Here is a 70,759-nt window from a genome sequence, read left to right as displayed (position 1 = left end):
GGATCACCACCTCAAGCTGAACCTCGGCAAGACGGAGCTGCTCTTCCTCCCGGGGAAGGACTGCCCATTCCATGATCTCGCCATCACGGTTGACAACTCCATTGTGTCCTCCTCCCAGAGCGCTAAGAACCTTGGCGTGATCCTGGACAACACCCTGTCGTTCTCAACTAACATCAAGGCGGTGGCCCGTTCTTGTAGGTTCATGCTCTACAACATCCGCAGAGTACGACCCTGCCTCACACAGGAAGCAGCGCAGGTCCTAATCCAGGCACTTGTCATCTCCCGTCTGGATTACTGCAACTCGCTGTTGGCTGGGCTCCCTGCCTGTGCCATTAAACCCCTACAACTCATCCAGAACGCCGCAGCCCGTCTGGTGTTCAACCTTCCCAAGTTCTCTCACGTCACCCCGCTCCTCCGCTCTCTCCACTGGCTTCCAGTTGAAGCTCGCATCCGCTACAAGACCATGGTGCTTGCCTACGGAGCTGTGAGGGGAACGGCACCTCAGTACCTCCAGGCTCTGATCAGGCCCTACACCCAAACAAGGGCACTGCGTTCATCCACCTCTGGCCTGCTCGCCTCCCTACCACTGAGGAAGTACAGTTCCCGCGCAGCCCAGTCAAAACTGTTCGCTGCTCTGGCCCCCCAATGGTGGAACAAACTCCCTCACGACGCCAGGACAGCGGAGTCAATCACCACCTTCCGGAGACACCTGAAACCCCACCTCTTTCAGGAATACCTAGGATAGGATAAAGTAATCCTTCTCACCCCCCTTAAAAGATTTAGATGCACTATTGTAAAGTGGCTGTTCCACTGGATGTCTTAAGGTGAACGCACCAATTTGTAAGTCGCTCTGGATAAGAGCGTCTGCTAAATGACTTAAATGTAAATGTAAATAACTTTATTACTACCTGCACTGTAGATTTCTGCCATCACACATTCATATGGGACAGTAATATTACGATATACAAGACCTTCCCTTATGTACGTAGCACACCTGCCATCCTGTGCAGTTGATATATCAGATCTGATTGAACAATAAAATCAAGATGTGGTCTAAGCAATGTTTCTTGAACACATACCACATCAGGATTGATCTCTAAATCTATTACATATTTGTTAAACTCCTGACCGTTAGCAATAAAACTTCTGTCATTCCACTGAAGGATGACAAAAAAACATAATTCTATGGGCTCCTGAGTGGTGCATCAGTCTAAGGCACTGCATCTCCGTGCTAGAGGCGTCACTACAGACCCTGGTTCGATTCCAGACTATCATAACCGACCGTGATTGGGAGTACCATAGGGCGGCGCACAATTGGCCCAGCGTCGTCCGGGGTAGGCAGTCATTGTAATTAAGAATTTGTTCTTAACTGACTTGCCAGGTTAAATAAAAATGACATTTGATTTAGTTCCACCAATCTGCCCTGCAGACTCTGCATAAGATACATTATGAGTGATTTTATATCTTTGGGCCTCTCTAGCCTTTTACTGCACCCGGGATACATCCATCCCATCCCCCATCATTTTGTTCCCCTCCACACTTGGCACATATTTTCTTCCCTTTGCAGAGCCACTACAAGTCCCATTCTTTGGCATTTAAAACACCTTAAGAGGTCGGACAAACACTCCAACTGGCAGAAATGACTCTGGATTGTCGTTTAACCACTAAACGCAAACATAGTTTGTTCTAAGCATTTGTATGGTTGAAATCAAGATGTCGGATAATGTACATTATAATACGAATTTTAGGACGTACGACTGCTATTCCATTGATATGCTATCAATAGAATAAGGCTAATGTAATGCAACCTAACGTAATATATCATACCAAAGCATTGAACCATAATATATAATACTAAACGGGTCAATTCATACTGGTGCAAACATTATGTAAGATACTGTACGTCCTATAATTCATATTGTACGACCACTATTCCATTGGCAGCCTAATGTAATCAAACATGACATGCAATACTAAAGCATTCAACCGTAATATATAATACTGAATGGGTCAAAGCATACTGATGCAATGAAGACATCCAGAGCTGCAGCTGGATCCTAGTTTTCGTCACTGATTGTGTTCGCTAATGACAGCTCCTGCAACCTTCTCCCAGGATGTAATGAGGAGCGGGGTGTTTTGGGTGCATTTGTTATCAAGTCGAAGTTTGCCGTGCCACCGGAGGTCATACCCCTCGAACTTGGCCTATGACAGGCTGTGTGTCTTGTGCACATGCCTGCTCCTACAGTCAGTTATGTGGACAGTTTTGTCAGACACTGTTTTGACCAAGTGTAACCCTCTATGTTATCCTTCCTCAGTTCAAACACTATGACCCGTTTCTTTTACTGGCATACAACAATTTTCTGTGGGCAGTAACACCCCTAGGACAATGCTAAACTATTTTTAAAAACAAATAGACTGGCACTTCCATCAAAGTTATCTTTATTGCTTGAAGATAGACAGTTATTCACTTACTGATCTGGTCAAGTTTGTTTTTATCATATGAGTAGTCTTGGTTTTCCCTCCTCGAAGACCAGCCAGGTAAACCTGAGGCTTGGGGACATTGCTATTGCCATCCCTCTTGCTCTGGCATGCAACATCTTCGAGGTGGTAGGTTTGGGTGACGTTATCCCTCCTCATGTGACTTAGATTAGTCTGCATTGAGTGGGTCACTTTACTACGAAGATTGGCCTGAAAAAACAACATGCCCATTGCCAAAGGCAGGACATAAAAGTGAACCTTTTTGAATAAAAAAGATCCATGCAAGAAGACCATGGTAAACCTACCACTGATAAAATGAAACAGTACTCAAGTCAATTAAAATCACATACCAATTTGATTGCTTTTCTCCTCAGCTCCCACTCATTCCACTCATATGACTTCACAATGTTGGTCTCCAACAAATGAGTGTCTGTCTGAGTGCTGCTGTCACACTTTGTAATGGGTTTCACCAACAATCTCTCCCCTGACTGCATCTACAGAGACAAAGTTTAAGTGAACAGTGGGTAAAAAAATATCACTGCAAGTTCTGAAGATGCTATGGAAGAATTATGACTGTTAGTGAACATACAGTACCTTCGGAAAGTATTCAGACCCCTTGACTTCTTCCCCATTTTGTTAAGTTACATCCTTATTCTAAAATTGATTAAATAGTTTTTTCCCCACATCAATCTACACACAATACTCCATAATGACAAAGCAAAAACAGGTTTAGAAATGTTTGTTCATTTATTAAAAAATATATATATATATATATCACATTTACATAAGTATTCAGCCCCTTTACAGTACTTTGTTGAAGCACCTATGGCAGCGATTACAGCCTCAAGTCTTCTTGAATATAACAATACAAACACCTGTATTTGGGGAGTTTCTCCCAATCTTCTCTGCAGATCCTCTCAAGCTCTGTGAGGTTGGATAGGGAGCGTTACTGCACAGCTATTTTCAGGTCTCTCCAGAGATGTTCGATCAGGTTCAAGTCCAGGCTCTGGCAGGGCCACTCAAGGACATTGAGAATTGTCCCGAAACCACACCTGTGTTGCCTTGGCTGTGTGCTTAGGGTCGCTGTCCTGTTGGAAGGTGAACCTTCGCCACAGTCTGAGGTCCCAAATGGTCTGGAGCAGGTTTTCCTCAAGGATCTCTCTGTACTTTGCACCGTTCATCTTTGCCTCGATCCTGACTAGCCTCCCAGTCCCTGCCGCTGAAAAACATCCCCACAGCATGATGCTGCCACCACGATGCTTGACTGTAGGGATGGTGCAGCAAGGTTTCCACCAGATGTGATGCTTGGTATTCAGGCCAAAGAGTTCAATCTTAGTTTCATCAGACCAGAGAATCTTGTTTCTCATGGTCTGAGTCTTTACGTTCCTTTTGGCAAACTAAGCGAGCTGTCATGTACTGAGGAGTGGCTTCCGTCTGGCCACTCTACCATAAAGGCCTGATTTGTGGAGTGCTGCATAGATGGTTGCCCTTCTGGAAGGTTCTCCCATCTCCACAGAGGAACCTTGGAGCGCTGTCAGAGTGACCATCGGGTTCTTGGTCACCTCCCTGACCAAGGCCCTTCTCCCCCGATTGGTCGGTTTGGCGGCCAGCTTTAGGAAGAGTCTCGGTGGTTCCAAATGTCTTTCTTTAAGAATGATGGAGGCAACTATGTTCTTGGGGACCTTCAATGCTACAGAAATGTTTTGGTACGCTTCCCCAGATCTGTGCCTCAACACAATCCTGTCTCGGAGCTCTACGGACAATTCCTTCAACCCCATGGCTTAGTTTTTGTTCTGACATGCACTGTCAACTGTGGGACCTTACATAGACAGATATGTGCCTTTCAAATCATGTCCAATCAATTGAATTTACCACAGGTGGACTCCAATCAAGTTGTAGAAACATCTCAAGGATGATCAATGGAAACAGCACACACCTGAGCTCAATTTTGAGTCTCCAAGCAAAGTGTCTGAATAATTATGTATGATATGTTTTCTATTTTTATAGATTTGCTAACTTTTCTAAAAACCTGTTTTTGCTTTGTCATTATGGGGTAGTGTGTGTAGGTAGATTGCTAAGGATTTTTTATTTAATCCATTTTAGAATAAGGCTGTAAAGTAACAAAATGTGGAAAAAGTCAGGGGGTCTGAATACTTTCCGAAGGCACTGTACCTCAGGATATGGAGTGACACAGGCAAACTGTTGGTGGAGTTGGAGGAGCTGGATAAGCTCAGGGGACTGCTTTGCTTTCTCTGCCACATGGGCAATGTACTCATCTGGCTTGGATCCAAATCTTAAAGCTGCCTCCTTGGAGCTGAAAACATAGTATTTCTCCCTATGTTTCAGGACTCCTATGCTTGGGTTGCCTGAAACAACAGTCTTATTTTATATGCAGCATTGGGATGTTCGGTTAGAAGACAAGTTGGCATATTACATCACTTCTGGTGAATATTTTCAATAAGGGGGGGAATGAACATTAGTTGTACAACAACGTATACAATTGCCACATCCAAAACTCCACATACCTGGCAGTAAAAGCCCATCCTTCTTCACAAGTGTATAACCACAAATTCCATTGTACTGCAGTGGTAATTTGTCAAAGTTGGCTGTTGTCTCAGGCAAGAGCCACTCTTGTGTTTTGATCTCATAGGGGTCAATACGGTTTTCTGACAAAGTGAATAACAAACAAAACAATTTATCTACTACAAATTAAACATGTAAAATCATTAGCTAATGATAGAGATGTAGGAAATGCAGTGCTTTGCTGTGATAGCCTGTGTTTATACCGCCACAGTCAATGTCCCAAATAGCATCCTATTCCCTATGTAGTGCACTACTTTATACCAGGCCCCATAGGAAATAGTATACCATTTGGGATGCACCCAGAGTACTTACCTGAAGACTCCTTCATTCTCTGCTCGTACTTCTTGATCTCCAACCCCAGTATGTCCTCCAACTGACCATCAGGGAAGAGCTGGGACTGAGCAGCCAGGAAGGGCTGCAGGTTCTCCATTATGTTACTCAGGATGCTCAACAGCACCATCTCATCTTGAAGACCTGACCAGAACTTTGCCAGAGCTGTGAAATGGGGCTGGAAGAGGATACATAGTACACAAGTTGAGGCTTAGACATTGAAAGGCCCTTTTTCCAGACACAGGTTAAGCCTAGTCCTGGACTAAAAGCCCTTTCTAATGAAGCTCTTTGCCACCTTCTCCTCCCTCCTGAATCCTCCTCCCCCTCCCCCCCCTCCGCAGATGACTTCGTCAACCATTTTGAAAAGAAGGTCGACGACATCCGATCCTCGTTTGCTAAGTCAAACGACACCGCTGGTTCTGCTCACACTGCCCTACCCTGTGCTCTGACCTCTTTCTCCCCTCTCTCTCCAGATGAAATCTCGCGTCTTGTGACGGCCGGCCGCCCAACAACCTGCCCGCTTGACCCTATTCCCTCCTCTCTTCTCCAGACCATTTCCGGAGACCTTCTCCCTTACCTCACCTCGCTCATCAACTCATCCCTGACCGCTGGCTACGTCCCTTCTGTCTTCAAGAGAGCGAGAGTTGCACCCCTTCTGAAAAAACCTACACTCGATCCCTCCGATGTCAACAACTACAGACCAGTATCCCTTCTTTCTTTTCTCTCCAAAACTCTTGAACGTGCCGTCCTTGGCCAGCTCTCCCGCTATCTCTCTCAGAATGACCTTCTTGATCCAAATCAGTCAGGTTTCAAGACTAGTCATTCAACTGAGACTGCTCTTCTCTGTATCACGGAGGCCCTCCGCACTGCTAAAGCTAACTCTCTCCTCTGCTCTCATCCTTCTAGACCTATCGGCTGCCTTCGATACTGTGAACCATCAGATCCTCCTCTCCACCCTCTCCGAGTTGGGCATCTCCGGCGCGGCCCACGCTTGGATCGCGTCCTACCTGACAGGTCGCTCCTACCAGGAGGCGTGGCGAGAATCTGTCTCCTCACCACGCGCTCTCACCACTGGCGTCCCCCAGGGCTCTGTTCTAGGCCCTCTCCTATTCTCGCTATACACCAAGTCACTTGGCTCTGTCATAACCTCACATGGTCTCTCCTATCATTGCTATGCAGACGACACACAATTAATCTTCTCCTTTCCCCCTTCTGATGACCAGGTGGCGAATCGCATCTCTGCATGTCTGGCAGACATATCAGTGTGGATGACGGATCACCACCTCAAGCTGAACCTCGGCAAGACGGAGCTGCTCTTCCTCCCGGGGAAGGACTGCCCATTCCATGATCTCGCCATCACGGTTGACAACTCCATTGTGTCCTCCTCCCAGAGCGCTAAGAACCTTGGCGTGATCCTGGACAACACCCTGTCGTTCTCAACTAACATCAAGGCGGTGGCCCGTTCTTGTAGGTTCATGCTCTACAACATCCGCAGAGTACGACCCTGCCTCACACAGGAAGCAGCGCAGGTCCTAATCCAGGCACTTGTCATCTCCCGTCTGGATTACTGCAACTCGCTGTTGGCTGGGCTCCCTGCCTATGCCATTAAACCCCTACAACTCATCCAGAACGCCGCAGCCCGTCTGGTGTTCAACCTTCCCAAGTTCTCTCACGTCACCCCGCTCCTCCGCTCTCTCCACTGGCTTCCAGTTGAAGCTCGCATCCGCTACAAGACCATGGTGCTTGCCTACGGAGTTGTGAGGGGAACGGCACCTCAGTACCTCCAGGCTCTGATCAGGCCCTACACCCAAACAAGGGCACTGCGTTCATCCACCTCTGGCCTGCTCGCCTCCCTACCACTGAGGAAGTACAGTTCCCGCGCAGCCCAGTCAAAACTGTTCGCTGCTCTGGCCCCCCAATGGTGGAACAAACTCCCTCACGACGCCAGGACAGCGGAGTCAATCACCACCTTCCGGAGACACCTGAAACCCCACCTCTTTCAGGAATACCTAGGATAGGATAAAGTAATCCTTCTCACCCCCCCCTTAAAAGATTTAGATGCACTATTGTAAAGTGGCTGTTCCACTGGATGTCTTAAGGTGAACGCACCAATTTGTAAGTCGCTCTGGATAAGAGCGTCTGCTAAATGACTTAAATGTAAATGTAATGGAGATTATCTATCGAGTAAGCTTTTGAGTCTAGGACTAGGTGTAATCTGTGTCCGGGAAACCGCCCCATAACAAAACAGCTCAAATATATATGTGCAAGATACTGTACTTACAAAAACCTGTGCAGTGGGTACTGCAGTCTTTGAATGTACGGTGACCCTCAAAAGCTTCATACATGTCGCTAGTTCAGTCTGTAGGGTTTCAACTTGCTTTGCACATAGAATGACATCTGCCTGGTGAGGAATTTAATCAGAATAATGGGTAAAATTATTATTCAACTCAATACTCTTGAAGAACTGCTCATAGGGACAATTTCATGTACTGACTTGAAGTCATGACGCCCATCACCTTCTAGCTAACTCACCAAAATAACTTTGAGAAAGGCTTCATGTTGTCGTACATTATAGAGAGCCTGTTTAAGCATGTCCAGGGGAACAATACATTCTCTGGTCTCAACCTCAGGGTCCAGGAGCCTCTCCAGCCAGGATGTGTACTGCCAGGCCAAACTCTGAGAAAGCTCCAGCTCCCATTCAATGTCTTTACTGGTGGATGGAATGGCTTCATTCAGAATAGCTGGCACTATATGGAAGTCGAGGACAAAATTGAAATACACATTTGGAGCTCTGAGAAATTGTTTCAGTTATCAAGGTCCATCAAAAAATATATATGTGATGTTTTGGAACTTACAGTCGTCTATGCCCTCTCCTCCTTTCCTGCTGTCTTTGTTGAAGAGACGGATGCCAGTCACAATCATGCTGAGGTCATTGAGCTGTTGCTCCTTGTCCTTCTTGATGAGGGACAGGAAGGTCCCCAGCTCTGACTGGGGAAAGACGCTCTGTAAGGCAGCTGCAAAACCACACACACAGTTGTGAGCAAAATAGGAACAAACTGATCAAGGCTGGAAAATGTGATGATTCCCACATTGTAAAAACTCACTTCGATGGACAGTAATTACAATTGACCATTTCCTTTCCCATCTTTGTGAATAGTGATCCTTAAATTGTGGTACAAATTACAATACATTAGTCCTTATGATTACCTGTAGCCTCTCGCACTGTGGTGATGTCTGTGGAAGAACCCAGGCCCGAGCGCAGCAGAACATAGCTGACGATCTTACGGTAAAGGCCCTCCAGATCCTCACGTGTTTTCACTCTGCTGTCAGTGATTTCTCGACTCACTGGGACTAGCCTTGACTGTAGTACCCGCTGGTGCTCCTCAATGAACTCACCTGGGACACAAAACAAGACCTTTGAGGCTAAACTGATGAATGGGTACAATACCAGTATCCCATGCCCTTAGACGTTACACATGTCCCAACAGCTAGGGTTTAGTTAGTACGCCTTATACATCATACGTTCATGCATTCTTTGAGCATTTTAAAGCAACCACTTACGTCGAGATGTGTAATTCATGTCGAAGTAGACTTGCATCTTGATTGTGTCAAGGGAAGGGCTCCCCTGGTCCATGAGTTTGTCCACACACAACTGCAAAGGAATAACACGGACGTCGAGCCCATTGCGCAAAGATCTCAGGCATGCTACCAGCCAAACCGGACACAGGGTCTTAGTTATAATCAAATGCACTTACTTCCACAAGTTTCCTAACATCTTGCTTGGTAAGAGTCCGATCAACGTTAAATAGATTTCGTGGGTCCAACACAACAGCTTTTACCTAATTGAAAAATCATTGATTAGACAATGTAAAACACCGACATATTACCACACACGGCTAGTTACCGAACGCTTGCCACGTTCCTAATTAGTAAGCCAGGTACCTACCATGAAAGCCACTAATGTTTCTGACACAGCATGCCCTTTTCCGGCACATTCTTGGGCGATTTCTCGAATTATGTTTTTTATCACACTTTCTGCTTGAGCACGAGACATGTTTCAAGCTACGGAGATCATGCAAATTCCCCACCGCCTACTCCGAGTTCCCCGTCGGTTGCCATGGTCACCAATGAAACACTGCCACAGGATGTCACAGTGGTATGTATGTATGTAATGCACATTGACTGGTGAATCTTCTCATTAACTCAGTGTTATTACTTTGCAGGTAATTTTTATGGAGGATGTAATGGAAACATGCAACAGTCAGATAAATAAAAAATATTTATTCTAAAAAAAAAAAAAGACCTGACATACAACTTGGTTTAAGTAAATCATAGCAAGACTCGAGCATGGAATATACCATCAAAAACGAGAGGCTGGGACTTCAATTATATCTCTGACCACCAAGAACTAACAAATGAGCCGACTATTCATCCCTCTCCAAATGTCAGCCCTCATACGGCCTTTCCATTTCCCACAGGGAATGCTTCAGACCTCCATTTAAAAACCTGTGATTAAGATCATATGACAACCCCACTTCTTTAGAGTAGAAAAACATGGCAGTTCTAAAAACACATTGAAGAGAACAAGCAAAAATCGTGCCAAAATCAAAGGGCAGCTATGTAATGAGTGAATCACACTAGATACTAGTAAGTCTACTGTAAATACAATGGGTTGATAAAAATAAGTTAAAACTAATAAGGCCAATTGCTTGTCCATAGGAAGTCAAAGAAAGCAATAAAATGGTAAGGGCATAGCCAACATGGCTAACAGGTAGCCTCAATGAAACAAAATTCAACATTCTCATCAAATTCAGGTATTTGCTGTCAAAATACTTAGAAAAAAACATGCATTTGAGTCAGATACGACCCATTCATAAATGTTGAAAGATCACTCAATATTCATAAGTCAAAATATTGTGAACAAACATGTAAAGTCAAATATGAAAATAAATAAATGTGAACAAACAAATCATACCAGTCAAGAATAGAGGTTGTTAGTACATTGAATCAAGGGCCAAATCAAACAAAAATGTATGTTAAGGAGCAATGCACAATAAACAGTGATTGTATATAGTTGAATAATGACACTAAATTCAGGACTTGCGCAATATAGGCCTTAAACTTGGTACATGAAACATACCCTAATCAACACTAAGTGCAGACTCAAGACAGAAGGAAAACTCAAATGGATAAGTAAAATGAACAGTCAGTCTACCATTCAGGCATGGTGGCATCAACATACTAAACTCTTCACCTGCATTGATTTAGCTACAAGTCTTGGAGGGAAAACTACAGTATCGCACCAAGTGGACACAGAAAATGTAACATGGACATTTTAGGTTAAGTTATTCCAAGACAACTTTAGAACGACAATTTAAAACAAATATTTACAGACAATTTCAAGATTAACTTTAGAAAGCTCATCTTAAAATAGGAAAATGAACTGAGAAACTATACTCAAATTGGGGGCATTACATACAGTTCTGGTCATTGACCTTGCTAGAGCAGTGGCATTGTCGTAGTAGCTCCTCAGAAACTGAAAAGATTGCCCTTAAATAAACAGATAGGTTTCCCTACCATCACCAAAATACCTGGTTCAAGTGCCTTTTGTCATATTCCTAAAAATAAAAAAGGTGGAGAAAAGGGTAGAAAAACACCCTAATATTTCAAGAGGCACACCCATCCCAATTACTCTCTTTTAGGAGTCATTCAGAGGAGAATCAGTCACCTTTCTTTACATAAGGCCAGATCCTGATCAGGGGATTCATGACAAGCACTATAGCTAGAAAGTAAGTTAATCTTCCTTTGACAGGATTTCTGCCACAGTAAGCATAAAACGGAACATTCAAGTATTGTCTGATCCGACAACAGTAGAAACATTTTATATCACACTCAAAGTACCAAATCGTTGGAAGTGTCAGTGCAGAACATCAGTAATGAAAGACGTAGTACAAAAACACCACAATTGAAAACTATAAAAAAAAAACATTTAAAAAGCACAGACGTAGAAACTAGGCACTATACTCTATTGCACATGTGTAAGAACTTGCACCCATACATTTCAGGCGAGTCCAGCTCAGAAGCACTTCCTGAAAACAATCTGGGGGCCATATTCCTCGTATTCCTCTTGGCTGATCCAGGCCGAGGCAAAGGAAGACAAGTTGACCAGCACTGCACCTCCACACCATACAGAGAAATCTCTGTCCTTAGGGCTTGTCACCCGCACACACTCCCCCAAGTCTGTAGGCACCATGGTTCTAATTTCACTCTGAAGCCGCTCAGGCAGGCCAGCCAACAGGGTATTTCCACCTTCACAGGGGAAATAAATACATTCAGACATTGGCAGATGAGTGGACAAGTATTCAGCAATTAATAAAACAAAAACTATGTACCTGATAGGACAATGTTCCCCAAAAAACTCCGCCGGAGGTCAATGTCTGAACTAAGGATAGACTTGAAAATACTCTCATGCATCCCGTAATGGTCTCGTCCAATCAGCTCTGGCTTAAACAGAATCTCAGGAGCCCTGTGGATGGACGACGCCACCGATTAACAGATCTTAGCCAACCCTTGGTGGCTATCCAAAAGCTTACTTGGTAGCACCATAATCAAAACTGAACAATAAATGGCACCGTTTGCAAAGGTAAACACTTAACAGTTCTTAGTCTCAATTACCTCAGACAAAGCAGAACACTTAATTATCCAAACTCATTAGGGTGAGTGTTTAGTCTTCAGAGTGAGGATACAGTGGCCCTGTTAGATGGTTACCTGAACCGCTCTGTGCTGAGGTGAACGACCTGGCCATCAGGCATGGTGTAATTCATCGCACTGCTGGCCGACCCTCCACAGGTTAGCTCAGATTCATAGTCCTGGGACACCCGGCAGCATTTCTCCTTCATCTCCCTCACAATCTCCATCTCGGCAGAAGTGCGCATGCAGAACCCCTGCTCCTGCAGAAGCTGGTACACAGGACAGTGGCACACAATACAGGCAATGGACATTGTTTTTAAGTGATCATCATTTTGAACTATTGTTTTAGACCAAATCCCTGTCCCAAATACATACAGATAATTATGCGTTAATATCAAATACCTTTTTAAGGTGCATTGTAACATCATGGCCAGCCAAGGTGCAACGCTGCACTGCGTGTGGTAAACAGTATCCCTCAAACACTGGCACACTATGGCTCACTCCATCCCCAGAGTCAAACACTACACCTAGTAGGAGAAACAGATACTCTAATGATTATCTGTCATATTCAAAACGATTCAACCAAATATTAGATGTATAGTAACCAGTCTCATATTCTAGCGTTAAACAGGTCTTTGAAAGCATACTGTCCTCTACTCTGGGATACAACTGCCTTAAATATGTTAACCAACTAGACAGATTTGTATATAATCGTGCTCGTTTTACCTGTGGTTCTCCCTGCTGCATAAAGTGCCAGCACTGCCTGCATGGCCACGTAGGTGAGAGGAACATTGAAGCACTCAAACATGAGTTCCACCATGCGCTGACGGATCGCCAGTGGGTTCATGGCTGCCTCGGTCAGTAGGACAGGGTGATCGTCTGGTTCCACATGCAACTGCTGGAATGTGTGGTGCCAAATCTGAAACCAGTCAATTGAGCAGTGAGGTCAAAACCACCAGTCTGATACTATGGCTTCATCAGTACTCCCAAACGCACCACTAAAGCACATATAGAATATTGGATAAAATTAAGGTCAACAATATATCACCAACCTTTTCCATTTCATCCCAGTTGCGTATAATTCCGTTCTTCATGGGATACTTCAGTGCCAGGACTCCTCTCATATGTTGAGCCTCATGTCCAATATAGGTCTCCCGTTCCAAGTAGCCATTCATTATTTCCTGATGGCAAATTAGAAAGTCTGCACATAGGTGGCCAATACGACCTTAACTTGATGAAAAACAGCCCAAGAGTATAGATGCCACATACTTGGCTGTTGCCTTACCTCGTATTTTGGCAGCCCAATGATATTTGGGAATATCGTATTCGGGAGGTCCTGATCGGCAAACCCTGCTTTCATCAAACCAGACCCTGTGTCCAGCACAATAGGGGTCTTGAAATTGGTCATCTAAAAAATAAATAAAGCCTAACAATTCACATTTTACCGAAAGATAAAGTATAATAAATCAGGTCTATGGTGAATAATGTGGACGTCTAACTAAAGCCTTACGTCTCTGGTGGGGATGTGGTGATTGGGTTGATTGGCAGGTGATCTCCTGGCAGTACCACACCTCTGAAACCCATCAGGGACATCTACTTCTCTCCACTCATCAGCTCCACATGATCCAGATGTTACCTCAGCAGACATACGAGATAGTTCTTCAGAATTAGACCCCAAATGTGTTAACACATCCTCAGATTTCTGGGAGCAGTGGATTTCTATCTGAACACAGTCAGAGTCAACAAGCGTTAATGTTGATCCCATAGAGCAGCCGCCTAGCGTTGACTGTTCATGGAAGTCCAAAGGGTCATTACATAAGGATGCCTGTTGATCAGCGAAGGGTTTGTCATTGTTGTCACTTCTGTGTTTATTCACATCTTGACTCAGAACAGGATTAGGATAACTGTTTGTAGGTTTGAGGTTTCGCTCTTTAGGCTTCGGGTGAGTATTGAGCGCAACTTGCGATGTGAGCCTAGGGTTAGGGTCAGAATCACTATCAGGGCAGAGAGTTCTATATATGGGTTTGGTTGGAATTTTGAGTTCTTGACCTTTATCATTCACAGGAACAGATGCCTTTCTTGGTTTAGGCACAGGGGTGTTGGCATTAGCCCCTGGGTCAAATGCTCCATGTTCAGGGCACATTTCACATATAAAGGAGGTAGTCTCTGGTGTGCAACTTTGAAAGGCTTCCCCAGATCTTACATCTTTCTCTGTACCCTCGTGGCTTTGGATTCCAACCTCTTCAATAGATTCATTGGGATCAGAAGTGATTTGTGGTAGAGTTAAAACTTGTGAATTGTGATCAGTAAGATCACAGTAGCTGGGGGTGTCAACTACCATGGCATCACCACAGCCGGATATATTAACGTCACCATGTGGGGAATGACCATTTACACTTTGAACACATGTTTGTGATACCGGGGTTTTGGCATAATCTGGACATGGGGTTGCAGTAATACTGAGGGATTCATTAGGATCCAGGTTTATGGAGTGTTGGGGTAAGGATGGCGAGTGCTTCACTTTGTGGTGTTGGCTCATATTGTCTGATATAAGATTATCACAGAGTGCACGGCCCTCCAAGTTAAGTTTAGAAGTCCTTTCCATTACTGAGCATTTCACTACTTTCCTGGTTCTGCTCATCCTCTTGAGTTGACATTCTTTTGTCATCTCTTTGTCTAGGCTATTTTCCATCCCCTCCACTTCTCTTTTCTCCCTCGCTAGTTCTAATAGAAACTCCTGCCTCTCCTTGCTCGTACTTCGGGAAACCACTGATTGAGTGGGCTTTTCATCAAGGCACTGCTTCTCAGCCCGTCGAAGCTGGTGGATCTTGAGGTTCTCCTCCATGATGAGCTCATCCAGAACATGCAGTCCTCTCAGCTCCTTCAGCAACTCTCCCCTGCTGCTTTGAGGGCACATCAGACCAGTCAACCCGGTCTCCGTCAGCCGTCCATTGTGGCCCATGCTGTGTTCTGAGGCCACAGTTTCACTAGTTGCCTCTGGTGACCTGCATTCACTCTGGTTGTCAGTGTCTGCAGAGGCAAGACTGTCATCAAGGCCCAGGACACCATGTGCCTTAAGGTCACTGGAGGACATCTAGAAAACAAAAACATTGTTATTATTAATAACAGAAACATAAAAGTGGAGATTCCCATCAGCTGATTATCTAGTATGATTTAAAGTCCGCCAAACAAAATAAACTTAGCTTGTATTAAATTAAATCTATTTTCAATCTTGTAAAAACAATACTTTCTTACAAATCTCCGGGGGGGGGGGGGGGGGTATAATTTGTTGACAAGTGCATTTAGTTATTGCGAAAAAATTAAAAATAATGTATAGAATCCAATTTGTAATGTATGGACAGTGGTCTACGTTGTTCATAGTTCACCAGCTTAAATGGTTCCATGATCCACATCTGACCTAGAGGTACACATTTATATCATGACCTACCACACTTACCTGCGCCTCACTGCCCCATGATTCCCACGGTTTGCTCGTGCTCTCAGTCTTCAGAAGGACAGCCAATATCTGCTCCTGTACCATCACATTCTCTTCCTCCTGTACAAAAAAACAAAGTTAAAGAAGTGTTTACAAATGCAAGCTATTGGCCTACGCCATGGTTTAGGGAGGGCTGCAAAATTCCAGGAACTCAAATTCCCTGGATTTCAAGAAATCCTGGTTGAGAATTCTGATTTCCTGCTTATTCCCTCCTGATTCTGGGAATCCTCCATCCGGGATTTCTGGAACACCAGGGAATTTATTGAACATTCCTGGAATTTCACAACCCTAGGTTAAGGGCACTATTAACAATCTCAGTAATGTGCAAATCTGAGGAGCCCAAACCATTGATTGCATCGGCATGAAGACAATCCATTTAACATTTGTACCAACATGCCTCTAGTATTCCAGCTGCCCGGTCCAAGATCTCCTCTACCTTCCTGAGACCCTCCTGCTCCTTCAGGTCCCAGTCATTTAACGAGACTTCAGTCATGGAGCTGGTTATCCTGCAAACATCAAACAGCAACAAGATGAGTGCTTTGGCTTTCATAGTTTACTAGGCACAATGGGCACCTATGAGGACCATGTCCGGAGACAAGAGCATAATGTGTCATTACCTTTCACAGCTGTCCTGTTCGGGGTTGTGAAAGTCATACGTATCCCAGAGTAGAGTGGGGCTGCTCTCTGCAGTGTAGTTGGGCCCATCTCTTGCATCTGTGATGGTGCTTGAAAGGGGATCCCGAATGGCACTCAGTTCCGAGTCATCAAAGCTGTCCTGTGCCTGTAGGATACTGTCGCTGGGCTGTGCCCCTCTGCTCTGAGGGTTGGTTTGTACCTCAGTCTGTGTGGGCTGGTCTCTGGACCAGTTGGATAATTGGTCACTGTGGTGGTAGCACTCTGAAGGGTTTGGGTTCTTATCGTCCCGCAACTGTGGTGACTGTGATGGGTTCTGAGTGATGGTGACCGTGTAGGAGTTCTCAAGGTCTTCCACAGGCAGACTGAGCCATGGATTATGGGGCAGGGTAGCCGAACGCTTCAGCTTGATCTCAAAATGCATCGAGTCCACAGTTATCTTTGGGATGATCTGAATGCTGGCCCTTGAGGTGCTGCCCATGGAGCCAAAGTCAAAATCCTCCCTGCGCTCCTCAACGTCAGACACGCTGGAGATGTTCTCCTCGTGGATCTTGGGCTGCCTGGTGATGGGCCTGATGGAGTCCCTGGTGCCTGGTACCCTGGACGGCCCCTCCCATCCCTCTCGCCCAGCTCCTGTCTCCATGTGGCCACTTCCTGCTCCATCAAAGCCAGAGTCAAAGGAGCTGAGGGAGGGAGGCTTCCCCACAGCAGACACAGCCCCAGAGACTGCACTGGAGGGAGAAGTACCCAGAGGGGCCTGATGGTGCTTGAGGTTGGAGAGAGAGCCGTGGCTGTGCATGTTGTCCTTAGTGTGGCAGTCAGATCTGGAACCAGAGGTTCTACTGTGACTAAACGTCACATCTGGAATGTTGAGACTGGCCTCAGGTACTCTGCCTACAGCCAGGTTAGTGTGTGGCCTAGGTCCTTCCCTGTGGTTGGCTCTCAGAAACTCATACTGCCACTGCAGCGCCGACTGGAGGTTGTTTATGGGTACTACACCTGGACAGGTCAGAAGTTTACACAGACTCATGCATCTGAAAGAAAGAAAGCGCAAAAACAGTGATAAGTCACCAGATCAAATGCACTGCTCAAAAAAATAAAGTGAACACTTAAACACAATGTAACTCCAAGTCAATCACACCTCTGAAATCAAACTGTCCCCTTAGGAAGCAACACTGATTGACAATAAATTTCACATGCTGTTGTGCAAATGGAATAGACAACAGGTGGAAATTATAGGCAATTAGCAAGACACACCCAATAAAGGAGTGGTTCTGCAGGTGGGGACCACAGACCACTTCTCAGTTCCTATGCTTCCTGGCTGATGTTTTGGTCACTTTTGAATGCTGGCGGTGCTTTCACTCTAGTGGTATCATGAGACGGAGTCTACAACCCACACAAGTGGCTCAGGTAGTGCAGCTCATCCAGGATGGCACATCAATGAGAGTGTGACAGGTTAAAGGAAATATTCATAACCTGTTATACATTAAAAAGTATTAGTAAGTTCATAGTATGTGAGGATCTTAAAACATCTAAGGTTAAAAAGATGCATTCAGTATTAGTTGATAGAGATTGATAACATTCATATAATTGTGTTAAAGTTCAAATCTGTCAAAGGGTACGAATTGTGAGAGTAATGTGTAAACGTTATATTGATTACTTTATTTTGTGGTGCCTAAAAGTGTTAATCTGTGATCTACGAAATGCTCTTAATCTATCAACCGGAGATCGATTGCTCTGGTCTCCACCCATATTCCTGGGGAAAATCGCGGTCTTTTCTCATTACACTAAAAGTTGAATTGAGAATACAACACCGTATCACTCTCGTGATTATTTCTCCCCTGTTTTCAGGTACTTTATTGATGATAAAAATAGTAATTTAAATGTTATAACTCGCTAACATGTCAAGAGTGTTTAAGGTGTGTCTTAGTAACGTCTTGAGGAAGTTAAGAGTTAAGTTTGAAGAGAGTAATATTAGCCCTGCTCGGTTGAAGTGAAGAATAGCATCGTACGGAGAGTAGCTGCCATTTTATGTTGATTGTGAATGAACACGTGCGTTGTGAATAAGATATTTTGCTGTGTTATTTGTATAATGGGTTCTGTTGTTTTGTAATGTGTTACTTTTGTAAAGATTACACTAAAAGTTTAATTGAGAATACAACACCGTATCACTCTCGTGATTATTTCTCCCCTGTTTTCAGGGGCGTAACACGAGCTGTGGCAAGAAGGTTTGCTGTGTCTGTCAGCGTAGTGTCCAGAGCATGGAGGCGCTACCAGGAGACAGGCCAGTACATCAGGAGACGTGGAGGAGGCCGTAGGAGGGCAACAACCCAGCAGCAGGACCGCTACCTCCGCCTTTGTGCAAGGAGGAGCACTGCCAGAGCCCTGCAAAATGACCTCCATCAGGCCACAAATGTGCATGTGTCTGCTCAAACGGTCAGAAACAGACTCCATGAGGGTGGTATGAGGGCCCGACGTCCACAGGTGGGGGTTGTGCTTACAAGCCCAACACCGTGCAGGACGTTTTTCATTTGCCAGAGAACACCAAGATTGGCAAATTCGCCACTGGCGCCCTGTGCTCTTCACAGATAAAAGCAGGTTCACACTGTGCACATGTGACAGACGTGACAGCCTGGAGACGCCGTGGAGAACGTTCTGCTGCCTGCAACATCCTCCAGCATGACCGGTTTGGCGGTGGGTCAGTCATGGTGTGGGGTGGCATTTCTTTGGGGGGCCGCACAGCCCTCCATGTGCTCGCCAGAGGTAGCCCGACTGCCATTAGGTACCGAGATGAGATCCTCAGACCCCTTGAGACCATATGCTGGTGCGGTTGGCCCTGGGTTCCTCCTAATGCAAGACAATGCTAGACCTCATGTGGCTGGAGTGTGTCAGCAGTTCCTGCAAGAGGAAGGCATTGATGCTATGGACTGGCCCGCCCATTCCCCAGACCTGAATCCAATTGAGCACATCTGAGAAATCATGTCTCGCTCCATCCACCAACGCCCAGGCATTGTAGGGAGGTCATACAGGTACGTGGAGGCCACACACACTACTGAGCCTCATTTTGACTTGTTTTAAGGACATTACATCAAAGTTGGATCAGCCTGTAGTGTGGTTTTCCACTTTCATTTTGAGTGTGACTCCAAATCCAGACCTCCATGGGTTGATAAATTTGATTTCCATTGATCATTTTTGTGTGATTTTGTTGTCAGCACATTCAACTGTGTAAAGAAAAAAGTATTTAATAAGAATATTTCATTCATTCAGATCTAGGATGTGTTATTTTAGTGTTCCCTTTATTTTTTTGAGTAGTGTACCTACAAAAGTCTGTAGTTAATACCCTCCTAAAGCATTTCAAATCGCACTGTGGTATAAAACAGTAAAATGCAACAGTAGTTTCTCACCTTTGTGATAGCTGTTTGCCAGTCTGCTGTAGGTGGGCGTCAGGGATGACTTTGGCCAGGTGAGCAAGCTGGACCAGCTCCTCCATGTCCGGGGAGGGGTTGTTTCTCAGGAAGTCACAGACTGCCTGCCTCCACACAGGGCCAGGGCCATGCATCTCCAGCGGGTGGCGCCGCCTGGGGAGGGGGTCATAGTTCACACCCCACAGAAGGTCTTGGAGAAAGTTCTCACACAGGACTATGTTGTACCAACTATTGGCCTGTTGAGATGAAAGAAATTGAGTTCATGACGTCAGATTAAATTGACAATGTCTAACCACAAGACACACCACATTCACATCACAGGGGCTAAAAATGTAAAATGTTGTCATTTCAAGAATTTCTAATTGTAGTCTTTCAATTACATCACCACTTCAGTATAATATAAAGTTAGCATGCACAATCAGGTATCATAAGACATTATTGCAAGTGGACAACTACCTTTCTGTAGTAGTGGTAGAAGTCAGAGACTGCTCGGAGGGTCTGATGAGGGAGCTCTACAGCAGTGTGGAAGTTCTCCTTCAGTCTGTCCAGATCCTGCACCCACTCTTCCCTGGTCTGGACATCACCAGGAGGCAGAACCTCAGCTAATGTGTGGATCACATCTTCAGAACAGCGAACCAGGGCCTGACAAGAGGGAGGACAAACCACCGCTGTGTCATTAAGGATCCATACAGCAGCTCGAATACGGCAATGCACCAATCTTAGGAGGAAAATATCAGAGTAGCCTAGATTTACCATGGCAGGGGTATAGATCGATGCCTCGAATTCTGACGTTAACATCTCAGCCCTTCTGGCATCTTTAGAGATCTCTATTCTGTAAGGCTGGAGCTTCTCTTTCTGAAGGCTTTTAATCTGTTCTGTTAACTGCAAGTGGAGGTAAATAAAGCAAAATAATTAAACATTTAAATAAGCCTCTGAAAATGGAAAAAGGCAAGACAACTGGGTCATGTTCATTGGGCACCAAATGGAAGAACTGACAAACAGGAAAGGACTGGAATAAAGACCAATTTTTGTTTTCCGTTGCAAAGCACTTTAAAATGTTTTTTGTTTTGTGCCCTAATTAACAACATTTTAGAGTAAATGTTGTTTTGTATTATAACAAACCTGCTGTGCCTCATTACGCAGCTGGAAGACCTGTAGCTGGAGGTGGGCCTTGGAAAAGGCCTGTTGCCACAGCAACTCAATTTTTTCCACAGCCACAGTTATCCTGTCAACAAAAACAACAATAAGATGCCTTCAACCTGGGGAAAATACTCAATGTAGCAGAATACTATGAACCTTGAAATAGAACAGTTCTGTGTACATTACTTGCATAATATCTATCCATTGACAGATTTGTCTAGATAGAAAGTAATTTGGTGTCAAATATGCAAGTCTATACTTCAAAAACAAATAAAATGCACACCTTACTCCTAAGGAAAACGCTAAATGCCAGCCTGCCTACATTTACGTCATCAGCAGTGTCCGTGCCTACCACACAGTAAAGTACCTGCTGTAGTTCTGCAGCATGTCGAAGGCTGTGTTGGTGAAGAGGGCTGTCCCGACCATGGCCTGATAGCACGAGTTCTTCTCAGGGTAGCGAATCTTCTCCACCACACACTCACAGTGCCTTAGCAGCTCATCCAACCCCAGCTCCCTACACACCACAAGGATTGTAGAGTTCAACATGTCCCCTGTACATATGCAGTCACTCAGCCTTTGCAGGGGCACAAGAGTCCATAGATTCAAGGAAATAGTCAAGGAAATCCTTCAAAAGGCGTTGCAACTTTAGGCAGGTAACTTAAGCCATTAAAAGCACTTAGAAAGTGTGCATATGTACAGCAGCTTTATGTGTAGAGCAACTCTGCATACACATGTACTACCCAAAGTAGGCATTTGTTATGTCCAACTGAATGAGAGCCCAATGGTGAAAACGGAGTCTCTTACCGCCGAAGCATATGGAACTTGGCCTCGTTGGTGTAACAGAAGGCCTTCAGCTCAGTGAAGGCAGAGGGGACAGGCTGTCTGGAGAGGGTCTGCAGGGTGGAGATGGAGGACGGGAGCCTCTGGACCACCGAGAGAAACTCCTGAACAAAGCCATCTATCTCCTACATAAACAGTCCAAGAAGCTAGTTAGAAGGATAATGAGGGTGAGATGAAGTAGAAAGAAAAATACAATAAAGTAAATCCTTTTGCATCAAAAAAACATTATTCACATGCTTGTCAAAGTTGTACAACCACCAACCAATAGGCAAAGACAACCAAAATCTACAACAAAGTTTGCTCACCTACTCAATCTACCAAGAATGTCCATTTAGTTACTGTAACAGCACAACATTGTAACAGAAAACATTATAGCATCTCAAAACAGACTGCCCTCAGCAGTACTAATGAATAGTCAACATGGGTGAATACCCAGTCAAACATGAGTGAATATGATCAAATGGTTAGATGAGGCCGCCTTTCAATTGGTAATGAGGTCCACTGATTGCACTCTGCAATTGCGCAAGCTTCACCAAGGTAACAATGGGTCAGGGGCCACATCACTGAAACTCATGAATGGATTCGCAAATGAAAAATCTCTACCCACAGAGTCACTAACTGCACACTCATCTCTCCAGATAGATTCATTAACTGAATCTACCACAGATGTTCACTAGTGGAAGAAATAAGAAAATAGCTTGGATTGGAAGCAGAGTTCTCCTGCTCTCTTATTCATTTCATCCTTAAGACAGGCAACAAATGAAAAGCAGAGGATAGGAGGCAGTGAGGTCGTCCTTTGACCCCTGACGGGGAAAGAAGGACAATGCTGCCGTGTATTAAACCTATTAGTGGAGTTATGACTGATCCTAAGATCATCTACTGCCAAAGCTCGCTGTGGCAAACAAGACTGTCTTTTTAAGAAGATCACATGACACGCACGACATGACTAGTCATGTACTGCCTAAGATTTATCATGAGAAAAGTCCAGTGTGATTATTTTACAGAACGAGTTGTGACGCAGTCAATGGAATTCTTTGAAAGAAAACTCATGAGAATTCTGCTGAGATTACATGCCAATGAATGGACACAAGAATTTTACAGCTGGCATAACTTTCCACTTGACCAATAAGCACAACACCACAGGATGAAATGACAACAGTCCGTGTATTTGATTGTAAGAAACAAACCTTGACAAAGGTAACCCAACTCCGATGACAGTAAACCAGGTAGCCGCCTAAAGATGCAGTCAACTGGCTTCTATCAATGTAGTTGGAAAGGTCAAAGACCGCTTTCAGCAGAACTCTCTGTTGGTATTAAAAGGATGTTTAGACACCCCCCCCCCACACACACAATATGAAAGGTGAAGACAGTGAACCCATCTTACCTTAAAGAGAGCAACATAAGACTTTGATGGTACCAGCAGTTTCAACAATAGTTTCAGAACATCTTTCTTTTTCGGTTGAATTATGTATACAGTGTGCACTGTCCTCCTATGAAGCTAGATGGGGCGAGAAATTAATGTTACACTTTCATCAATATTACTTAATGACAAGTCAAAATCACACACCTAGTAGTATAACTTGGGTGGGGCACACGAATGTCTTCCCCAAATTTGGAATTTTAGTGAGCACCACAGTTCTGTCAGTGGCCATGACAAATGAGGACAAACTGACATGAAGACTCACCACCATTATCAAAAATGACTAAATCAAATGTACACATTAGTATGCTTGTGGACATAAAGAGTCTACCATTTGATTGTCAAAATTATATGTAATCAGACAAAGAGCCACAGACAGCTGAATAGTATGGCAGATTTCCAAACACCTTAACCAATTTAGCTCAGATAATGCAATTCCTCATACAATTCCACTAGAGCTTAATAAATAACTGAAGGCAGTTGATCCAACATGTGATCTCCCTACCCGCCACCGCTTCAGTATTTTAGCCCATAACCATCATCCAAGCAGGAAGTGACGCACTTCGCATTATGCCCTAAAGAGCAACATCAGACAAGAACACTTAATGAGCTCGGAGTACCAGAAAGGCCAATCCGAGGTGGAGCTATGAAGTGCTTTACAACATCATTGTGGTTGAACTGGGAACAGCAATACAAAATACTGAGACTCACTGTCAACACTTCCAAGACATAATCAACTTATTATTTTTAATTGTGCAAAAGTGGATTGAGGTGTACTAAATAACACTACTTTAAGAACCAACTATGACCATTACTGTAAAGCAATGCCTACAAGCCATCTAAAACATTAAATCTTTGTCTGTACAAAATATGAAATGTTACCTCAAATTATTCAAAATATGGATGTTTTTCTGCAAAATGATAGAATAGATACCTCAAGCAGAAGAAGTGTTTCAGCGATGAATCTTGTTGTATTAAGAGTGGCTTGTCTCAAATCAGCCACAACTGAAACCAAGCTCTCCTTCTCCTGTTTCTTACTAAAAAACAAAGTGGCATCAGTGAGGCTCAACATGACTTCCAGTTGAACAATCATCTTAAATAGACATCCGTAAAAATAAAAAAACACATTACATTGTAGGTACACACTTGTACAAACAGAGAAAGTAGTGTATGAAGTCAACCACTTCAGATTTGCTTAGATCTGAAAGACTGCCATGAGAATCCACAGGGAACAGAACCAGAGGACATCCATGCTGATCAAAGGCACCTGTTGACAGAAATACAATCATTTCATGCGCACGCACATTGTTACAGTTCATGATTTGTTATTGTTTTGTTACATTTTGCACATTGTAACATACAAATAATGAATCGAGTGTTTATTATAGCCTACCAGGGAAAACTACTGCTCCCGAGTTCAACACATGATCTGGAGGCAGCGGAAGGGAGGGGGAGGCCCCTTGGAATTCTGAAAGTATTTGTGCGAAACGAATATTTACATTAGAAACATGCCTGGGTACAATTTCATCGGTGTTTTTCCACTAACCTTAGAAACCAGAGCGTCCGGCGCCTTCCAATCCCCCTCCCCACCCAATCCAACTGCAGCCAATAAGTAGCAAAACTACCCTCACTACAATACATCAGAACAGAGCTTATTTGCAAGCACATTTTACACACTTAATTTACCACAAACATAAAGCGCTACCATAACACGTGATATTAGATTGCAACATCATAATAACTTCGTAAAAATGTAACAAATTCTCACGTTGCAGCGTGCACTTGACTCGATTGTTACCTGTTGCTTGGCGGCGGCTCATTGTGGGGTTCTCACAGTCCTTTCCAAATGTTGAAGCTTTCGTTGTTATTTTTCCTGCCGGAATGCAAAAAAAATATTTAGAATCTTTCCTCTCATATTTCCTAACTAAACAATCTAAAAGACAGCATTATATTTGAGTGTCGGTTGGACAAGAGACCTGGGATCTAGTCCACTTGTTTCCGCCATATTGAGTTCACTCCGAAAAGGGTATCATGCGGTTGAGCAATTCCATTGAGTGGAAGCTGCGTGCCCTCATTTATAACTTCAAATATCGGAGGGCGGGGAAAGATAACGAGAACGTGACTTGCATGGAGAGACGCCTAGTTGTTAACATTCTGTGAATTGATGGCAAGCAATGCAATGCTGTATTTATATTTTATTATTTTGAGATTCATGATCATGCAATGCTAATAAAATAAACCATTGAGCAATAAATGGCACGCACAGATTTTTTCAAAGAGATGTAACACAGTTCAACCTAATGAGAACGTAAATCATTCCTGGCATTACAGATTATGAAATTCACTTTTACCTTCCAAAGTTTTGTTGTTGAAATCAACATGTGACCTGCCTATATGACAGGTACTTGTGATGCCTGGCATAATCACACGATCAGATATCAAACAGACAAAAGTACTGCAATTATTACACAAACAAATAGCATGTGGATAATCAGATTTATTACAGTTGACCAATTGTGATGAGCCAAAGAGAGCATGCTTTTCTGGGCTTCTATTCGTTCACTTGTCATTCAACCTGTACATGTCTTTGATGGTAGGATAAAGTCAGCTTGATCAGGCTTCAATTCTTTAAACTGCTGATTGATGAAATGTTGAAATGCTGCCCTTGTTTCTTCCAGGTCATCCATATATACTTGCTTATCGGCTACAGCTGTACGGAGGTCCCTGATGGTCTTGTCCAGCAGAGTCTCCAGTGCTTGTGTTGACTCCTTCAAGGTAGTTAGTTCTGCCTTGTACCGCCCCTCTGCCTTGTCTATGTTGCGTTGGGCAATATCCATCTCCTCCCTTCGGGTTTTCTCGATGTTGCCAGTAATGCTGGATATCATCACTGCCCTCACTTCCACCAGTACCTCATCTTTTTTCTTGCTGGCCACAGTCTTCGCATCCTCCGGTTGCAGCATGAAGTCCCTGTTGTAAACATATCACATAATGAGTTTGTGAACCACAATAGGAAAATCATTAGCCGGTCACAGATCCATTTGAGATTTTGCCTACTCCTCCGTTGTCATCATTGTCAAGCCAAGCATGTTTGCCACGACAATTCCAAGATGGCAAAAACAGACAGGCAACCAAGCTAGAAAACTATGACTATAAAAAGCACACAAATCTCACTCATTACACCAATTTACACCCATGAGCTGCTTTTGAAATACTGTAGCTATCACTCTGATCACATATGTCTACCAACATCTCCAAGATAGTGGCAGCGTGTGCAGTAGTTTGTTCCTCTTCTCTTCGGGTTCTCACAACACTCTTAGCATGCCGCTGGGCTATCTTCTCTATGGCCCTTCGGATCTGCTGAGAGGCCCTCTCTTCATTTCGTTTGCGCAGTTTCTCAATGTCGGACCTGACCTTGCGCTTTGTTTTGATATCATACTCAACCAAGGTATCCTGAGGATGTCATGAGGCAATTCAATTGATTACATAGGCTTACACATAGCCAACCCTACACTCTATTAAAAGCTCTGAGCATCATGGCAATTGTGGGTCTACAGCTTTTTATAAAACAATTGATATAGTAGGCTACTCTATCAATTTGTACATGTCTATAGACATGTACAAATGACAATTGTTTTCCTTTGATAAGTGTCCTCATACCTGCAAGTAAGAGTTTGCATTTTCCACTTTCCTCCTCAAGAGCTCTCTCTCCTTTCTGGCCCACTGAAGTGTCTGTAACACTATTTTCTCAATTTCCATGTCAGCCTGAATGCAAGACATATCATTAACAAAACCTCTTGCAATGTATTGCAGTCCAGACCTAACGCAATGTTCAACATCAAAAAGCAGTACATTTTTGTACCTTGCCCCATGCCTTCTCAGTAGCAGCTCTAATACACTCCTCTTTCTCTTTTTGAAACTCTGTCATGTAATACTGGTGTATGTTTTCTCCTATATCTGCAATTCAATGTGACAGTCACTTAAACATCTGTTACAGGCTGCTACCATTGATACATGGAGTGGATGTAGTAAAGGAGGAATGGGCATACCAATGATGTTTGAGTGAGTACTCAACTGCTTCAGCTCTTTCATTGGGTCTCCATACAAAGTTGTGAGAGCACAGCTTGTGGGCTCTCGCTTTCTTGCAGTGCATCTATGACCTCCTTTAGATAGAGTGGCAGGATGCTGTGAAGCTTTGAGGGTTCCCACGTTGGGTTTCCATTGCTCTTTGAGTGTGTCCATTTGAGCTTTTACAGTGGACCTCACAGAGCACGTAATTATTGTAGCTTTGACTCACCCCATGGGGCGGGATATCTTGCTTTAATCAAATCTAGTTACAGAGATTTGTTGGAAGTACTAAAAAGGTTTCCTTGCTGAAGAAAACAACTAAGAATTTATGACTCCAAATGCATGTGCCAGGAAAAATAATAATCAATTGTGATGCTATTTGGAACGCACGTGGCTCATTGAGACATTCCAATTACTGAGGCTGTTTTCGCACTTGTCAGCTCCTAAGCCCAATAATGGTGCCTAAAGTAACTCCATCTAACATAAATCGATTCTCAATTGCGGTACTCTACTTTCATATCAAAATAATTCCACAAATGCAAAATACACACTTGCGGCATACTGTTTTAACCTGTTATAACAACAGTTGCAGCCGACCGTATTTTTCAGTGACAAGACGTTTGTGGCGTCCATCTGCCGTTTACAGTGTTAAGAGACGCATAAATATAATTTGCAAAGGTATTCCACTCTTGTTTTCCGTTTAAAAAAAGCCTTGTAACATGGAAATGTGGTCGTGTGGGAACCCTAAACCTACAAAGGTGTGTAGTCATTTCAACTTTTGTTTATACATGTTTTTTTATGCTGCTAATATGAAATATACATTCCTTGTTTCCATTACCAAGAGATGAGTGTTAACGTTTAAAGCGAAGTGTCTGCGGAGGCTCTTAACAAAACTTCCCCCTTCAGAAGATACTGTAATGAAACAGCAGGGAGCAGGTCTCGAACCCTCGACTTTCTAGCCCGAAGTCCAGTGCGCTATCGACCGTGCCTCAAAAGCATGCTCATGCGGCAGAGTCGATATCCGCGCTTATAAACCCAGGGTCGTTACAATACTATCGTCAGTTTTCAGTAGCGCGTCTATGACTTGGGTATTCAGCTCCTTGCTTGATGCTAATTGCTCAATATGCTTTTATGAGTTTTACATTCTTACCCTTACTCTATGGTAAAGTATTATTTCAATAGTTGCATAAATGAATCCAAGAGCTATTGCCTAATTGTAACAATATTTAATAACCATCGTCATTACATAGATCCAGTGCTTTCAGGCAAAGCCATTTTTACCACAATAATGTTCAGGATATATTGCACATCTGATTTGATCAGTCCCATTTAGACGTTTTCCTCCCCTTCACTGTCAATAACTTCATACAGCTGCGGGTCGTTCTCTTTGGTGACATGAAGGTATCCCAGGTAGCCCACACACAAGGAAATTGTCACAAGTCCAAATGCCATCACTGGCTTGTTCTGTAAAGGAAACACAATTTGCATCGACAATATAACAGACGATACCGATGAACAAGCAGACTCATTGTCCGTAATATAATTGTGACCAGTGAGTTAGGCCTTACGGGTCTAACGGTGAGCTCAGGGTTGACAGATCGGAAAAGCGTGGCGGTCTTCGCTCCTCTAAGGCCAGGCATCCTGAAGTCCCCTTCTTTCGGAGCCTCCTTACCGCTTCCAGATGCCATTGTGCAATTAGTTGAGGAGATGGATAAGGTTTACATTTACTGTATAAAGAAGTGCAACGCGTTTGAGGAAACGCTATTAATGATGGAAAACATTTGGAACGACCAATAGCGCATCCACAACAACGCGTCCACTTGTTTTGGAAGTCATGGCTAACAGTCAACGAACTCCAAGAAAAAAAACATTGTTTGCATGTTATAATAGTAACGTCCTTATAATAGTAGAGCGCCACCTTGTGGATGGAGTAGGCTACACTATGGTTTCTGTATTTTTTCAAATTGAACCTTTATTTAATTAACAAGGCAAGTCAGTAGCATTTCAGTCACTGTTAGTCAGACCCTTGGTTTGGCATTTTGCTTACAGTATACAAGACACCCATCATAAACGATTTTATATGAACGTGGTTTCCCCGAATTCAGAAAAATAAAGTGTAATAGCTTGCTAGCCTTGAACATGGGGAAAGGTGAGCCTATCCATTACTACCACTCAAGTCATAGGACACCTGAAATACCTATAAAAAATGCATGGCACAAGTTGTAATTCATGACCAATATAGCTACAAAGAAGTCAACATTTGCAAGGGACATTCAAATAATCATTGAACTTAGATACAATTCTATATATTTTTATTCGTTCAGCAACGCAACATGAACTCATGGACTTATATATCCTACCACGGGTGACAGGTTCAGTGTTTAATGTGACCATGGTGACGCTGTCTGTCCCAGAACAAACTGTAGGGTTGACGACAGATGAATCAATGCACATAGCGACTCATGAATGGTAGCTACAGGCTTTAAAGCATATTGAAAATAGACATACTATAGTGTTAAATACAAGATGCTTTCACTTTTTTTTCTTTTTTTAAACCTTTCAGAAACAGTCTTTCATCTTAAACCTACCCAACAATCTAATAAAAACAATTATAGGACATAGGCTAATATAAAAATACACATAGCCTACAGGGTATATTTAACTATACTTATGGTATTTGCATAGTGCTGCTCGCCTGCAATAGACTATCCAAACAAGCCCTCTGGGTACAAAGTAGGTGTGGCCTGGCCTCTCAGACAGGTGTGTTCGACGTGCAAATCGACTGCAGTAGCCAGCATCGGAAAATTAGCCCCCAAACACATAACACAAGCAGAAAAAACTGGAATAGCCTGTTTATAATCGGTGAGTTAATTATTGTATTTTCTTTCAATATTGTATTTGTCTGAACATAATAGTGTTCTTAAAATAGGTTTAGCATATTCTATTGGAAAATGCGCACCATCAAAGTTCAGATAGCCTAGGCTACTTGAAATAAATGAGTTAATCAATTGCGTTTATTCACTGGAGAGCAATTGTAAAAATAGAAGCTTTCTGTTTTTGTAAAATACGACTTAATTTATACATGATTTGATGCTACTGTACTGCTACTAAGGAAACACAGAACCAGCAGATGTTGTAAAAGCGTAATAAAGATTTTCCCTCAGTAATTATATCCTACACAGATTTGTTATCAACATATTAGCCCTTTCCATTAATTTTCTATGAAAATAAATGTTAATTTGATAACACTGCACTACATTGTCCTTATTACACTGTCATATTTACAAGTAGCCTACAGTGTAACAAGTATAAACAATAATACCTGTTACTATTTATAGTGGAGAGAATGGTGAATATAGAAATGTAGCCTAGCCTCCTATGGGCAATGCATGATTGGAATATATTTATATTGTCAGATGATGCCCTCTTCATCATAACAGGCAGAATTGAGTATTGGCCTTGTATCTACAGGGTTGTGTCCTTGTGTCACAAATGGCACCCTATTCTCTACAACATAGTGCATTTCTTTTGAACAGCCTGGTCAAAAGTAGTGCACTATGTAGGGAATAATATTGGTTCCATTTGGGACAGAGCCCCATATCGACAGTTTCTCCCTTCTCCACAGGCTCATGTAATCAGAGAGATGTCAAACTGGGGGTTTCTGGAGAACGTCCTGAGTGGGGTGAACAAGTACTCCACAGTCATCGGCCGCATCTGGCTCTCCATCGTCTTCATCTTCCGCATCCTGGTGTACGTGGCGGCTGCTGAGCAGGTCTGGAAGGACGAGTACAATGACTTTGTCTGCAACACCCAGCAGCCTGGCTGTGAAAACGTGTGCTTCGACCACTTCTTCCCCATCTCCCAGATCCGCCTGTGGGCCCTCCAGCTCATCATGGTGTCCACTCCATCCCTGTTGGTGGCTCTTCACGTGGCCTACCGTGAGAACAGGGAGAGCAGGCATTGCAAGAAGCTGTATGAGGACAAAGGTAGGATTGACGGAGGTCTGCTCTGCACCTATATCCTCAGCCTCGTCTTCAAGACTACCTTCGAGGTAGGCTCCCTCCTGGCCTTCTACTTCCTCTACAGTGGCTTTGATGTTCCCAGACTGCTTCGCTGCAGCCTGGACCCTTGCCCTAACACCGTAGACTGCTACATCTCCAAAGCCACTGAGAAGATGGTCTTCCTCTACATCATGGGCTGTACATCCATATTGTGTATTGCACTGAATGTCTCGGAGATGGTATACATCCTATCTAAACAGTGCTGGAAGTGTTTTAGCAAGCGGTATATCCCCATTGAAGAGAGAGCTCACTGGCATTGTAATCACACTGTCCCAATCAGCAACAGTTCCTCAACCCTTCATCCCACACCTAACAAAGATAGAATGGGCTCACAAGATCCAGCAACAAAGGGAAACCAACCCTTTCCCTCTTAAATTGCATTAAATTACCTAATAATTTGTGATCAGAATTCAGGACTTCTTTTAACTTAAATGATTTCAGAAACTATGTAGAACTTGTAGTTATTCACCTTGAACTTTTCTGTTGTTGCACTTTATTTATAGATTTTCAGATATGAGAACAGAAAAACAGTACAACCCCATCCCCTCATTCCCCCATCCATCCGCCCCTCCACACCTCCCTCCCTCCACGCACCCACAAAGCACCTTTAACCTTTTAACAGATACTGTTACTTTTAGCATTAGGATCGTATTTAAGGCCTTTATGTCTCAAAACTGTCTGCCAATTGATTCTAGTATAATTTATATAATCACCTTCGGTATTATGATTCATTACCCAAAAATCTAATGAAAATGGTAGGCCATATATGCTTATAGAAAATAAACATGTAGGCTATTCTTAACTTTACTTAGGCTATTTGTATAGTGCTGCTCGTCGGCAATCAACTCTCCAAATAATCCATCGGGATAGGCTACATAATAGGTGGCCTCTGACAGGTGTTTGACATGCAAATCGACTGCAGTAGGATCATTTCATAAAATTACTGCCTTTTGCATCCCTTTGATGTTTTTAGTAGAAATTGTGCACACAGACATTTAAAAGCCTGTTATATCAAATTAATTGCTCTTTAATATAGACAATATGGAAATTACAATGAATTGGATTTTTAATATGAAAAACACTTTTGACATGTCCCTCTGTGCACCCTTTGCAACTCCTAGGAACATTTTAACCCACTTAACCAACATTTCTCAAATATTTCACCATTATTGTAAAGCCCTAGTCATTGCATTACTGACAGTCATTTCAGACTTTGGTATTATGATTAACAAAGAATTTAAAACAATTCAAGGCTTTACATCTCTACATTCAGTGCTGGACTGCATTCATACATAGACCATGCCCTTTTCCCTACTGACATCACAGCATTCATTTTGTGTTCGTGTCATGGTCCTCAGTGGAGCCCATTTATGGAAATATGACCGTCAGTGTAATTCTAATCTATAAATTGGCAGATTCATTCCATTGCTTTCATCTTACATGGGAGAGATAGTGAGTGTGCTAGCCTTAAGATGTTTATCACATCAATATAAAATGTTGAATTTCAGGTCATGCAGAACTCTGATCTTTCTAGATTAATGAAGAGAAATCCATACAACTTGATTTCAACAATTGAGAGTTTAGTGATCTTGTTATATCACAAATCTGTTAAAAGGCATTACTTTTTTTACAACAAGCACTTAACTGACCCCTTTCTGATTGTAGGAGCTCTAGCATTCTTCCGTGTGTAATGTATCTCCTGTACTTAAAAAAAAAAAAGTTATAGACAATTCTACCAACTTCTCTCAATCATTTTCCTCTGGGGGGATATAAAATTGGGGCAGCAGGTAGTCTAGTGGTTAGAGCATTGGGCCAGTAACCGAAAGGTTGCTAGATCGAATCCCAGAGCTGACATCTGTCATTCTGCCCCTAAACAAGGCAGTTAATCCACTGTTTCTATGTCGTCATTGTAAATAAAGAATTTGTTCTTAAATTACTTGCCTACTTTAATTTAAAAAATTAAGTTCTCTACTAGCCTTGTCATTTTGTTTAAATTACAAATCTGAACACATGTGAAAGAAACACCAGTGAGAAATGCAATCTGTAACAAAATTGTTTATCTCAATTAAGTTAGACTGCTGGTGGCAGTAGTTCATTGGAAAAAAAAAAATATTTACACAACATTGTCTACGTACAAATGAACATTTACAAGGCATATTGAAACAACAACATTCACAAACTATACACATCACATTCCGTTTGTTTAAAGGACCATTTCATTGTCTCATGGGGATACTTATCACATGACATTGTAATGTTTTTCGCCTTCAATTTTAAATTTAGTTTGCAAAGGCAATGTGCTGGGAAGATCAATACAAACATGCTTACATTTATCCTACCAATAATACATATAATATAAAATGAGATCAATATATAATAGAGACAAAAGATATTTACAGACTCAAGGTTACAGTAAATAATGTATCATTTTAAAACAACTTCCACATAGTCAAATGAAAAAACGTGGATTTATATTTTGCGGTGAAAAAACAAAATCAAAAGTATTATTGTTTTGGGCAACATTCTGCAGCAGGTTGAAAACCATTCTAATCCTGAGTTACGGTGTTCTGACAAGAAAAACATTTAGCCAGTCACTTAAATACTACATCGGAATCTATTTTTCTAATATTACTGTGGGTCGCATTTCCTGGAGCTGCTTCAGCAGAGTATCAGCTACATCCGAAAAGGATTTGTCCACTACAATTTTTACATTTTTAAGTGACGTCAGCTTCTGAGGGTTCCTGAACTCAAGGGTATCAAAGCCTTTTGGGTAGTGCAAGTGTGTGTCTGACCTTTTGCACAACACTGTAGCGTTTCTCAGTCTTATCCTCTTCTTCAGAGCGTTTCTAGATGGGCTTGATTGCTCCAAGAACTTTAAGAAAGATACCTCGAATCCCATGGGCTTAAATGAGGTCAATGTTTCACTTTGATCGTTCATTTCATCCTGGGTAAGGGCAGTGCTAGAGGAGTCGTAGTCAGATCCATTTTCTCCACAATAAACCGCATTACTCCTTGTCAGCCTCTTGCGTTTTACAATTTTTTCAAAAACACTTTTCCGTGGACTTCCTCTCTTGCGTTTCACCACCACAGAACCATCAGATGCAGTTTCTGAGCTTTCATCGTACGAAGGTTTGGTGTCACACAGTTCGCCCTTCCCCTTTCTCCGTAACACAGGTTTTGAATACTCGTCAAACTCACTTCCTTCTAGGCCCGTGTCTGCTGTGTCCTCGCTGTCGGATATCTCTGAGGAGGTCTCAGACTTAGAGTCATCGCTCCTGGCAGCGCGGAGGTTTCTACGTCTTGGGTATTTCTTGCAAAATATGAAGTGGCTTCTCTGCTCTTCTAAGTATCGCTCGGACAGTCCGTGCCCCATGTAGTGCTTCATGATACTCCGTTCAGACTTCATCACTGAATCACAGCCCTTTATCATGCAGGGGTATTGCAACTTGCATTTCTTAATGCACATTGCAGACGCTTCATCCTTAGTTTTCAAGGAGGGTTTTCCATATTTCGTCCAACTATTTTTTTCTGTCTTGTCAGTTTTCTTTTTGTCACCTCCCTTCTGTGTAATCTTTTTGTTGCCCTCTATGTTTTCTTTCCCATCGCTTGATTTAGTTATTTGGTAATGTGAATTCTTGGAGTCAGATTTCTCACAATCTTCACTTTTCCGTTGGTTCATCAGTTGGAGTTTGTAAAGGTCATGATGCTTTTTCATGGTGTGCCTCAGCAGGTTTGACTTTGTAGCGTAAGCACGGTCACAGCCTTCGACATCACATTGGAACATCCCATCCACAGGTTCCATTTTGGCAAGTTTTGCCTTGTCATGTTCTTTTTCAATATGTCCGATGTACTTCCAGAAAGCAATGAAGGATGCTGTGCACCCTTGCTGATCACATCGGAATCTGCCTAGGTTGATGTTTGACATCAGAGATCCTGCTTTATCCAGGCTGAACTTGTGAAGCTGGAGGTAATGCTGCAACATGTTCGGAACGTCTTGGAATACTCTCGAGCAGTCGCTCACTTGACATCTGAGTTCTGTTACTTGGGTTACTTCAACCTCTGGTTCCTCCTCCATAACCCCCTCCTGCTTGATTCCGTTTTTTTCATCCGGTTCCTCATTTTGATCATTTTCATTTTTCATTTCACATATAGATAGAGCAGACTGATGGACAGCCCTGTAATGGAGGATTAAATTATGCTGAATTGTAAAGGCTGCTGCACATCCTTGATGAACACAGCGATATGGCCTGTATGGACTGAAAGAATCATTTGCCTCAGACTTCTTCTCTTTAGTCTTCTTGGGAATTTCCATTTTAGGCTTTTCTACTTTAGGCTTTGGTCCTCTCTGCAGCTTGATTTTGGATGTTTTTTCTAGCAAGGGAGCACAAACCTGAAGGGGATCTGATGGAGCAGGCGTCATTGAGTCAGCTCTTTCTGCCAGGTAGCCTCCAGATTGTTGACTGTAATGAGTAGGCATAGGCCGAGATGGATCTGGTATGTGTTGTCCATTGGACCATTGATCTGCACCAGGAGGGGTCATTAAAGGCTGTTGGGGTATTGTTGAGTAGTGTGCGTTAATTTGATATTCAGACATTAGCATTAATGGTGTCTGATCATGCATGGGCATCCTTTGCATTGGCTGCATTCCCATGGAGAGGCTATTATCATGATATCTCTGGTCAGCTATGCCTTGAGAAGTTTGCTGTTTGAAAGGATGTGGGTGGTAGTCTTGTTTAATCCTTTCTCCTGAAGCAAACATGTTTTTTACAGTCATATCTTGATTTTGGCTCGCATCCGGGAGTGAATGTTGACGTCTAATATTCTCCATTATTGAGTGGGGCGCTTTGGCAATCTGACCAGACAAAGGAGGCTCTGAAGGCACACGTGGTTTGTCTTCGTTATTAGCAAATCCAACCGTGTTGCTTGACTTGCGCTTCATGATTAGTTCTGCAATCTCCCGCTGTGTCAATCTGTGAGCTGTCTGACAGTGTGCCTTAAGGTTTGAATTGCGGGTAAAAGTCTTATCACACATTTGACAAGAGAATGGGGCAAATTTCCCATGGCTTTTCTTAATCGAATTGATCATCTCATTGGTGTAATTGTGAGTCTTGATGAGGTGTTTTAAAATAGCATCTTTTGTCATGGCCCTGTATGTGCAGTTGTCACTCTCACAGGCAAACAGCTTTCTACAGCCATCAGGAATCTGTGTATCCTTCTCTTTTGAGACATTAGGCTGGAATGATTCAGTATCATTGCAAATATCAGTGCAGCTAGGTTTTGTGGAGGAATATGTTGGAGTAGAATCACACACCTGTTGTTTGTCTAAGTCTAGCCTCTCTAATGCAGTCTGAATGTCCATTATCCAATGCTGTTGGTTTGCAGGTGTTAGATTTGGACCAAGATCAACATCATTCGCAACAATGCAGGTAGGTGCAGGTACGTCGTGGTGTCGAGAGGAAGCCTCTCTGAAATTAGTAAAGCTCTTCATGGGTGCTGCTCCGTTCATTTGGGCAGATGATACAGAGGGGATTCCGTGATCAATCATCTTGGAAAGCTGAGGACTTTGACGCACTCCAAAATGTTGTACATCATTGGTTATTGGATTGGATGACACCAGATTCAAACTGGCATGTGTGTCAGTGCTGCTTGTCCCAGATACACTGCTTCTTCTTTGGAAGTCTCCAGCTAAAATCTGTTCACGCAATCTTTTCTTGACATTATGTTCCGCACTCTTCCTCCGTGTCTCCACCGGTTTGATACTTGTTGCTGCTGGACTGTGTTGAGGCCGAGGATCTGGTGAGGTGATCTGCAACATGGGGTTTGTCATAAGGTTTTCCGCCAAACTAGCCATTGCAGCCAGAAGTCCATCATTAGACAGCCGTCCCGAATTGGAGGCAGAATCAGAATTCCCCGTCACTTCTTTCATCTTCATCAGTGTTTCTGCTCTGAGTAAATTATCAATATGGTCTGTGGGAAGTCTGTGAAGTGAGACAGTGGGGTTGTTTTCTGCAAGCACCTGAGTGAGAAGTGGCTCATAGAATGCACTACTGCCAAACCCAGGGTCACATGACTGCTGAAGATAACCATCTGTATACGATTCATTTTCTGTCTTCACTTGGACATTTCCTGTGTGCTGTATGACTGTGCTTTCTGGCAAGCGTCCAGCAGGTCCGTAGGGGCCATAAGAATTTTGGAACGTTGGATGGGGAATTGCTGAGGGCTCAAACATATTGGGAATATTTGGAGTAACCATAATTTGTTTAAGAATCTCATCGGGTTGTTCGCCATCATTTGCATACGGTGCAGCAGGGTTATACTGTGAAGCTGGTGGGGGCTGAGTATTGAGAAGTTGCTCTGAATTGAGAAGATCAAGAAATGATGAAGGCAAGTCTGCTGTCAGGAGCTCAGTGTCATAGGCTTTGCAGTGTAAACGTTTGGACAAATGGCCTCCAAGTGATTTGGGATTTGTAAATTCTCTACCACACCTAGAGCAAATGAACTTTCCATCTTTAACAATGGCAGGCCACTTTGTTCTTTTGTTGCGCTTGACTTTTTTGCCCATCTGGTTTTTTTCAGCAGCGTTTTTGGTGCCGTCTTGAGATTCACTGTTGTTTCTAGCTAGCAATTGGTTTCCTGCAAGGACATGTGATTCCATGTTGGTTTTCTGCATTCTTCGACTCCTTTCAGGGGGATTGAAATTAGAACGCAAATTACTTTGAGTCTGCGGTGTGTAGGGAAGTGCAGCATTTCCCAGCTGATTTGAGAGACTTGAGTCCTTCAGAATGTCCACATAAGAGGGGAAAACAGACTGAAGAACATTATCCATAGTTGTTGGAAGCAGTGACTCTGCTGGTCTTTCCACATTAGGTCGCATCATATGACCGGATGGAATAACATGAACATCCATTCCTCCACCACCCATTTGTGGCATCCCTTGCAGGTTCGAGGAGGGATATACTTGTGAGTGATAATTCTGGATTTGGTTGTTTCCTGGTGTTTGTTGCCATGGCATACTAGGTGGTGCATATTGATTGGGGTTGTTTCCTAGCTGGGAGAGTACAATGGGATCTAAGATATTGTCCATTTGGTTGGGGAAAGCTTGGCTTTGGACAGCAGCTGAATGGGAAGCGTAAGAGTGGTTTGAGTTTGAGTACAGGGGCGGGGTTGGCTGAATGACCTGTTGATGTTGTATTGGAGCAACAGAGTTATGGTTCCCGATCAGAGGCAGACTCGACGGGGCAGCTTTTCTTACTTTTTCATGTTCCCTTGTTTTTCTCTTAACAAGTTTCCATTCTGTATAAAACTCTGGGTGAGCTGCTTTCATATGCTTGGTAACACTTCTGTAGGAGCTGTAGTTGCGATCGCATGACTCCAAAGCACAGTGGTGTCTCTCTCCTTGGGGTGGGGCAGGAGTAGTTGGTAATGGGTGTTGCTGTGGGGCAGGAGTAGCTGGTAATGGGTGTTGCTGTGGGGCAGGAGTAGCTGGTAATGGGTATTGCTGTGGGGCAGGAGTAGCTGGTAATGGGTGTTGCTGTGGAGCAGGAGTAGCTGGTAATGGGTGTTGCTGTGGGGCAGGAGTAGTTGGTAATTGGTGGTGCAGTGGGGCAGGACTGCTTGTTAACGGGCCCTGTGTATTCTCTGTTCTGCAACCAGTGGCTGGCAAACGAGTTACTAGTGGAAGAAGTGTGTGAGAGACCGATGGGAGAATTTGAGGCATTGGAGTTGACATGTAATGGGAGGTCTGGCTTGATGCTGACATGTTAACAGACATGTGTGGATGTTGTTGTTCTTGCACTGGTACTCGGTAGTCAGAATTGTAGTTCCTGGATTCATAATTTCCATCTTTGCGAAAACTCTGGACCTGACCTTGAAACACACTTGGTTGTTGGGCATGATGCAAATCCCCAGGATATTGGTATGAAGCTAATGGAGGATTATGTGGTTTGGGTCTCATATAGTCACATGCAGCATTCTCTGAGGTGTCTTGGTGTCTATGTCTCAGCTGATTTGGGTCATGTGTTTGTGCATTTGTGGTAGACCGAATAACAGATCTTTCTGAATATGGGTACAGTTCTTTTACTGGTGGCTCACTTTGAATCATGTATCGTCGATCATTCTCAACAGGACCTTGAGAAGCATTCAGCAAGTTGTCAATCGAGTGCTTCACCTCAACAGATGCTGATGGATGAGAAGCCTCATCAACATCCTCTGAGAAGGAAGCCTGATCAGAAAGCATCCTCCGGTCCAGAAAATGAGAAAGGTCAGTGTCTGTAGCTGGGTATTCCTCCTCTTTTGTGACATGTTCCTCCTGGTGCAGATCCAACTGTGACTGAGAATGGAACACTTTTCCACAGTTAGGGACTTTGCAGGTGAACGTTTTGTAATGCTGTGACTCATGGTCGTAAAGCTTATAGGCTTCATTGAAAATCTTCCCACATCTAGGAAACATGCATCTAGCTTTAAATACGACATGTTCTTTTCTGTGTACAAGCAGCTCTGTGTTGGAGAGAAAGCTGGCCTTGCAGTTCAACTGTATGCAAATGTACGGTCGGACACCACAGTGCACTTGCAAATGATCGTTAAGGTGTGTGACATTAACAAATTGGCGACGACAATACTGACAAATCACCTTTTTGTTCTGCATTTCAAGGAAGCGCTTTGCTTCATCGTTATCTCTATGTGCTTTCACATGAACAAGAAGATTTCGGAAATACTTGAATCCCTTTTTGCAGTTTACAACAGGGCATGTGTTTTCCTCAGTGCTGCTTTCGGTCTTAAGTCCAGAGACTTTAGTCTGAACTGATTCTGTCTGAAGCGACTCCCCATTGTGTTCTTGGGAATCGCTGTTTGCATCTTTTTTCCAAAGTAGATTTTCAGTCTTAGCTTTCAGAGCCGCAATAACAGGAGCAGCCGTTTTGGGATTAGCTAATTTTTTATTTGTTTTAATTGCAGCTAGTCTTTCCTTGCATGATAGCTTTACGTGTGATGCCACGTGTGGTTCCAATATGTCTTTTGAGGTGAAGGTCTCTGCGCATATCGGGCATCTATAAAGTCCATCTTTGTAGTGAGTCTGTGCATGACGTACAATCCTGTGCCCCAGAAACTCCTTGTCACACAGAACACAGTACTGCATGTATGCCTGCCAGTTTCGAAACCTGGCCGAGATGAACCCTTTCTCTCTCAGTTTCTTTGTCTCTCGGATTTTCCGTCTTTTATCTGTTATTTCATTCAGTTCATGTGTGGTGTCCACGAAGTAGTCTGTGACGTCTCTGAACACTTCCTCACCCTGGGCTGTGTCCTCCTCCTCCTCAGGGGCCTCTGGGATCTCATTGTCATTCAGCAAGTCAATGGAGGACACAATGGAGGCCTCCTCACCCATAAGGGTTAGGCAGTGACGCTTCAGTGTCTTCCAGTCCCAGAACTCAGGGTCAAAAGGCCACTGGGTCTTGAACACCAGCAGGAGCTCACAGCGGAGCGAGTTAGACACAGGAAGATTCTCCTCCTCCAGCTTCTGGTCTGGCTCATTGTACAGAGTCTCCACGGCGTAGTAGGAGTCCACTGTGGGTTCCAGGAGGAACTCTGTCAGCTGGCAGGCCCGCTTTACCTCCAGATCAGTGGGCAGCAAACAGGAGATGGTTTTGCAAATGGTGGCCTTGTTGTTTGCGTCACTTGATTCCAACTGAAGAGCCCGTATGCACATGTCAACACACACTGGCAGTCCAACCTTACCCACCTGTAAAAAACAGAGGGAAACGCACTAAACATTAATTGACTTTCAATGAAACAATAGAGCATATGGAACAAAAAAGGTGGAGTGCTGACTATACAATGCAAAAATTATAGTGTGCCATGTTCAGTCTATATACACCCAGAAAAAAATGAATGTATCAGGGCAGAAGCTTACCTCTGATTGAATGACTTTGATGAAGAAGAGGATGTGGAAGACCGTTGTGGACAGCAAAGACATCTGACGACAACTGTCCAGGAACGTCTCTTCAGAGGACTCCATCCGCTTCAGCAGTTTGCTCCAAAACAGTGTCAGCTCCCTGGAGAGAAAATAAATAAACCAAATAGCTCAATAGTCATTATATTCTATAATACCTGAATTATCTGAATAACTAAACAAGAGATTGCACAGCGAGTTTTATTTTGTTTTACGACTACTGTAAGTTGAAACAGGTAATAACACAATAGATATACATTTCATAAGTCAAACAGATAGGAGGGGTGGGCTTTAATGCAAGAAACGTAGCGCCGTGATCTTACCAGGCACAATAAGTGTCTCCTTGGAGAAGCTGACGTGTTAGAAAGGCTGAGCATAAGCTGAAGGCTCCCCTCTCATCCCCTTCCGACTCCAGGTTACAGATCATTTCTAGTGCATCACGGCAATCGACCTCGGAGAGCTGTCGATAAAAAGGAAGAGCTGCATTGCATTCAAATTATATTTCAATGTGGTATGCAACAGGTCTGCCTCAAGCCGCAATTACACCTTTTCCATTGAATGGTCTGCCTTTTGTTGATGAAAGTCTCAATTTCATACACTAGAAAACAATAGCGAGGACAGAGAAATTCTGATTGGTGCAATGAATCCACGGAGGCCTGACAGTTAAATAATTAAAGTATATATGGGCCCTGTTCATGGGCCCTGTTAAAAAGTTGCGGACTATATAGGGAATAGGCTGCCATTTGGGACTCAACCTGTTTCTAGCAGACTGTCCCAACCTACCTCCTCCATTAGTGGTTCCTGTGCTGAGGCAGAGCACAGGCAGACCAGGTACATCTGCTTAAAGATGTGCCCTTTTCCTTCAAACTCGGGACACTCTGCACAAGCCCTTGCCAGCAGTGCAGCCCTCTCCATGTGGTTCTCCTTAATAAGGTGCTTTACTCTCATCTCCAGCAGAATGGGTCCCTCAAGTCGAAGGAACTTGTGAACTAAAGAAGAGGATATTGAGATTCATACAGACACAATACAAATAGAGTACTGTTATAAAATGCTGGTTCAAATGTACAAGACTTGAATAACAACTAGTATCAAAAGTTGTTCCTGGATCTAGACACACTGTTGTGCACAGGGTTTTCTTCCTTTATTGTAGTAAAAGAAAACTCACCCTCCTCTGTTTGTGGAGACTCATTAGAGAGGAGACTACGCAGGGTGCTGTTCGTCCACACACCAGTCTCCTGGGCCACAGCAGACAGGAGGGCCAGCTGTGTGATGCCATTCTCCTGCAGCTGGGAGTGTGCTGACTGCAACACACACAATTCACTCAGTGACAGTATTCTCAAAGCCATAGGTACTTTTAAAAGCAATTACGCATTCAAATTAATGGTGCATCCTTGCAACATATATAATATTATGTAGTACATTTCAGAAACAGACCAAATGGAATCTTATCTTAAAAGACTATCCTGAACAGATAAAGCAACTCAATCAGGAATACAGTAACCTACAAGTGTAGTTTACAAGACCTCATTGCATATAAAAAGGAAACATTTCATCCTCTGTGTGACATGACTAAGCATTTTACCTGAACAGATGACTTGAACTCTTCCCACAAGGCATCTGGGAAGTTTTCTGGCAGGGAGAGCAGCAGCTCTATACAGCTCCTGCACAACCAATAGGAAATCAAATGAGCTACCCAAACATGATGACTAAAGCCTTTGTATTTTGTGCAGTGATTTAAACATAATCTGAATAATAAAGGCAAGTCTGATTGGTAATGATCAATAATGTTAACACAGCACTGTAAAAAAAAATTGCTGGAGATGGTGTTAGGTAACATCATACAATTCTACATCTGAGATAATGTACAGTACAGTAATTAATCTGATGTGCATTTCAAATTATGTTCTTCTAAAAATCTCATGGGTACTAATCTTGCAGGCACATGGAGAACAACAAGCAGGTTAAACCCCTCCACAAATTAGACAGGCGTACTCACAGTGAGAGACGTTCAACTACGAGGGGGACGTTTTCACACTGAGAGGAGAGGCAGGAGGAGACCTGGGCATAGCTCAGCAGGGCCACTGTATACACCTCCACCAGGGGCAAGGGCTCCTCCTCCATCCTCCATCGACCAGCATACTCCACCAGAGTCTAGAGAGAGAGACAGAGGAGGTTACATTCACATTTATCTTATGCACCAATGAAGTCATCCACAGAGAGCTACAAAGGCAGATGTTTGATATCTTTAGATGCAATATAGTGCCTACCACTACTACTGCTGAAATTAATTTGCAACAGGAAGGGGGTGAAATTTATATAATTAGCCTAAATGTTTGTATGTGAAATGACAAGCAGTTGTAATGCATCCTGTTTAGACCAGTAGAATACATTTTAAAAAGCTACCAACCACTTCATTCATGTTGGATATGGTATATGAGTCTACATTTCTCCAACGTCCTACAGAATAGATGTGTTGCTCCTTTCCATCAAAGCAGAGGGGGCTGGGCAGATGCCCACACACAGAGAGCAGTGAGACTCTGGAGAGCGCAGACAGACAGATGGGCCTGGAGGGAGAAGCCCTGTTCTGAGCAGCATCAAAAGACAAGTAATTCTGACAGCTTCTCTCGGTCAGGCAACTCCTCAGAGAGAATTAGGTTATAAAAAGGTTAATGAGAACTGTGCAATGACAAATAAATCTGATTTAAGTGAGAAACCACAACTTTATTCTGCTCATGATGGAGAGAGAACCTTTCATGGCCTATGCTACATGTGTGTTATTAGCTACCTCAGTATTGTTGAATTATTCACAATCTCAGTGTACCTTGGCATAGAAACAAGTCTACGTTACTGTTAAAGTGACTGCATGGATGGTTGGCTGCACTTTGTCTCAGACGGCTCAGTAACAAGAGCCTACTAGTGGAAAAAGCCTTTGCAGGTTGGTGAGGTTATGGGGACTTCTCTCCAGTAACAGCTTCCTGTTTTGCTCTTCAGGAAATAAATGCTAGCTGGAGACAGGGCTGAGGCTAGTTGGATGCTAGAACATTGGGCTGGGCAACATGGCCTAAAAATTATATCTAGATCTCTCAAATTTATGGGTGATTCACGATATATCTAGATTCTTTTAACGTAAAAAGTCAACACTGCATTTCAAACAGTCAGGAATAATGTAAAGAATTAAGGGCTTGTAAAATTATTAATAGGCTAAATATTCAGAAAGTATTCACACACCTCGACTTTGGTACAGCCCAAATTTCAAATAAAATTGAGATAGTGTCAATGGCCTACACAAAATACCCCATAATGTGAAAGTGGAATTACGTTGAGATATGTTTTACAAACTCATTAAAAAAGTGAAAAGCTGAAATGTCTTGAGTAATTATTCAACCCCTTTGTTATGGCAAGCCTAAATATGTTCAGGAGTAAAAATGTGCTTAAGTCAAATAATAAGTTGCATGGACTCACTGTGTGCAATAATAGTGTTTAAAATTTTTTAATAACTACCTCATCTCTTTACCCCACACATTCAATTATCGGCAAGGTCCCTCAGTCGCGCAGTGAATTTCAAACAGACCAAAGACAAGGGAGGTTTTCCAATGACTCGCAATTAGTTGACGGGTAAAAAAAAATTCAAAAGCAGACATTGACTATCCCTTTGAGCATGGTGAAGATATTAATGACATTTTGGATGGTGCATTAAAACGGCTAAAGAGTTTAATGACTGTGATAGGAGAAAACTGAGGATGGATCAACAACATTGTAGTTACTCCACAATACTAACCTACATCACCGGGGCCAAGCTTCCTGCCATCCAGGACCTCTATACCAGATGATGTCAGAGGAAGGCCCTAAAAATGGTCAAACTCCAGCCACCCTAGTCATAGACTGTTCTATCTGCTACTGCACGGAAAACAGTACCGGAGCGCCAAGTCTCGGTCCAAGAGGCTTCTAAACAGCTTCTACCCGCAAGCCATATTACTTCTCAACAGCTAATCAAATGACTATCCACACTATTTGCATTGCCCCCCCACCCCCACACTGCTGCTACTCTGTTATCAAATTATAGATACTTTAATAAATCATTGTGGCGGTACCCCCTGTATATAGACTCTGTACCGGTACCCCCTGTATATAGACTCTGTACTGGTACCCCCTGTATATAGACTCTGTACCGGTACCCCCTGTATATAGACTCTGTACCGGTACCCCCTGTATATAGACTCTGTACTGGTACCCCCTGTATATAGACTCTGTACTGGTACCCCCTGTATATAGCCCCGCTATTGTTATTTACTGCTGCTCTTTAATTATTTGTTATTCTTATCTTACTTTTTTAAAGGGATTTTCTTTGCTGCATTGTTGGTTAAGGGCTTGCATGTAAGCATTTCACTGTAAGGTGTTGCATTCGGCGCATGTGACAAATACAATTTGATGTAATTGACAGAGTGAAAATAAGGAAGCCTGTACAGAATACAAATATTCCAAAACAAACTTGCTTCCTGTTTGGAATTAGCCACTAAAGTAAAACTGCAAAAAGAAAAAGTAAGTTTCTTTGTAATTTATGTCCTGAATACAAAGCGTTATGTTTGGTGCAAATCCAACAACATATCACTAAGTACCACTTCATATTTCAAGCATGGTGGTGGCTGTTTCATGTTATATTTATGTTAGTCATTGGCAAGGAAAAGGAGTTTATTTATTATTAATAAAAATAAACAGAATGGAGCTAAGCACAGGCAAAATCCTAGAGTAAAACCTGGTTCAGTCTGCTTTCCAACAGGGAGACAAATTCACCTTTCAGCAGGTCAATAAATTAAAACAAGGCCAAATAAACACTGGAGTTGTTTACCAAGACAACATTGAATGTTCCTGAGTGGCCTGGTTACAGTTGACTTAAATCAGCTTGAAAATCTATGGAAAAACCTGAATGATCAATAACCAACTTGATAGAGCTTGAAGTTTTTATTTTATTTTAATCATGTGCAAATATTGTACAATCCAGGTGTACACAGCTCTTAGAGACTTACCCAGAAAGACTTGCAATTGCTGCCAAAAGTGATGCAAACATGCAATGACTCAGAGGTGTAAACATTTAGTGGGGCAAAAAAGTATTAAGTCAGCCACCAATTGTGCAAGTTCTCCCACTTAAAAAGACAAGAGGCCTGTAATTTATCATAAGTACACTTCAACTATGACAGACAAAATGAGAAGAAAAAAAATCCAGAAAAATAACATTGTAGGATTTTTAATGAATTTATTTGCAAATTGTGGTGGAAAATAAGTATTTGCGTCGCTGCACAGCTATTTTCAGGTGTCTCCAGAGATGTTCGATCAGGTTCAAGTCTGGGCAACTCAAGGACATTTGTTGTCCTATTGGAAGGTGAACCCCCCCAGTCTGAGGTCCTGAGCGCTCTGGAGCAGGTTGTCATCAAGGATCGCTGTACTTTGCTCCGTTCATCGGTGCCTCGATCCTGACTAGTCTCTGCCGCTGAAAATCATCCCCACAATATGATGCTGCCACCGCCATACTTCACCGTAGGGATTGGTGCCAGGTTTCCTCCAGACGCGACGCTTGGCATTCAGGCCAAATAGTTCAATTAGAGTGTTTCATCAGACCAGGCAATCTTTCTTCTCATGGTCTGAGTTCTTAAGGTGCCTTTTGGCAAACTCCAAGCGGAAAGTCATGTGCTTTTTTCTGATGAGTGGCTTCTCGCCACTACCATAAAGGCATGATTGATGGAGGGCTACAAAGATGGGAGAACCTTCCAGAAGGACAACCATCTCCCCCAGAGGAACTCTGGAGCTCAGTCAGAGTGACCATTGGGTTCTTGGTCACCTCCCTGACCAAGGCCCTTATCCCCCCGATGCCTAAAGCTGGCCAGCTTTAGGAAGAGTCTTGATAGTTCTAAACTTCTACACTAAGAATTATGGAGATCACTGTGTTCTTTGGGACTTTCAATACTGCAGAAATATTTTGGACCCTTCCCCAGATCTGTGCCTCAACACAATCCTGTCTCGGGGGTCTACAGACAATGCCTTTGACCTCATGGCCTTGTTTCTGCTCTGACATGCACAGGCAACTGTGGGACCTTATACAGACAGATGTGTGCCTTCCCAAATCATGTCCAATCAATTGAATTTACCACAGTCGGACTCCAATCAAGTTGTAGAAATCTCTCAAGGATGATCAATGGAAACAGGATGCACCTGAGCTCAATTTCGAGTCTCATAGAAAAGAGTCTGAATACTTGTGTAATTTTTTACAATTTATTTGTAATATTTTACCATTTATTTGTAATACATTTGTCATTATGGGGTATTGTGTGTAGATTGATGAGGAAAAAGTTGAGATTTGAATACTTTCCGAATGCACTAAACTTTCTGAAGGCACTGTAAGCCTTCCACAACCATAAGACCCACTAATAATTGTATTTTTCCAAAATAGTTTAACCTGCCAATGGCAGTAAGGATTGTGCCTTACTGCCTTTCGACAGTAGAATAACAAATGTTGGTTTCAATGGAATATCAGGAAATCTTAAAGAATTTGCATTTTTCCTATGGTCGGATTTTGTCTGTAGGCGGTTAAAAGCAAGGTAAGATATGCGAATGTAAAATGTCCAGGTTTCAAACAATGATATGGCTGACTAGGCATTGCATATGTAATTATTTAGGTTATGGAAATGTATAATATTAGAAAATCATTCCAATGTTGGGCAAATAGGTCTATTAGAATGCACGTCTGTAGGCTATGACTAGCAACTATGGTAATCTAGAGAATATGGTTGTATCTCCCTGGCCTGAACCGATTGTACACTGAGATACAAATCTAAGCTTGCTCCCCAAGCCGACTGGTCTTTCGTGCTATCGGTTGGGTTGCCAGAGACGCAACCCAGTCGTTAAGTCTTTTTGTTCTGTATCTATGGACGCGACCCTGGAATAGAAAATGTGCGCTCATCAGGACACTGTTGTTCAGAGGAGCTAGCCAACACAGCTAACACTTCAAACTGAAGCTAGAAAGACTGCATACTAGGTGCATCTCATTTCATTTTACCTGTTTTTTTGCTGACATTTTTTTGTACAGTATATATCCATTAAAATGATGCCAGTTGATTCATGATTTTGACCTGCTGATGAAAGCTGTCTGCCTCGTCCCGACAAACAGGAGATTGTTTCAATATTGAAATTCATTGTTGCAAATGTCAGAGAAAGAGACTGCAAGGTTTATACAAATCTCTGCTGTTGAAAACCAAATGCTAGTTCAAAAGAAAAATGGGAGATTAATGTCTCGATTTTTATAGTGGAGATCAAGTTGATAAATTGCCTTGCTGGGAGTGAGACAGTGGATTGCATAGTGAGATGGAACAGTAAATAGGCATTTCAACATCATAGCTTAAGCCGGTGGCAACTTGTTGAATAGACACCGGCTGGAATGCCTTTTTAACCAATCAGCCTCCAGGATTAGACCCACCCGTTTTATAAGGCTTTTTACTACAGGGTGAATGTGTTACCTTGTCGGGCAATGATGAATGCCCCAAAATGTCAAGCCCCAACTTGGCCATCATCTTGACGTGTCTCTTGAGATCCCCAGGACCAAGAATCCAACAGTTCCTGGAAGACGTTGGACCAGAGAAGACGGCCTTCAGAAATGTGCCACTGCAGAAAAGAAAATGACGACGCTGCCTTCTGGGAAGTGAGAGAAGCTTGTGGATGACTGTCATTTTGTGTCTAAGCATTTTGGAAACCTGTAAATGGGGATCTTGAAAGTCTCCACTCTCTTTGACCACTCCAGCTGGCTAGATTACCTCAATGTACTCGCTATTTTTGGCCTGGAGGAGCTGAAGTTGTTTACAGACCACTTTAGCCACATCCTGTCAGGACTTCAAGTCCTCCACACATGCAACGTGTGAGCAGCTGGAGCGCAAGGTAGATGTCCGCCACTTCAGACACCTTCAGCCACAGGTGCTGTGGCAGCGCCTGCTGCAAGCTACTGTTGGGAGGCCAGACCAGTTCTCCCACATCAGGGTAATGGTAAAGATACTGCTGGTCTTTCCCATGAGCTCATACAGCTGTGAGCGAGGGTTCTCGGCCATGAAGTGCATCAAGTCAGACTTGAGGTCCAGCCTGTCTACCAGCATGATGAACAGTCTGCTGCTGATCTCTGTACATGGCCCAGATACTGAGCACTATATGGCAGAGAGGGCCGGTAGCAAGTGGTGAAACTCAAAATGGGCAAGACTAATAAATTGCCAATTTGATCAAATCTGGCAACCTCTCCTCTCTTATATTGACCATTCGGCTCTCTGAATTTGTAAATTTCAATGCACTCTCACTTGTGATCTTTTAATCTACCCTTGGGTGGCATGTGCTTGCCCCATCACCCATGCCTTCCCCTCTCTGCTCTTATGTTGATATAAGAATTGCGTACCCATACAGCATTCTTGTGTGTGTTCAGAAAAAAAAAATAAGGTCAAGATGACCATTCAGTGACTAAAGAGGGAGGGTGAAGCAAAGTAAGTGAAGGATGGGAAAGACAAACGTATTTTATTGTATATTGTTGTTTAATAGAGCAGCTGGTAGTGGAACGTAATCTCTAACTTAAGTTGATTCAGTAACCAGTTCTCAACCACATTGTTCTGTTTTAGATATATTGTATACATGTGGTTAACATGTTCAATTAATACATAATGTAATGTTTGTCTGTTTTCATTAAGATGCAAAAAAGGTTATCTTAAATCAAGTTTATGTAATAAAGATTAGTGTATTTCTGAGACTGTGATAGACAATTACTTTAAAAACACTACAAATTACCTAGACCCATGTTGGCATATGAAAACATAAAACAACAAGTATTTCATTTTGGGAGGGTTCAAGTTGACTGGCCCTGCCTGGCAGGCCAGTCAACTGCAGGAGAAAAGTGCCTCCCTGACAGAGATATGGATGCAAGGACTGACCATCCATGATATCAAAACTATAGCTGTAACCATGTTGAGGCTATATAGTGTTTCTATACATTTACTTTGGCTTAAAAAAAGCTTATGGGATAGGACAGTTGAACTAAGCTCATGAGGCATTTATAAATGATATTCTTTAAGATTCAACAGGTTCGTACCATTCATTTAAAAGTAAAAAATAAATACAATTGTTGCAACTACAGATTTCCCCTTTACAGAGCTATCTCTCCTCCAACAGCAAGTTGGCAACACTGCCGCAGATTGACTGATCCCAACTCATGCTTCTAGTCTTTACCTTCAACACGATGACAAGACAACACCCTGCTTGATGCCACCTGTAAAACTAATAGGATTCAAACATGTATGCAGTGTACTCTACACAGCCTACAGTGGCTGCCTAAAAACCTGTCTGACTTTCCCCATAGTCTCCCTCTCTCTACAGGTGTTTATGACAGTTGCTTTTTAATTCAACTGGGCTCTCGTTGGCTCTGAAGTGGATCACAAACAATAACAACAATAAGCAGCATTCATAATCATAACAGCAGGTCCTCATCTGAACCAGAATATAGGATTACAATAGATGTTGAATATGGCTATTCTCCTTTATGATCAGGAAGCAAACATTTAACTTCCCATGATTAATAATTTCTAAAATACTTTCGGTACATACCAGAGAATGGAGTTTGCTACCGTTACGACCAGTATCTACTTCCAGAAAAGGTCTATTGCAACTGAAAAAATGTTTGGAAGAACGTACGTATTGTTTTTGACTAAGTGCGCATGTGCCAAATCCACCTCTCAACACCTCCTGTAACATTAGTAATGAAATTAAAGTACGGTAAATAAAGCCTATCCAGAATTATAAGCTGGTTGGTTCAAGCCCTGAATGCTAATTGGCTGGCAGCAGTGATATATCAGAACCTATACCATGGTTATGACAAAACATTTATTTATACTGCTCTAATTACATTGGTAAACAGTTTATAATAGCAATAAGGCACGTCATGGGGTTTGTGGTATATTCTATTCGCTAATGATGCTAGTGAAGAATATCCTAGCCTATACATTGATGATCAGCCCTGCTTTATTGAAATTGCGAAACTTTGCAAGCCAGGAAATTGCCAAATTTAATTGCGGGAAATTTAGAAATGGGGCGAGCAAAATGACTAGAGGCAAAAAGGTCACAGTCCTATTTAACCCAACAATCCAAAGAAACGTTGGCACTCTCAAACTGCAAGGTTAGAGCATAAGGCTCAAAACCAAAGCAAGTAACGTCAGTCTGAGCAAAAATCTGGAGATATCTCTGACAGGACATGAAATATTCTAACGCAACTGGTCTGGACAATATGCCTGCTAGGTTTGTAAAAGACACTGAACATATTTCACCCTGCAGCACCTATATATCTCAATAGAACAAGGGAGGGTTCCAAATTACCTGAAACTTGCTAGGGTTATCCCACTACACAAGGTAGTAAGGTAGAAACCAAGGTAACTACAAATCTCTATTCTGGGAATCCTGGAGAAGATGATCTATGAGTAAATTGACATGTACATATCCAAGAACGCATGATTTGCAGACCCGTTTTACAAAGTCACATTAAACTAATTAATGTTTACTGTATTTAACCGACCGTATCAGGAAAGAGATTGATGGAACATTTTGTGGGATGGTTTTACTGGACCTTCAGAAAGCCTTTGACACAGTAGCCTACCAGATACTACTCCACAAGTTAAGGGCCCTAGTTGAGTTGTAAAATTCCTGGAACTTTCAATACATTTTCCAGAAATCTCATTTGAATGTTTCCCCAGAATCAGGAGGGAATAGAGCAGGTAATCCAGAATGCTCCAAACAGGATTTCGGGAAAACCAGGTAATGCATGTAAAGTTCCTGGAATTTTGTTAACTCTAGGCCCTAGGTTTTAGCAGCATGGTATCAGATGGTTGATATCAATGGCACCTTATCAGATGTAAGATTAATCAGCTGTGGAGTGTCACAAGGAAGTGTTTTATGGACACTACTCTTCCTGTTTAGTGCATTCAAACTGTATTCAGACCCTTTCCCTTTTTCATTTGTTACATTTCAGCCTTATTCTGAAATGGATTAAATAAAAATCCTCAATCTACACACACAATACCCCATAATAACAAAGCAAAAACATGTACTTTAGTATTGACCCTTTGCTATGAGACTACAAACTGAGCTCAAGTGCATCCGGTTTCCATTGATCATGCTTCAGATGTTTCTACAACTTGGTGTCCACCTGTGGTAAATTCAATTGATTGAACATGAAAAGCACACACCTGTGAAAGATGGAAGGTGTTTGTGTTCTCGGAAGTACGGCAACTAATCAGTCTCCTCCGTTCCAAATATACTGAATCGTTGGAGTAAATTCCTAGCGGGAGAGTTTTTTTTCCCATCTAGATGTCTTGGTAAGTCACAGTACTCAATGAACTTTAAACAACTTTATTTTTTATGAGAGAGTAGTCTGCCAGCAGGCAGCTTCAGAAGCAGTATTCCTTTACAGACAAATAAAATGCCTGTTCAGTGGCGAGTCGAAGATTCAGAAGGAACATGCCGTAGCCAAGGTGCTTTCACGGGTATATGACCGCGGTATCATTTAATCTCTGAACAGAACCCTTCCCCTTGTTCCACTATTCTGACCAGCAAAATAAAATTTCTGAACCGATTCAAACCCCCAAAATTTAAACGGTATATATCGTTCCTTTCGGTTTCTTTTTAAACCTCTGAAAAGTACATTATTTTGTTTACATTTAGCTCAACATTAAATTACTTACTATGGAGCAGGCAAGCTATTTACATGCATTGGACAGACAAGTGTAGGGCTTCAGAGCATTGGCTTAACATTGGACTTGAGCTACCTAGCTTGTGTGTGCACCAGAATTTAAATAAAAACACGTTTTACCTTTTTGTAGTTAATAAATGCAATGCATGGCTCTACAGTGCAAACTTTTTATTTGCACATACAACTAAATATTTTGCACATACAACTAAATATTTTGCTGTGAGACTGGAATTGTCTATTTAGGCGCACCAGTGCGTCGAAAAAATTAAGGATTCTAGCTTTAATACCAGAAATATTTTTTCATAGTCCTTCTTCGCTCTAAAAATAAAAAATCTCACTCCCTAATTTCTGAATAACACTAACATCAGTAGGCAATAGTAGACTATGCTTCGTAGGGGGAGGTAGCCTGCGCACGCACACACACACACACACACACACACAGGCAAAGATTTTCAGCTGGCAGGCTGACACTGAAAAAAGTTGTGACATAGTGAGGGCTTTATAGGCACTTTGTTTTTTTTGTGGGACTAGGAGAAAAAAGAAAATGCCCGGAATGTAAAATAACAGTATTAACCGGTTCCCATGCTGTTAATGGTTATATTCCTGAAACAGTATAGATTACTTTCATTCCCAGTTCTGATTCTGTTCCTCAAAAAAATGTACAAGTAATTCTGGTTCCGTTCTCTGAACTGATTCCAACCCCTGGCGGTAGACATAACTTCATTGACCGGCACTAGAATTCATACATACACAACAGGACCATTGTTCTTCAATGTGAATAGACTGGGAATTTTATGATTTCATCTTATCGTTTTAATGGAAAACTAATCCCCCCCCCCCAAAAAGTGCTTAAACATTATGCAAAATTGTCCATTTGTCACATCCCTAACATATCCTATATTGTTTACTTAATCTACTTACATTAAATATTAATGTATTCCGTGTGGCGCAGGTGAAACAGATATGACATTCAAATCAAAATCAATGACCTTTCCTGCTGCTGGATCAGCCGACCTGTGCCCGGCAGTAATAAGGGATTTTATTGGAAGTGCATGAGAGGTGAATTTAGCAAAGGCACACTTGGTCTAAAACAATACTTAAGATTCTTTCCAGACAAGGCATTTTTTCAGTTGCATGTAACTTTTTACTTAGACTTTTTTTGGAAGTACATAATAAGTACCGTATGCATTTTGAAATTATTAAGCTTAAAAAGCTGGTGAATTGCTTCTTCCTGGACATAAAGGAGACACGCAATATTCAATGTCTCTTGTAAATCCAGATTCTGGTTCAGTCCTCATCCTGTGAACTTAGAGTAGCCTTATTACTTGATAACAAAAACAAGGTTCCACAGATAAGTTGTAAACACAACACACTGACACATACACCAACCCACACATGCTGATAAAATTATATATTTTCAGTGTGTCAGCACAGGGATATACTCCCATCAAACCCTCAGAGCGAAAGACATAGCATAGCTGTCAGACACGGAAGGAATCCCAAAGGACACCCTATTCCCTATATAGCGCACTACTTTTGACATGAGCCCCATGGGCCTTGGTCAGAAGTAGTGCAATATAAAGGGAATAGGGTGCCATTTGGGGCGCACACACAGCTGAGGTCAGAGGTCATGTGTATTTGATTTCATTGTAAGCTGCGACTGGGATGTGTAGGAGGATCTGCTGTTCTCCCGGCTCTCTCCACAACCTCTACACCTTGGTAGATATCACAGTAGGCCTTTAACAAATGCACTGGCCAACATAATCCAAACAACCAGTTATAATTTATTACAACTTTCTTTAGACTGGAACCTAAAGAAAAAGTAGCCTTAGAATTGCAAATAAATTAAACCATCAAGTGTTTTTCTTAGCTAGGCTAAATAACCCATCTAGAGTATATAATGTAATACAGTCTAATAATGTATTGTGATTGTATTTATGTAACAATGCCTCAACAAGAGACTTTCCTCATGAGAGGCGCTAACTAAATACATAGAATCCCATTCACCCCTCCATTTTGATCTGGTCCTAATTAGAGAGAAGGGAGGCAGGAGGGGGACCTGGGCTGCCTGGTAGACATCTGGTAGAAAGCACACTGCCAGTCCAGCCAGACTAACACCAACAGTAGAGTTGGATCATCCATATTCATCACCATCCATCATCCATGCTGTGACCAGGGGCAGTGGCTTGTCTCATGTCTTCAATCTCCAGACAACACATGGCATCCTGAGACCGAGCCGGGGGTCGGGTGGGAGGAGGCGATTTACAACACTCGGCCGCGCGGATGGTAGTCTAATAACACCACCATACACTCACTCTGCTAGATGAGCTGAGTGGAGGCTGGGGAGCCATGCATATCTAGGAACCCAGCTGGGCACCTGGGAATAGTGCTCTTTCAAGCATCATGCAGCTGAGTGTGGAGGGCAGAAAACAAGCAGTTCTTCCACACAGAAGGAAAATGCAAAACAATGTATGCTGTTTGAAAAAGAATGCTGGATTGTCATGAATAGCCAACAGATACTTTTTTTAAAGATGTCATTTTGTAAACACACTGCCGAATTCAAATGTACATGCTGGAAGATGAATGACAATTTAAGTGTGAAGATGAAGAACCATGCCTACTGCAGTGGCGCTCATCCGTTCTCTCTGTCCTTCCATCCTCCCACACAGCGCAAGGACATTCGTTGCCTCTAGCCACAGATATTCACACATGCTTGATATTCTACTGCAACAATGGCTGGCACATCAAAGTCCAAAAACTCTATATGCAACTAGATTCAACAGAATTATTAACAGCATGCTAATGAGGCCTGCTACTGTTCGTTTAGACCTCTGTTCATGTGTTACAATGCAAATCATTATTCTTACAGCAATTAAAAAGTTGGTTTAGCCAAGGCTGGCTCCATGCATAAGCAGTCACTTAGGGGCCCAGGCCGCCAGGGGCCCCTAACCCCCCAAAAATAGACACGTTTTTGGGGGTGGGAACTCAGTCAGGGTCTCAACTTACTGTTGAGAGTTATAATGGCAGAACACACAAGGTACAAGTTAGAAATGTGGTTGTGCATGAGCAGTTCTTGTCTTATGTCAGTCACTCAATTAGCCATGTCAGCGAACATTTTTTTGATTGGCAAGTCTGTCTAGCCAGCTATCTAAAGTTGTCGTAATCATGGCCGAAGACCCAGGGGCCCTGTACTACAGGGGGCCCCTATTGATTTTGTTAGTCACTCTCACTCAGATATCATTAACATAAGGCAACATAAACATATGGCATAAGTCATGGCAAAATGGGTAGATTTGCAGGGAATTATCTTTAAAAATGCAAAACTATTTACCACATGGCAAAATTAATAGAATAGCATTAAATTAGCTGAAAAACAGTCTTGTTTTGCTCCATGGCAAAATTAGTAGAATTTCATTTAATGTGTTGTAAAATTGCCAAACTCTCTCCACCCCTTGGCAAAATGTGTATAACCACAGAAATTCTGCTTTAAAAAGGCAACATTTTCTCCACACCCCATAATCAAATGTGTAGGATGAAATTTAAACGTATGTTTCTCTCTGCCGTCAAGAGGGGTTTTGTCCTTGAGGACTCTGGAGGACTTACAAAGTAATTTTACTATCGCCGCCTCAGTTATGAATGGTACAAGCCCTTGACTATGAGCAAAACATTTTATTTTTTCTACATGAAAACCAGGTGTATAGTAAGTAACAGTTCATTGTTCTTCTTCATCTGACACTACCCAGTCGACTGAAAACTTGGCCAGATTAAATATGGGTCAGTAAACCAATAGCTACAAAGGCACAAGAAAGTAAAAGTGGAGCAGCCTCAGTAGTGCATAAAACTTGATGGGAAAATGTGTTCAACGATTTCAAAAGGAGTTCACACTGTAACTCAGGTGTTTCAAACCTTTCCTCTGGGACCTCCAACAGTCCATGTAGTTTACCTAGCCTATACCACAGCTATGACACACCTGATTCAAACTTGTCAACTAATTTTAAACCCTTTGAATAGGTGTATGAGGGCTACAAAACAATTGTGAAATGTCTGGGGGTCCACGAGAAGAGGTTTGAAAACTACTGTCCTAGTTAACTCAATAATTTGTTATATAACCTACATTTAGGAACAATGGCTAAATTGGTAGTTTCAGTTTGACAATCCGAGACCATGCATGGACACAAAACACCCCACATTTATTTGAGACCTGTCAGCAAAAGATGCGGTGTAGTGTGCGAGGCCTGTCCCATTGCAGTGAAGGCAGAACAAAGCCATTTGTTCACTAGTTAGCTACTAGCTAGCTAGCTGCTTCATTATCGTTAGCATAGTAAATTAGTTGCTAGCCAACTACAAAGCTGAGACAGTAATGGATAGTTTAACGTTAACTTTATCAACGGCCGTAAAGTCAGCGTCTCTGCGTAAACTAGACATGACAAAGCAAGGCTGATGATGGACCTCCTCATTGCGCCTATGATAATTCAATAAGCTAGCTATGTCAGCACACAGTATCAAAAGGGTAGCTAAGCTACAGACAGTGTCAACATCAAATCATTTAGCGGGATAACGTTACCGCAACGTGCGAAAGTCAGTCACATAACACAATAGCACCAGCTAGTGTTACAACAAGTATACGTATGCTTATTTGACATAAATCATTAAACCATATCCACATTGACAATGGCAACACTATCCAGGATTGTAAACTAGCTTAAGCTAGCTATGCTAATGCAAGGCTCGAGGGTTATTTTGGAATCGCCAGCGCGCACAGCGAAAGAAAGAACTAACCTGGCAAAAGTGTTGACAATACTGAGTTGACGACTGAGTCGGAGAGTCCGTACTGTTCTTCAGTGCAATTGCTAATTTTAGCAATTTCTCTCGGAGCGCCACAATCGTTGCACTGCTATCGGTCTGTGCGCTGAGGTTTTGTTCGGCCTCTTCGTCCGCCATCTTCACACACAACTCGGTCGCGTACCACTGCCGCGTACGCAGACAGCATGTGACCAGAATAATTAACGCACGCAGAATCAAATGCCACTGTAGTCCACCGAGGGGCGTAGCAGTTTTGAACTCTGTGGTAGGTAGCAGGCTGCGCGTATGTTTTTTTTGCGTGCAGGCACTTAACTATTATAAATCAACTAAACTTGAAGACATCAAGAGGCCAATAAATAATGAACATTAGGTTATCAGTTCAAAACGTAATTTTAGTGATTGTATTCATCACAATCAGGTAAGGTAATCATCTATCAGTCTTACCAGGCCCTTTAAAAAATGTATTGGTGCAGAAGTCAGTTTCTCATCCAGGTCTTTGGTCACTCACATACCGTTTATTTCAGCCTAGTATGGAGGGATAGATACCTACAGTGAAATCAGTGAGGGGGAGGACGCCTCATAATAATGTCTGTAATGGAGCAAATGGAATGTGATTTAGAATTCTATTTTGCAGGAGTGCCTGGTGTAGTAAAACCAATTGAGACAAAAACATTTAATATTTACTTAAACCCCACATTGGTAAAAATGTAATTCATTCACAAAGCCATAAAAAATGTATGTATGTGCATTTATAAGCCATGATTATTCATGGTCAAAGTTTGTGTTTACGCAAAGAGCAAGAAGCATTACTTAAAAAAAAAAAAATAAAAACTTTTATTTTGAAAAGCACAACATCACATAGCCAATGGACACACTGCATGTAACTTTCCTTCATACTTTCCCCGATGGGACTATTCTGTACGTTCAACCTGGGCCTGCAAATCTATGCATGCTCCTTTCGTCTGAGCAGTTTCTTAAAGGCCAACTTAAAATCCTCATTGAAGCTGGTGTAAAGTAGAGGATTAATAAGTGAGTTGATGTAGCCCAGCCAGGTTAGGAATTCTGACACCTGGGGTGAGGCAGTTATGACCTGTAGGCCCACAAGGAGCTCCTTCAGAAAGAAAGGCAGCCAGCAGAGGATAAAAGCCCCGAGGATGAGGCCCAGGATACGTGCTGCCTTCCTCTCCCTGGAGGTACAGATCTGGCTCCTCTCATTTGCCCCGTCCATATCTGTCTCAAATGAGGGGATACGGATGGTGGCATTGAGCCTGTCAAACTCCAGAGTGGGGTCTGAGGTGGATAGGTCCGATACGCAGAAGGTGTGTGCCATACGGCAGTGGTTCAGAGAGTTCTGGCTATCAGTCTTCATCTGGCTTCGGCTGCTGAAGTGCCGCGATGAGCCCCGTTTCTGATAGAGCGTCTTAGCAGCATTGTAAATCCTATAGTACAAGATGAGAATAAGGGTCATGGGGATGTAAAAGGCCCCGAAGGTGGAGTAAATAGTGTAGCCCACGTGGTCATGCTCTATGATGCACTGTTTTGGGCCGTGGCTACCGGGCCTGTGTCTCCAGAAGAGGGGTGGAATGGATATGAAGACTGAGATGACCCAGATGATGCCCACCATGACAGCTGCCCGGCGGGCCGACCTCTTACGGGCATACTCGATGGCCTTGGTGATCGCCCAGTAGCGGTCCAGCGCTATGACACACAGGTGCAGGATGGAGCAGGTGCAGCAGGTCATGTCCACACTCAGCCAGGCCTCACACACCACCTGGCCCAACGACCAGTACTCTGTGGCAATGTATAGGATGCTGATTGGCATGACCAGGATAGCTACCAGGAAGTCGGTGAACGCCAGGGAGCAGATGAGGTAGTTGGCGGGAAGGTGGAGCTTCTTGGTGGTGCAGATGGCTGTGATGACAGCACTGTTGGCGAGCACAGTGAGGAGGGTGAGTAGCGCCAGGATAACCACCAGCACCACCATCCTGTCTGTGAACACCACCACAGGGAGAGTGCTGTCTGGAGCTCCTGTGCTGTTGGTGATATTGGGCCCTGTGGAGCTGTCCCCAAGGTCCCTCTCCATCTCCATCTTCCCCAGACAGGGCCAGCTCTCCCCCACTGATGGGCACACTCTGTCCCAGGAATAGGATCCACACTATAGGTCAGTGGTCACACTGTAACACACAAAACAGACATATATGGTACATTAGAAAGTGCATAAAGATTCATATTTCATAATAGAACATTTACACAGACTGTCACAGTGACCTTGGTGAAAACTTGTTTTCAGTAGGATACTTTCATTAGAACTCAAACAAGTACACTAGCCGTAATTTTACGTCATATCTTTTGTATAATAGGCACTTAACACCGGAGGGCACATTGTTTCTTTGCTCTAGCAAACTTTAAATTAGTCTTTGTATTTTTCACCTGCCTTTTAATCAACAGAGCTGCCCTTGGCAATTGGAGGTTGTTATACAATAGAAGAAAGATAGACAATAAAGGTAAAATAGTGCAGCCCATGGCAGTAGTTGAGCTTCTGAAAGGTGAGGGATTTGGATTTATGGTGAAGACTTTATAATCCAATGTTATTTGGGAGATGAAAGCCACTTAACACAGCAAGTACTTATAAAACTGAGGGGTCCTAAAGTTCTAAAGTGGAGGACACACTGATAATTGTCACTGATATATTTTTTTGTTTTGTCTACAATTAAACACATATAAAGATATATTACTGTACCAATAAGGGGGAAACTGTTAAAACACTCTGGAAGAGAATACAGAGGAAAATATACAGAGCAGTGAGTGAATATAATAAAAATAACAACTCCAGCATTCTGGTGATCTTGATGCTCCCAACAATTTAATAGATCATTTTGACCAAGGTTTCAGTCTAAATCAACCTTCATCAGGGTGAGTGAACGTAGCATGTGGCAAGTGTAAATGAGCCCTAATGATGTAAAAAGGTTTATCTATCTCATACAATGTCTCTCGTCCACTCTGAGAGGCAGAAATATAAGCCTTTATATCTGCAGGCAGGCCTGAGAGACTGCTGAAGGACACTGCTTGAGGAGGCAAATTCATTTAGCTAGACTCGGTAGATAGAACATTTCAATGTCAGCTGTCAGCATTGAGATGGTTCACTACTGTCCCTAGTGCACCTCTTAGCACAGACCTCGCCTGAGTCAATATAATTACTGACAGATGGTCCATGCCAGGGTGCCCAGGCTGGTAATGATTTGCATTAGTCAATAAAGCAGAATGAAATTACTAAGACCATCTACTTGGTGAGAGTACAGGGAAACACAGCAAGAATAGCTGAGAAAAAAAGTGTTGGAATTGATAATACAACTCATTCAAGATGATCTAATTTTAGAGGTCTAAAAGGACTTTAGAGGTCAATCTAAATGTCACACAAAAACATTCCTGGTAAATGAGAAATATTCATTTTTCTCCATAGTTGTATTTATTTTTAAAGCTACCAAAATATAATGAGAAAGAGCAAAACATGTTATTTTATTTGTCACATGTGCCGAATACAACAGGTGTAGACCTTACTTACAAACCCTTAACCAACAATGCACTTTTAAGAAAAATAAGTACAAAATTAAAATAACAAGAAATTAAAGAGCAGCAGTAAAATAACAGCGGGGGCACAGGTTAGTCAGGTAATTGAGGTAATATGTACATGTAGGTAGAGTTAAAGTGACTATGCATAGATAATAAACAGAGACTGGCAGCAGCGTAAAAGAGGGGGGATAGCCAGGGTAGCCATTTGATTAGCTGTTCAGGAGTCTTATGGCTTGGGGGTAGAAGCTGTTAAGAATTAATGGACTACACCTATTTCAAAAATGGAATCTAAATTACCAGTACGATATGTCTACCTCTGTATTACTTAGCCTGAAGCAATGGTTTCAGACAATTTAGTCAACACTGGAGGTGTCCAGTGGCTTGAAACCAGTTTCTTTTCAAAGAATTCTCCCCTCGACCACGCCCACAAATTGGGGAAAAACAAACTTTTTTTCCATTGATCCCCATTGTAAAAGAGACAACTTTGTTGTCAATATTTAGTTATACAGAAATAAACAAAACATGCCGAACAGCTGCTGTGTTGTTCAATTTACATGTAACCAGGTCAGAAATCCCAACCTACAGTTTGCAATGCTCCCACGTAGGGAAATAGAGCCTGCGAGAAGAGCCCTATGGCTCCAGGTTACTTGGCGTGGTAAATGTGGGGACCCTGGTGTCCAAATAGGCTACACGTAGCTACGTGTGTGGGAAAACATTTAATCACAGGTAATATATTTCACTTGTTTAGTATACTGTAGTCTGTTTGTAACTCCACTGACTAATTGTAGCTGTATTGTTTGTTTGTGTTGTTGGTCTTGGCTAGCTGGTCGCTAGCTAGCTAGCTAGCACTCACGTGGCTGCTAGCACCGTCATCAAAAGGGGCACGAGGGAAGCCGTACAATATTACTTCTTTCTAAGTAATGAGAACTCTTGGTTGCAGGCAAAACAGAGCAGCACGCCTTGTCCTTAACTGCACATACAGAACTAACATCAACAACATGAATGCCAGTCTTTCCTGGTTGAGGGTTGACAAGAGATTAACTGCTTCTCTTCTAGTTTTTACGATAAGTATTACTGTAATGAAATGTACAGATTGTCTGCCTAATAAAATAACATTCAGCTCAGACACCCATACATACCCCACAAGACATGTCACCAGAGGTTTCTTCACAGTTCACGGCAACGCACAGTATTATATAGAGCCATGATCACACGGAACTCCCTTCCATCTCCAATTACTCAAGCAAACAGCAAAATTACCTTCAAAAAATATTAAACAGCATCTCATTGAACAGCGGGGACTATGAGGACACACACAAACACACACACACACACACACACACACACACACAACACACACAAACACACACACACACACACACACACACAAACATAATTTGTTTTAATTGTATTGTTTGTATATCGTTGTATTAACATTTTTTGTGACTGTGCTTGTCTATCAGTGTACTAGTGTTTTGTTACTTGTCATGCTTTGTGTTTTTTGTGGACCCCAAAAAGAGTAGCTACTGCCTCTGCAAAAGCTAATGGGGATCCAAATAAATAAATGGACAACAAGAAAATGTAGGTTTGAAAAAGGTCAGGTTTTTGCTGTGAGCCAATGGGGTAACCTAGGTTACCACATGTTGTTTTCACCAAAGGCGGGCGGGGCCGGGACTTTCTATCTAATACCGACTGGGACTATGCCTTTCAAAGACGCTTTCCCCTCATCACTGGCTTCACCTCTCCAGCACTCTCTGAGAGAATACAGAGCTGTGTGTACAATGCATCCTAGTGCCTACCCCTCAGAGCCGACAAGAGCTCCCTTCATGTAACCACTCAGTCTGCCATCTGAAAGGCAATTTTCACTGAGGAATAGGGTCAGCACACCACTGTCACATCATTTATGGTAGAGGAGAGCCAAGAGCTAGCACATTTTGATTTTATCCATGGCTCTGAAGACATTCCTTTGTTGCTGATATTTCATTAAAGTATTTTAGATAGAACTTGGTTCAGTGCTACTGCTTGTTACTTAATAACCTCTATGGGATCATTTAGCATTTAGTCGTTCTTCTGAAGAATTACAAGTCCCTCTCAAATGTAATGCACAAACTCTGCCTTGGACTCGGATGCCCCATTAGTTTCCACTGGAAAGGAAGTTAAAAAAAAGAACTCCAAAGCCACAAATCTCTTCCGCATGCCATATGCTAACCCATGTCCATGACCTGCCTACTAGCCTAAAACAGAATCTGGGCCAACCCATTACTGAGGTCAGCTTCAGCATCACATACCCAATGTAATGTTGTTGTTGATCTTTCAAGAAATGGGCACAAATCCCGCAATTTGGCAGTTTCAGATGAAGTGACAGACAGAGTAGGCCTATGATGCATTGGGGCATAGAGTCCCAATTTGCTATTAATCATAGGGAATAAATAAGCCATCGTTGTCATCTATTTGTCATCACATTTTAATCACAAACTGATACATTACTGTAGTGTAATAATACTGACAGTAGTGTGTAAATTGGACCACATAAATCATTTAAAGCACCTTTTGAGAGCAACTAATCAGCCTAATAAAGATTGCTATTTTTCACGTGAGCTGTGCAAAAGTAATTGCTGTAACACAGCCAAGTCTTGAAATGCCTGTGAGCTAAATGAATAATTCAACAGGACACTGTATTGTATCACACATGACCATGGTAACATTCACAACAACACTTTATAATGCCAACTGCCATGGAGAACATTAACACCTTCTATTTCTCATTGAAAGCAGCAATCAGCAGTTTAAACAATAACAACGCATTTTCCCTGCCCCTGTTTCTGTAAAAAGCTGAGGAATGGAGCTGGAGAAATGTAACCACTTTCAAATTCATAGATAGAGCTATGGATACAAGGATTGAGCATTCATGATATCAACATTATAGTTTTAACCATAATATATAGTGTTTGTTTACATTTACTTTGTTTACAAACATTGGAGTTAAACAAGCATGTATTTTTAGGTTCTGATGAGTTATGACAGTTGGACTAACCTCAGGCATTTATAAATTATATTCTTCAAGCATCAATGTTCTCTACAGAACTTGGCATTATAAAGGGTTGTTGTGAATGTTACCCTGGTAATGTGTGATACAAAACAGTAGCCTGTTGAAAAATGAATTAAGTGGTAAGCAAGTAAGGTCTAAAAAAAACAGATTTTCATCAAGTCAAATTAATTTATTGTGTTAGAGGATTCATGATGTTTGTATCTAAACCAAGGCAATTCATTTTAATATTGTTCTATACATCAGTTGGGGTCTCTGTAAATTTCAGGTCCTTAATCTGGCATGAAAGTGCATCCTTGTAGCTGTGTGTGTTAATATAGTCAAAATGATTGCCTTGGGGTAAATTGAGCCAATGGCCTTGGGGTAAATTTAAGTGTTTTCTTTCCAGGCATAATGCAAGGCATTATAGCTGGGATTTGAGGTAACAAGGGCCTATTTTCAAAGTGTGTGTTTGTTAGGTGTTAAGCCTGTGTTAAAAGATGCTTAAAATTATTAAAAGACAAAAAGTGATTGTGTTGAATTGTGTTTGGGAAATAGAGATAGACATAGTTTTAAAAAGGTAGTGGTAATATTTCATTCAGTACAGAAATGTGTAGGTGGCTTAACTTACCCTGTCCCGTGGCTTAACTTACCCTGTCCCGTGGCTTAACCAACCTTGTCCCGTGGCCTAACTTACCCTGTCCCATGGCCTAACTTACCCTGTCCCGTGGCTTAACCAACCTTGTCCCGTGGCTTAACTTACCCTGTCCCGTGGCTTAACCAACCTTGTCCCGTGGCCTAATTTACCCTGTTCCATGGCCTAACTTACCCTGTCCCGTGGCTTAACCAACCTTGTCCCGTGGCTTAATTTACCCTGTCCCGTGGCTTAATTTACCCTGTCCCGTGGCTTAACTTACCCTGTCCCGTGGCTTAACGTACCCTGTCCCGTGGCTTAACTTACCCTGTCCCGTGGCTCAATTTACCCTGTCCCGTGGCTTAACTTACCCTGTCCCGTGGCTTAACTACCCTGTCCCGGGGCTTAACGTACCCTGTCCCGTGGCTTAACTTACCCTGTCCCGTGGCTTAACTTACCCTGTCCCGTGGCTTAACCAACCTTGTCCCGTGGCCTAACTTACCCTGTCCCATGGCCTAACTTACCCTGTCCCGTGGCTTAACCAACCTTGTCCCGTGGCTTAACTTACCCTGTCCCGTGGCTTAACCAACCTTGTCCCGTGGCCTAACTTACCCTGTCCCATGGCCTAACTTACCCTGTCCCGTGGCTTAACCAACCTTGTCCCGTGGCTTAACTTACCCTGTCCCGTGGCTTAATTTACCCTGTCCCGTGGCTTAATTTACCCTGTCCCGTGGCTTAACTTACCCTGTCCCGTGGCTTAACTTACCCTGTCCCGTGGCTTAACTTACCCTGTCCCGTGACTTAACTTACCCTGTCCCGTGGCTTAACTTACCCTGTCCCATGGCTTAACTTACCCTGTCCCGTGGCTTAACTTACCCTGTCCCGTGGCTTAACTTACCCTGTCCCGTGGCTTAACTTACCCTGTCCCGTGGCTCAACTTACCCTGTCCCGTGGCTTATCTTACCCTGTCCCGTGGCTTAACTTACCCTGTCCCGTGGCTTAACTACCCGGTCCCGTGGCTTAACTTACCCTGTCCCGTGGCTTAACTTACCCTGTCCCGTGACTTAACTTACCCTGTCCCGTGGCTTAACTTACCCTGTCCCGTGGCTCAACTTACCCTGTTCCGTGGCTCAACTTACCCTGTCCCGTGGCTTAACCTACCCTGTCCCGTGGCTCAACTTACCCTGTCCCGTGGCTCAACTTACCCTGTCCCGTGGCTTAACCTACCCTGTCCCGTAGCTTAACTTGTCAAGAGACCACTTTGTTTGGACAAGATATGTTTTCAAAATAAATGTTTACATGAATTCAGATATTTTTCAGGGATACACAACATCCTGAAAATATGTAGATATCTTTGTTAGAAAGAATACTATACTTCCTCTTGACAGAGTGATGCTGAATGTAAAAATTCCTCAACGTACCCCACTCTCCCCTACATATTATTCATTTATAAGTACAAAAAATGGTTAGAGCAACTGCAGATTTCCCCTTTAATACTGTTCTACAAACACAGAGCCAGAACTCAGAACTGTGCTGTGTAACATACAATCATTTCTAGTAGGGAAATGACAAAGTACTGTAATTCAGAGCCATGATAAAACACAATTTCTGTGACCCAATGGCACCCTATTCCTGATTTAGTGCACTACTTTTGAATGGGCCCTGGTCAAAGGTAGTGCACATTATAAGGTATAGGGTGCCATTTGGGACATAACCAACTGGCTTTTACAGCTTTGGTACATTCCAGGTAGAAGACTGAAGGATGACATCTAAATCATTCACTGACTATGCTGACTGGGCTTGATTTTGTAGGGAGCCAGGCAAGTCACACTCAGGAAGTCGGCAAACGATGCTGTTACTCACCAGAGAAATGGATGGCTTTTCAGGAGTGGAGATTGCAATGGTGATCTTGCATTATCATAAAACTGCCTGTATCACAAGTTGTGGGGGAACAATCCATCATCAACACACACTGGAAACCCATCATAGCCAAAAATGGTCTGATTATATTATTCAAATCTGTTAATGATCTCTTTGCTAAGCCCATTGCTAGAGATAGGGGAAAATGAATGCAAAATTGATAAGGAAAATTAAGATAGACTTATGCGTGTGTTATCTGAAGAAAAGAGCCTGGAGTAAAGAGATGAGGGGAAATAGAAATGGAAAGATAACTATGATAGGCCAGGGGAAAGGTCAATGCATCTCCATTTTCAATTCATATCCAATTAGATATGTTATGACATCCAGGCATATTATTGGCACCTCCACTAGCATCCTGCTCTGGAATGCATTCTTCCTATTAGTGAGCTTAGACACATTGTGCATCCCAAATGGTACCCTAATCCCTATGTTGTGCACACCAGAGCACTACATAAGGATTAGGGTGACATTTCAGACACAGGAAGAGTATCTGAGTATGATGGATCATAAAGAGGGAACAACTGTTCATGACAGGTAGAGGGCTTTATTTTCGACTGGCGCTAAGGAGGTGCAAGTGTCAAAGGCATGTCCGTTTGCAACTTTGTCATGTACAAACTGGGTCAATGGCATTTTCAAGCCCTACCGCCAGGTTCGGAAATATACCTCTCTAATATCAGCTAGTTTGCACTGACGTAGGAGGGGAGGCACTATCTGAGGTGTGTCCTTAAACAGGAGCGCAAAAGTGACAATTTCATGCAGTGCTAATGGGAAGTTTTAAGTATCACAAAAAGCAAGTCTTAACGGTAACACAGTTGATAATTCCATGGATTGTGAGAGCGGAAGCGCAGCCTATCCAGCCTATCCAGCCCATGGAATGAGATATGTGCCTTTTGTGCCAGTGAATCTCGCATTGAGAAACATACGATTGGTTTTACCCCATTTCATTTAATTTGATTAAAAACAAAGTATAGCCTACCCTCCTCTTAATCCAGGCTGGTTTAGCAGGTGCGTCTTTTTATCCTGGCCATCAGCCTAAAATGGCCTATAAATAAAGGGGTTTTAAATGGTCTACTGAGAGTACTCTGAAATATTTGAGAGGTTTTTGCCCTCATGCTTTTTCATTCACATAGCTGCATTTTGCTTGTTCAAGTAGGGTATCCATCCCCATTTTCAAAAGAGCGCCCCTCGTCCGATTACCAAAGACAGGCTCCTCCAAACTATTCAGTCCTCCTATAATGCCACATCAATGGCAGATTATTTTTGAAAATCTGCAAAAATCTGCCTTGTACATAGGCAACAATACAATAGACAGGAGCCTAGTATTTTGTAGAGACGACATTTAGGTCTACGTGTTCTGTGCACACACTGCCATGGAACGAGAGAAGCGATTCATGATATCATGCTTCTGACCTGATCCTATTTAGAAATATTGTTGTTGGTTTGAAAATCAGATTGATTGTCTTTCGTTTAATTTGATTAAAAAACAAACTTATTCGAATGATTCACCTTCCATGGGTTTATGGTGAGAACGTACATGCAATGCCAGTTCATCTGCTATTTCAGGAGAAGTGAAAATATGATCTGTAAGATGGTTCCATGATGTTAACAATAAAAATAAATGTACATATTGAAGCAATGCAATTAGAACATTGTGGACTGCAAACATGTTCAACATATTTAGTAAATATGGGGCAGGCTATTTAACTAACTAAGATAGAACAGACTAACATTCAAATTGGAGTTGATGACAACACAATGCATAAAAGCAACCACACATTTAGCCATAGAGCACATTATGATTGAAAACCTGGCTCATTCGCGCCACCGTCAGCTACTGCACCCATAATTCCCGTTGTGAAAATAGAACAAATATTTCTGACAAACTCATGAACCGATAACACTACCGCCAGCGCTAAGATTGCACATTGTTGCATTGTGTGTGTTAAAATAGAGCCCAGAGAGATGCTGTATGCAGGAGAGCTCATACATTATGGGCCTTATTCTGGGCTTTGGTAGAGGTAGAATAGGGGGTATTCCCTTTGGAACCCTTCATGTTTCTGCAAGACGGGCTGTGTAAGGAAGGTTGACACCTCTATTGGTCAAGAACACAATTTCTGTCCAGTATAAAAGCAACTGATGTACCCTTCCAGAGAAGCAATAAATCAAATGTGACCGCCTTGAGCTCCATTTTTCACCTTGTCTGACATAAACACTTGGCCAATTACTCATTACTCACCCCTGAACCATGAGACGGTGAACTGAAACATAATGTTCTCAATGTAGTAAGAACAGCTAGAATAACTGTAGAATAACAACCAGCTGTGACCCTTCACGATGGAACATCAGCAACAATATATGACTGTGTAGGAAGGAGAAGGACATTGAATGAAGCTCCAAGGAAGAGGCCTCTGCCCCCACAATCACCCAATCTGTCACATAGACATTGACTGACAGCTGCCTTCAGGATGCAATTCTTGGTGTGATTGAGAGGACAGACAACTATTCACCAGGAAGGGTATATGGGATGCTGTCAAAGGTCCTGAAATGACTATGATGCCAATGCCATGTTTCTACTTTAAACATATCCAAGATCACAATCTTCAAATGCTTTGGTTTTAACTCCTGTTTTTGATCATAACGGTTTCGCTTGTCATCAGAACATCAGGTAGTAATGTCACCATATGAACGCACTGTCAAAGTTGTGGCAAACAGTATCACATGCTGTCCTCCTAAACGTCCACAGTGCCATGTCTTTGCTCTGAATGTTGTGATTTAAACGTCTTTTTCAAAACATTGTTAATGTCACCATCTAACTGCACTGTGAAAGTTGTGATGTAAATCTTGCTGTGATGGAGGAGTGGACAGACAACCGTCTACCACGAAAGGGTGCTGTCCAAGGACCTCAAATCCCATCTGGCACTGCCATAACTCTGATTAGCTTTAAACCCAGCCAGATAACAATCTTTTGAATGCTTTGGTATAAACTCCTGTTTCGCTTGTCTTCCAAATGCCAGGCAGTAATGTCACCATATAAATCCACTGTCAAAGTTGTGATGAACAATGTTTGTGAGATTATACTTTTTATTAATTGCCTCCAATGTCTGTTAAAGGAATAATGTCCCTCCCTGGGAGAGAATGAATATTGATTGAATAACTTTCTGTCTGCATCCCAAATGGCACCCTATTCCTTACTGTAGTGCATTTTGACCACGGACCATAGGGTTCCGGTCAAAAGCAGTGCACTGTGTAGGGAATAGGGTTCCATTTGGTAAACAGCCTCTCTTTCCTGCTGTCCTAAACCTTTGCTTATCTGTTGTTCTATACATCTGGCTGGTGGTGAGACTTCCTGCTCCTAAAATATAATAACATTTGACCATGATGGGAAGTCAGCCACACAGCAGCACTAAGACATGATTTAATACTGATGCCCCTGATCTGTCCTTGTTATTGTCTCGTTCTCTGTCGACCTAAAAAATGCACAGGATAATAATTACAGACTTGAATACATAATCAAGCTCTGTCTCTTAGTGTGGATGTCAATAGTTTAATTGGATTTGCTGTGATACAGGAACCTTGCTGTGTACGCCCTTTGTGTTTCTCCAGCTCTTGACAGCACTTGAATTGTTTCCTTTGCAAGTTACCCTTTCCACTCTGGCTTCAATTAATTACTGTTACTTTCTCTCAAGACAACACCTGAAGAATCCCAAACAATAGAGACCACCCTTGAGATCACCCTGGCCTGTGGTCGTCAGAGACGATAAAGGAGAGTGGCAGAGTGAGGTTTTAGTGAGTAAACACAGAGCTTGAGTTTATGTGGTGGTTGTGAATGACGACCGACAGAATGCAAGGCCATGAGTCGTTTGTCTGGACTGCTGTAATAAAGGGTGCCTTGGGAGGAATAAAAGTAGCAGACTATTGATTTTCACCTGAGGGCTCAACCGAGCTGCTATA

The 70,759-nt window shown here is 42.6% G+C and overlaps 6 protein-coding genes across 10 annotated transcripts; 1 reads left to right on the top strand and 5 right to left on the bottom strand.

The window, feature by feature from the left end:
• Positions 1–2,422: 2,422 nt before the first annotated feature.
• Positions 2,423–9,510, bottom strand: LOC115107283 (cilia- and flagella-associated protein 206-like). Its single transcript, XM_029630671.1, has 12 exons — positions 9,338–9,510; positions 9,147–9,230; positions 8,953–9,043; positions 8,599–8,787; positions 8,247–8,405; positions 7,924–8,138; positions 7,673–7,792; positions 5,374–5,569; positions 5,004–5,144; positions 4,651–4,844; positions 2,829–2,972; positions 2,423–2,688 (listed from the first exon to the last, which is right to left on the bottom strand). The coding sequence occupies exons 1-12, from the start codon at positions 9,443–9,445 to the stop codon at positions 2,461–2,463; spliced, it is 1,869 nt and encodes a 622-aa protein (XP_029486531.1). The 5' UTR covers positions 9,446–9,510; the 3' UTR covers positions 2,423–2,460.
• A 147-nt stretch (positions 9,511–9,657) lies between these two features.
• LOC115107645 (POTE ankyrin domain family member F-like) lies at positions 9,658–25,096 on the bottom strand. 5 transcript variants are annotated; one of them, XM_029631117.2, is made up of 24 exons: positions 25,012–25,096; positions 24,804–24,908; positions 24,429–24,503; positions 24,182–24,302; positions 23,970–24,072; positions 23,000–23,113; positions 22,803–22,919; positions 21,580–21,740; positions 21,143–21,289; positions 20,758–20,860; positions 20,389–20,517; positions 20,092–20,277; positions 19,615–19,871; positions 16,195–17,244; positions 15,975–16,083; positions 15,530–15,637; positions 13,592–15,175; positions 13,367–13,489; positions 13,134–13,262; positions 12,808–13,000; positions 12,484–12,608; positions 12,160–12,350; positions 11,784–11,917; positions 9,658–11,700 (listed from the first exon to the last, which is right to left on the bottom strand). In XM_029631117.2, the coding sequence occupies exons 2-24, from the start codon at positions 24,853–24,855 to the stop codon at positions 11,468–11,470; spliced, it is 5,544 nt and encodes a 1,847-aa protein (XP_029486977.1). In that variant the 5' UTR covers positions 24,856–24,908; positions 25,012–25,096; the 3' UTR covers positions 9,658–11,467. The 5 variants fall into 5 exon arrangements, with proteins under 5 accessions (XP_029486977.1, XP_029486979.1, XP_029486980.1 ...); XM_029631119.2 differs by having other exon boundaries at positions 15,539–15,637; XM_029631120.2 differs by having other exon boundaries at positions 24,834–24,908.
• Positions 25,097–28,311: 3,215 nt separating this feature from the next.
• Positions 28,312–28,957, bottom strand: LOC115107282 (small integral membrane protein 8-like). The gene is made up of 2 exons (XM_029630669.2): positions 28,669–28,957; positions 28,312–28,564 (listed from the first exon to the last, which is right to left on the bottom strand). Exons 1-2 carry the CDS (start codon positions 28,786–28,788, stop codon positions 28,430–28,432), a joined length of 255 nt encoding a protein of 84 aa, XP_029486529.1. The 5' UTR covers positions 28,789–28,957; the 3' UTR covers positions 28,312–28,429.
• Positions 28,958–29,842: 885 nt separating this feature from the next.
• Positions 29,843–33,091, top strand: LOC115107281 (gap junction beta-7 protein-like). Its single transcript, XM_029630668.2, has 2 exons — positions 29,843–29,962; positions 30,726–33,091. The coding sequence occupies exon 2, from the start codon at positions 30,744–30,746 to the stop codon at positions 31,533–31,535; it is 792 nt and encodes a 263-aa protein (XP_029486528.1). The 5' UTR covers positions 29,843–29,962; positions 30,726–30,743; the 3' UTR covers positions 31,536–33,091.
• A 110-nt stretch (positions 33,092–33,201) lies between these two features.
• Positions 33,202–57,813, bottom strand: LOC115107644 (zinc finger protein 292-like). The gene is made up of 8 exons (XM_029631116.2): positions 57,636–57,813; positions 43,101–43,255; positions 42,687–42,765; positions 42,270–42,405; positions 41,888–42,093; positions 41,428–41,564; positions 41,066–41,207; positions 33,202–40,894 (listed from the first exon to the last, which is right to left on the bottom strand). The coding sequence occupies exons 1-8, from the start codon at positions 57,795–57,797 to the stop codon at positions 33,776–33,778; spliced, it is 8,136 nt and encodes a 2,711-aa protein (XP_029486976.1). The 5' UTR covers positions 57,798–57,813; the 3' UTR covers positions 33,202–33,775.
• A 732-nt stretch (positions 57,814–58,545) lies between these two features.
• Positions 58,546–59,819, bottom strand: LOC115107280 (5-hydroxytryptamine receptor 1E-like). Its single transcript, XM_029630667.2, has one exon. It carries the CDS (start codon positions 59,746–59,748, stop codon positions 58,603–58,605), a length of 1,146 nt encoding a protein of 381 aa, XP_029486527.2. The 5' UTR covers positions 59,749–59,819; the 3' UTR covers positions 58,546–58,602.
• Between the last annotated feature and the right edge of the window lie 10,940 nt (positions 59,820–70,759).

Source organism: Oncorhynchus nerka, linkage group LG24, assembly GCF_034236695.1.
Source record: "Oncorhynchus nerka isolate Pitt River linkage group LG24, Oner_Uvic_2.0, whole genome shotgun sequence".
NCBI lineage: Eukaryota > Metazoa > Chordata > Actinopteri > Salmoniformes > Salmonidae > Oncorhynchus > Oncorhynchus nerka.
The sequence above is the reverse complement of the archived record's forward strand: the minus strand, read 5'-3'. Positions and strand labels throughout refer to the sequence as shown.

Bases quoted from the DNA above. Each gene is read 5' to 3' on its own strand.
- LOC115107283 (XM_029630671.1), bottom strand. From the start codon at position 9,445: ATGTCTCGTGCTCAAGCAGAAAGTGTGATAAAAAACATAATTCGAGAA. The intron at 8,788-8,952 runs GTAAGTGGTTGC...TTTGTGTCCCAG, and splicing joins CATGAATTACACATCTCGAC to GTGAGTTCATTGAGGAGCAC. The intron at 8,139-8,246 runs GTAAGTTCCAAA...ACTTCCATATAG, and splicing joins AGGAGAGGGCATAGACGACT to TGCCAGCTATTCTGAATGAA.
- LOC115107644 (XM_029631116.2), bottom strand. From the start codon at position 57,797: ATGGCGGACGAAGAGGCCGAACAAAACCTCAGCGCACAGACCGATAGC. The intron at 42,406-42,686 runs GTAAAATGCTTA...TGTGTGTTGCAG, and splicing joins AGTTCAAGTCATCTGTTCAG to TCAGCACACTCCCAGCTGCA. The intron at 41,565-41,887 runs GTAGGTTGGGAC...TTTTATCGACAG, and splicing joins AGGAACCACTAATGGAGGAG to CTCTCCGAGGTCGATTGCCG.
- LOC115107282 (XM_029630669.2), bottom strand. From the start codon at position 28,788: ATGGCATCTGGAAGCGGTAAGGAGGCTCCGAAAGAAGGGGACTTCAGG. The intron at 28,565-28,668 runs GTAAGGCCTAAC...TTTCCTTTACAG, and splicing joins CTGAGCTCACCGTTAGACCC to AACAAGCCAGTGATGGCATT.
- LOC115107280 (XM_029630667.2), bottom strand. From the start codon at position 59,748: ATGGAGATGGAGAGGGACCTTGGGGACAGCTCCACAGGGCCCAATATC.
- LOC115107645 (XM_029631117.2), bottom strand. From the start codon at position 24,855: ATGAGCCGCCGCCAAGCAACAGGTAACAATCGAGTCAAGTGCACGCTG. The intron at 20,861-21,142 runs GTACTTTACTGT...TTTTGTTGACAG, and splicing joins ATGCTGCAGAACTACAGCAG to GATAACTGTGGCTGTGGAAA. The intron at 13,001-13,133 runs GTTGGTGATATA...GACTGGTTTCAG, and splicing joins ACTGGGATGAAATGGAAAAG to ATTTGGCACCACACATTCCA.
- LOC115107281 (XM_029630668.2), top strand. From the start codon at position 30,744: ATGTCAAACTGGGGGTTTCTGGAGAACGTCCTGAGTGGGGTGAACAAG.